The following is a 72,089-nucleotide window of genomic DNA, read 5'->3' on the forward strand; positions in this document are numbered from 1 at the left end:
GCGTCAGCTGGTAATAGTGCTGGTGTGAGCGCCCTGGCTACAGCTGACCCCAAAGAACAGATGGGGGTCAAGTATTTCTGCCCTTCAGCTTTCTAATTCCTCTGATGCTCTGGATGCCATTTTGATCTAGGCTTTGTGCCTTTGTGCACACTGGGAAATGTAGTCCTAGAGTGCGTGACATCAGGTACCTTTGCTCAGGGTTCACTGAGGCATGGCATCTGGGTCACACTGGAAAGACTGTTCAAGATACTTTGAAGGTGGGTGGATAGGGATGAAAAGTTACTCTATGCTTCTAGGGTTGTGCGATTCGGCCGCCAAAGTGGCTGTTCCCACCTGTGGCAGCCAGCGCCACGCCTCCCCCACCCTGCAGCACGGTGCTGGCTGCTATGGGTGGGAATGGCCACTTTGGTGGTCAGATTGCACAACTCTACCCACTATGTGTCGGTCTCTACCTGCCTGTACAATAAGTGAGGAGGAGGGAAAACAGGGAAACAAAACTAATAAATAATGAACAAGGAATACTTTTCTTTTTTTAATAAAAAGGGTACTAATGAAAATGAATCAGATTTTTAAAAAAAGAATGAGAATGAATATATTTGTGCACATCCCTATTTTATGCTATATACATTTATGATCATTCCAAGAGGGGGGAAATGTTTTATTATTCAATAAATAGAAATAAATATATTTATTTACAATTGCAGCAAGCTAGCACTTAAAAAAGAACTCTGCCAGCAGAAAATAACTTTATTCTCTGTAGTAGGTAGCAATGAAGAGGAAAAGGCATTCCTGCATTAATTCAAATCCGTATTATCCTGTTTGATACGTGGGCCATCTATTAATGTCAACAATGATTTTAATGTTAAGACAAACAAATGCATATTGCATGTACTGGTTGTATTCTCCCTTAAGGAGAAATGTTTTCCAGAAAAGGTGGGGGGAGGATTCAAAATCTAAAACATATTTCAATAGCAAGGAGGGTAATTATGAGTATACATAGTTATGATTGTAACCAATTGGTGCATTCCAGAAGAAGCTGTGTGTGGCAAAGGGGATTGTTTACATTGTATGCTGATATACTCCAGTTATTTCCATTATTGTGGCTGCAATGTTTCTATCAGCTTGGATCACACAGAAAGCTAGTTGTCCATTCACCCAGAGAACACAATTTTCCCCATAGAATATGAGTTTTCTTTTTGTGCGTGTGTGTGGGGAGAGATTGCCTGCACATACCGTTCATAGTATATAATACAAGAAATTAAATAAAATTTGATGAGGAACACTTGGATGAACTTTCACTAGACGCTGAGATGACATCATTCCATATCTGTGTGAATAACCCATTTTAGGTTTGCCTGCTGCTTGGTCTTTTCTTTATACCAGCAACATCCTGCCTGGCATGCTTAATGAACTAGCAAAGAATCAATTAAAATCGATCCCATGCTGGGTGTTTGGAATTAGGGTAGTCAACTCTGGGTTGAGAAATTTCTGGAGATTTAAGTGTGAAGCCTGGGGAGGGGGATTGGGAAGGAGGCATAATGCCACAAAGTCAACACAGTAGAAGATGGTAGTGGAAACACAGTGGTGCTCTCATCCCATGCGAGGGGTATAGCGCCAAAGAGTCCACTCTTAAAAGCAGTCGTTTTCTCCAGGGGGACTAATCTCCAGTCAGGAAACCAACTGCAATCTTGAAAGATCTCCAGATACCACCTGGAGGTTGACAACCCCAGGTACAGTGATTCTGTGTCCGCTTGTGTGAGCATGCCCAGTGAGCATGCCCAGTATTGAAGGAATAGCCAGACCCACATAACAAGTTCTTTTGATGAAATGTTGGCTCCATTCTGCTTGTACTGGAAAATACCTGGGACCCACTTACATGCTCACTGAGCTCTGTGAAATAAGTCAAAGCCACATGTTTTCCAAACCGGAACACTAAAAACTGGTCTAGGAGGAATCATTTCCCCATGACAGTGAATTTCATGTAATGTGTTTCTTTGTGTAGATCTCCTTGATAGATTGTATTCCCACCCACCGACAAAAAGATGCTTCTTTGGGTAAAAAAACTCCAGCATCTAAGGCAGGGGTAGTCAAACTGCGGCCCTCCAGATATCCATGGACTACAATTCCCATGAGCCCCTGCCAGCATTCGCTGGCAGGGGCTCATGGGAATTGTAGTCCATGGACATCTGGAGGGCTGCAGTTTGACTACCCTTGATCTAAGGTATAATGCAGTTTGACTACCCTTGATCCAAGGTATGACGTGTTGCACTAAGCCAGCACTTACAGCATATTACAATAGGTGGCATGATCAACTCTGAGAACACCAATCCACTGTTTATCATTGTATTCCTCCAGACGTGTGGACTGGTGCTCTTATAAATCTCGTCCATAGCACATATTGTTGGGAAGAAACGTTCGCTTCTGTAATAGGCTTAAGTATATGCGTAAATAACACCTTTAATCTTCACTTCCTAAATATGCATTTCCCTAATAGCTCTAAGAGAACTACATTTATGGAAGCAACCATTTCCCTCAATCAATGTTATTTTCTGAACTTGTGGCACTGATTTGTATTTAGCAATGGATTTATCAGAAACGTCATGACAGAAACAGAAATATTATTTTACATAATTCATGTTCATTTTGCTTTATATATATACATTTTGGCCATAAATAATTTTACCAATACTACCAGTATATTCAGGCACAATTCTGACAGCCTAAAATTTTCTGCTGACATTGGAATGAACTTTGTGTTATGTATATATTATATATGCCTATGTGTTACAGGTCAATCTTGATTACATTTGAGTATGGTATAATAAACAATGTTAACATTCCTTGCAAAACTGCATGACTTTTCCTTTCCTTCCAGCACTTTGAAGACAAGCCTTCTCTGTGACTCTTGCTCAGACTGGAACTGTTCCCATACGTTCAAGCCAATTTCATCGCATGCCTAGAATGAAATAGGCAATTCGATTGCACTTTCCAGCAAATCCAGCTCTTTCCAGCTCTGCATTTCAGAATTCCAAGGCAGAATGTTGGTAGGCACTCTCTCCATACTTCTGTTAGTGCTTGTGTGTAAACAACCAACAATCCTTTTAGCAATATGAAATGAAAGGACATTGCTCAATTTCTGCTGAAGGATGCCTCAGGTAGTTTACTATGTTAAGCTTGGGTGGCTGGGAGCACGAGAAGCATGACTCTTGCCTGGTTCTTGCAGAAGAGAAGACCCATCTTGTCAAACCATCACTCAATGTCCAAGAGCTCACCATTTTTCCTGACAGATAGGATTAAGTTTTCTGATGGTCGGTAGGAAAGAGTACTCATCTTCGTTGTCAGACTAGAGTGTCTGACATTTGGGGGAATATATTTGAGAAGCTGAAGGAAGTATTTTCTAAATTTTTTCCCAAAAAAGCCATAAAAGACAGGATTTAGACAGTTGTTAAAGTAAGCTAAGCAGATGGTGAAGGGCATACCTGTATCCACTATGTCCATAGTGGAGCAATCCACGATCACGCCGAGCTGGATCAGCACATCCAAAAATGTGAATATTTGATGAGGAATCCAAGAAAAGAAGAAGAAAAGAACAATGGCGATAATCATCTTAAAAATATCGTCTCCTCTTGGCTTGTTCTTCTGAATCTGATAAGCCTTTTTCAGCGTCTTCCAGATTAATGTGTAGCTTGTTAAAATGATCACAAAGGGGATCAAGAATCCCAGCATGTTTTTGGATAAGCCTAACCCAACTTTCAGAGTGGTGTTGTTGAAGGTCTCATACCAAAACCCACATACCGTCACATTGGTGTTGTCAATGACATACACACCTCGGTGAATGACCACAGGTAAACTCGCAAGGGCTGCCAATAGCCAGATTATGATGCAAGTTATTTGAGCAATGAACATGGTACGCTTAAGTCGGGCCTTCATTGGATGCACAATCGCCAAGTAACGGTCAATGCTAAGGCACGTCAAGAGAAACACGCTGGCATACAGGTTAAAGGTTGCTGCAGCTGAAGTCAATTTACATAAGCAGTTGCCAAAAGGCCACTGGTACTGCATGGCAGTATAGGCAGCCCACAAGGGCAAGGTCATTAGGAAACACAAATCAGCCAGAGCTAAATTCAACAGAAAGACACTTGCCACAGTTTTTAATTTCATGTAGCAGTAAATGATAATCACTACCAAGCTGTTTCCAAATATACCAATGATGAAAATGATGGTGTACACAGTTGGAACCATGATGTATATGAACTCATGCCTTCCGGATTGGGAACAGTCAACATGGACTCTTTTATATTCCTCTTCGCTGGACACATTCACGGTCATCTTGATCAGTTCAGATGGAGGATACTTGGAAATCTGATGCCAAGTTCCCCTGAGGAAGAAAAGTGAGAAAGTGATTATTTTTGTGTTGCCAGTACCTTTAAAGCTACTGAAAATGCATTCAAGACATCTTTGCACAATAAAGGTGGATACTAGTCACAGAAAGTGTTTTAAAATATTGAGATATCACTCATGGATTGAGTCTGAATTCCTACATTTTCTGGGAATGTGGCCCTTTCTACCTGTTCTGCACTTCTCTAGGGGAGGAGAATTACAATTGGCCTAAATAGTTGACAAGAACAGGAGGTAGAACATAGGATCACTGCTAAACATTCTGAGGCATCATGGTGGCTAAGGCAGGTTTGCCCATTTGGCTAACTAGTGCCCTATGGCTAACTAGTCCCAGAGGTTTTAATGAAGAAAGTCTCTTAGGACTGGGAAATGTCATAGAACTCTTAGCATATTATTTGATGTTCAGGCAATGATGGCTGGCACACAGGGTCGACAACTCTAGGTTCGAAAATTCCTGGAGATTTGGGGGTGGAACCTCAGAAAAGTGATGCTTGGGAAGGGGGGGGAGATCTCAATGTGGCATACTGCATATTGCCCAATTTCTGCCCAATACACAAATCCTTGACTTGATGCAAAAGATTGAGTTTATTGAAAGCAAGCAAGTGAACCTAAACAATACTTTGTTGGAACTGAGGTACAACAAAGCAGGTTCAGCATATAACCCCACAGTCAGGCCTGCTCCCATGAGAACCCATGAAACATGGAAAATCTTAAAAGCCCAAACAGTCTTTACTATGATGCAATCCAAGGCTGGCCATTCACATTCCCAGACCAAACAGAGATGGATTGGGGGGACGGGGGGTGGGGGAGGCGTGAAGATGAAATGAAATAGAATAGGTCATAGGATCAATAAGTATGCATTCCTAACATCTACACATCTAATACTTGCTAAGAATTATAGCAGAAGCCTTCAGACAGTAACCAGCCAGTGGCTGCCACTCAGCAGGAGATGAGGAGACATGGGGGCGCTATCATCACTTGTGCAGTGACATCACTTTTGCGGAAACTGGAAGTGAAGTAGAATTTCTGGAGTGTTGTGATGTCATTTCTATTTCCCCACCAGAAGTGACATCACATTGAATGTGACATCTGTAGGATTTCTGGAATGATGTGATACCATTTCTGGGTTTTTTCCTGGAAGTGATGTCATAAAGTGTGGCATCTATGATTAAAAAGATTATTTGTCTCATTGTCCAACGGAGTGGTGATGGAAAGTGTGCATTGCTGCCAGGAGGCATTGCTGGCACCCCTACCTCCAAAGCAGCCATTTTCTCCAGGAAATCTGATCAATGTAGTGTGGCTATCACTAGGAGATAGGAGCCATTTGGAGACCGGTAGTCATAAAAGAGTTCCATGAGACCTTTAGAACCATTTGTCCCTAAACTATGGAACAAAGACACATCATTTGATTTCTGGGTTGAACTTGGGTTACCTTAAACATAGTTAATAATTTCGCTCCCAAATACTAATGCAGATAACCTAATGCTTTAGTTATCTGTTGACTTACTGTGCAGTCTTATGAAGAATTTCTCTGTATAAGATTGCACAAAGAAGTCTTCTATGAGCCCCACCAGCATGGCAACTTCCTCCCCTTGCTCAGAACTTTTCACAGGACAAAACAGGCCATCCAGACAGACAAGGTAGTCCTTTCCACGTACACTGGGCAAAGCCCCCAGGCATCACAAATCAGCTAAAAACAACAACAGCATGGCCTCAAGAATGTGTATGCTTTTGAAAGCACAAGCTTGAGAGCAATCAAGAGTCAGTTAAATTAACAGAGTGGATGGAAAATTGACTTGCTTGAGCCTTTAAGTGTAATTCTGAGGATATGTGTGAGAAATTTCCAAATATTTTATCCCCTCCTCAATGTGGATCCTCATGGGCCATGAACATGTTTTCTCCAAAAGTAAACTTCATGGTCAGATATTCTGCAACAGTAGGAAGCTTACATCTCCCCTCCCTGCAGAAACCAGACCATTCAAATGCCAGTTGCCCAGGAGTTGCAGAGGTACCTGGCCTTTGCTGTCAGCCACAGGACCAAGCAGTGTTACATTGTATTTAATCCCTTGCATATATGCTGCCTTGGGGACAAATGGACTGACATTTTGAATAAATAAATACATGTACTGGAGGACAGGCTAAGCCTTTAATTAGACATAAATGTAACAAAATTTTATAAAATTGCCATATCTTTCTTGTAGGTGTAAATGTTTTTCTTGGATCTAAGGAAAAATTGCCCCCCCTCCCCTGACAATTAGAATACATTAAATATTGTTCTTTCCATTGCATTATCTTATTAATGTAAATTCTAATCATAGTCTGAATGCGAGGTACTAAAGTTTTCAGATTCTGTTACATTATGAGTAAAAAGGGTAAGTATCTGCCTAACTTTCTTTCCCAGGATTATGTTTTGGCTGCTCTTTGGAGACCAAGACAAACAACGGGATTGTATGTGTTTTTAGTGAATCACTTAAGAGGTCATTTTGGATCACTGAGATGTACAAGCTACTAATGAAAACAAAACCCCTGTGTTCAGAAACTTGCCAATCTGAACTCTTACAAGTCTCTTGCCAAATGCTAATTGGCCTCTGATTAACAAGCCTAATGCTTCAAACAAATGTGGACATGCTCCAGCATTCTTATTAAAATAATCATTCTTATTAAAATAAATATGGATCAGAATCAATGCAGCAATGCATGTGAAATCTAACAAAATAATGGCTTGAAGGAACTATATAAATCCTGTTTATTGCTGGTTATCAGAGGACTTCTTAGATATGTAGAATGAGAACATTTTGTATTAGGAAAAGATGTTGTAAAGTAATAGGCATTTTCAATTGAAAAATGAACTCTCTTCTGGTGACTAAAAAATGATGTGATGGGAATCATGGGGCCTGCATGTAGTAAAGCCACATGGAATACAAGTTGCAATAAGGAGAAACATTGGGCAAGATTCACCTCCAGAAAACACAAACGGGACTGTTTTTACCTGCCAGAGTTGTGAGAAGGCTGGACATGTTAAGTGAAGCCCAAAAAGACATTTTGTGTGAATGGTTGGTTTAAAAACAAAGCAGTCAGACCCCTGTATGATTGGGAGAAGGCTGCTCAATCACCCATCCCCCCCCCCTTTCCCAGCATATTCTCCACCTCCAGAAAACAGAAAAGGGGCGATTGAGGGTGGTAAATCCAGTTTTGGCAATTTCTCTAATCACGATTTTAAAATGGCCAAAACTTAACTCAGCTCCTTGACTGCCTCAGGATGTAGGTGACATCATGTGGAGAGGGCTATAAAAGCCTCCAACATTCAAAGGCTGTCCAGGGGCAAATTCCTCATGCAGAAATGGTCAATGAGTAGCCAACCAAGGCTTGCAGGATTTGCACCCAACATCCAGTTTCTCTCTACTTTCTACTCTGAGCAAGTTTTGAAACCCAAAGCAGCCTTTCATAGAACTGTTCTTTCTTTGGATGTTGGTTGGCACATTTGGCTGGCTTTAATCTGAGAATGATCATCGGATATGGATCCAATTTTTTGATACAGATACGTTACTAAGATTAAAGAGCAATAATTAAAACATACCTCTTTATTTTAAAGGGATAGAATTGAAAGCAATAAATACTAGAAACTTGATTGGATGTTAATTTTAATGAAATTGTCTTAATCCATAATTAATATCAGATGATGTGAGGACAACTGGCCCTCACCCCACACTGAGGGACCAATCAACTGCTTTTCCTACCCCCACTCCCATCCTCCTCCTCTTCCCTGCTGGAAGAAGAGCTGGCTTGTTCTGCCACAGAGCAGGGTGGGTGAGAAAAGAGGGGAGGGGGGGAGGGGATGAGAACAGGCCTGCTCACAAACCCCTGCAATGGCAAGTGTGGCCTGCTCCAGTCCCCTTGCGCCCTGTGGAATGGGAGAAGGAGGTTTGGGCCCACTCCAGGGTACTACAGGAGCTGGCCTTTTCACCAGCAGGGCTGCCCCTGGTTACTGATGGCACACATTGCATTTCCTCATGTAACGTGCTTTGCCTCAAATTTTAAACATTTATTCAACAAGTCATCTTAAAGTGCATATTTATAGTTCCTCATTTTCAGTATCATGGATAATGACCACATTTAAAAAAATCTATTTTACATTACAGTTTTCCATTAGAAAACTTCATTAAATGAAAGGGAATTGTTGGATTATATTTGCCTACAGAATCATGGACAACCTTAACTGACAGGTAGTGGTATCTAGGATTCTACCTACCGCTTCCCTTTTGTTAGCCCTATGCTGTGATCTTCCTAGATAGCCAATGACAGAATGCTGATTCTGTGAACTTAGGCAGATTGTTAGTGGGTGGACAGAAGGGATTATGTCTGTACTTGGTTCCTGTGGCCCTTCCTTGCCTGCCCAAGAAAATGCAAATTGCCACATGAATTTCTTTCAGGCCAGATTAGCCAAGGATTCTGGGTTTGTTGGGGTCACCAGGGGTGGGCAGGAAGTTCTGAATTTCCTGTGTTCTGCAGGGGGTTGGACTAGATGACCCAGTATGTCCCTTCCAATTCTATGAGAATAGGCTATGCCTTTCAGTACTTCCTCTCAAACATCAAATCAAAAGCCTGCACAGAATATTACATCAAATGCTGGCAGCAGGTCCTACACGCATGGCCTGGGGGGGGGGGAACTTTTCCCTACCCTCAATTGTTTTTATTTATAACATCAGCCCTGATGAAAATTTCTAGGGAGTTGTAAAGATTGCACAACATTTTGTGTCATCTGCATTGCTGCTGAAAAAAGATATTACATGGATTTTGGTCCTTGTTTTGAATTTTGTGTGGACCCATCTGGCAGGTTTCAGCCCTGACAGCTTTTCTACAATCTGTAGTTAGACTAATGGGTGTTTCACAGGGTCATTTATTCTTTAACGATGGAATGATGAAATCCTCTAACTGCATTGAGCAGCTAGGCACTCACACAAAGAAAGAGGGATAAAATTCTGGGGAAAAAACACCTGTTGATTTTTTATGATGGACAACCTACAACCTGGTTTTCAAAGTTTAGAAGCTAGCAGAACTAAAAATACATAAAGGAACCCTATCACATGTTTATTTGCACAAAATAAACTGCCTGCAATTTGTTGCTTATTGATTAAAAATTATTCTCGGCAACATAAATCCTTGAGAAGTAACAGCTGTATAGCTTTCTCACTGATAAGATAATAGCAAAATACATCCGGAAACTTATCACCTGTAGGACCTTGCCAGCTATCTATTTGAGGTTTTATGTTACTTTGAGGCACAACTGCCAAGTGGCCAAATGTTAAAACTACCCTGGGAAAGCATTGCTAAGATCCAAATTGGATTTTTTCCCCACAGTTAAAGGAACTTCTAACACTTCCAAAGGTAATACCAATGAAAGCAAAGGTAGCACATGGAAGATTCACAAACATTGCAGTGGTCTGAAGGCCTGAATGTAGCTAAAAGAAAGTTTGACATCTAAAGAAGAATTACATTTTCCCTGAAGTGTAAAATCAAGATGGCAGACCACGTCTAATGTGATATAGAGCTTGCACTATATTATCCCCTTTCCTAGAAAACATGTAGATCTAGCTATAAAAAACTACAGTATAGACATTCTTTTTGTATCAAAATGCATTTCATTTATGTCATCATTAATCTATGAAAAGTGTGAAATTCTTTTAGATATTGCATGCAATCATTTTTAAACCTGGAGAAGCATATTTTTTTCCTTAAGAACCCATCAGATCAACTAATGATATGTCTGCATTCTGCACATCAGTTGCTGTGGGAGATTATTGAAAGTAGATCAGCATAGATCTGTCTGTCTGAAATGTAACCTGGCCCCTCTAAAATAGCCAAATCAATGTTACATTTTTCATTGAATTGATTTTATTGAATTGATCATTATCAATTCAATTGAATTGATCATTATCAATTCAATGAATCTGCTTTTCATATTTAGTAAATATAGAAAGGGTAACAGTTGGCACTTGTTTGCCAGATCAGGTACTTTCATCTGTGCGTTTAAAGATCACCCTAATTAGTTAATGCATAATTAATGTGAAGATTCCTGAAGATCTGAGCATCAAAGAATTGAGGCTTTTGAACTCTGGTGCTGGAGAAGACTCTTGCGAGTCCCTTGGACTGCAAGGTGAACAAACTGGTCAGTCCTGGAGGAGATCAGCCCTGACTGCTCCTTAGAAGGCCAGATCCTGAAGATGAAACTCAAATACTTTGGCCACCTCATGAGAAGGAAGGACTCCCTGGAGAAGAGCCTAATGCTGGGAGCGATCGAGGGCAAAAGAAGAAGGGGACGACAGAGAATGAGGTGGCTGGAAGGAGTCACTGAAGCAGTAGGTGCAAACTTAAATGGACTCCGGGGAATAGTAGAGGACAGGAAGGCCTGGAGGATCATTGTCACGATGGGTTTGACACGACTTCGCACCTAACAACAGCAACTACATTATATGCCAGTTAATTAAAACCATTTCTTGCTTTACCCATGGAAAGAAATGAACAAAGTAGAAGTTTTGTGGGCCCAATTCTGGTTCCCTCCTTATTCATCCTATCTTCTGTGCATTGTCAAGGGATACATTGCCTCAGCTTGACTTCTTGAATATGACTTTTTGACGTCTAAACATGCAGTTGTACAACACTATCACAGCCATCACAATTATAAACTGTGCCTGTTCTGCTGTCGTACCTTTGACTAATACATTTGATTAGTGCAAATTAATTCCATAGACACAGTTCCAGCTGGAACACTGGTAACCATATAATATGGGTAGCATCTATCAATAGGCAAAAAATCCACGGGACAATAAATGGTGTGTGGGCGGTTGCTGGAGGCTTAGTTTTTCAACAAATTATCTGGGAAGTTGCTAATCCCTGGTGTACATGACCGTCCTGTTTGACCTTTTATTTTTTTTTAATTACAATGATTATAATAAGTCATTGATGAGAATGCAGTGCTTCTGACTGCTCTACCAACTATCATTTAGCACTCTACTCATTTCCTATGTTGGATGATCGTGCCTTCTAATTAAACTGCCTGAGATAACAGAGAAAGATGCTGGGCCTCTACAAGGTAAACAGTGCTCTACTGAATGAAAAATATGATGAGATACCGGGTGGCGGCAACTTCCTGTGAAAACTTCATTAACAATAGTCATGTAACCAGAAACCATAAGCCAGGTTTCAAGCAAACATAAACTGGCAGTATTTGTCTTTGCACAAGACCTTTCTAGATAGAAAACAGGCATACTGCCCTTCGAAAGGTTGTATGACTGTCAACATGGGATCGACTTATTTCACTGACTGGTGTTAAGATTATTCCTGTCTTGCAAATGGCTGGCAGCATGACTATTTGAGGGTATGCTTATTCTTTGTAGAAAGCAGAATGCACATGATGAACTTATTCTGCAGCTTAAATTTAAAAAAGGAAAATATTTTGAAATACTGGTGAGCCAAGCCCAAGTGGGGGGAGAGTCTGCAAAAAAAAGAAAAGAAAAGAAAAAAAGAAAAGGGAATTAAGAAGCTCTCCTTTGTGCTTCAATCTCTATCTCAAACATTGTGGAATGTATAAGAAACTATTTGACTTTCAGTGTGATCCTTGACAGACCAGTACGTGAAGCATTGCCCCACTGCAATGGACTTCTTGTGACTTGAGCGATGTCAGGACATAGCTAAATATAATTGCCTACATACTGTTGGGCCATATCAGGTCAAGTATGCAATGCCTGATTGTCTGGGATCTTTTGAGTAAGAATGAAACCAATAACAGCTGTCAAAGCAACAACAGAGAGAGAAAACAGTGACCAAAAAGACAGTTCTAAAAGGTGGCTTCTGACAAAGTACCTCACCAAAGACTCATGAGCAAACTTATAATGGGAGAAGAGGAGAGGTTCTCTCATGGATTAAAAACTGCTTAAGTGATAGGAAGCAAAGAGTAGGAATCAATAGCTATTTCTCACAATGGGAGGGAACTAAGCAGTAGGGTCCTACAAGGATCGATATTGGGGTTAGTACTACTTAATGTATTAATAAATGATTTGGAACTATGAATGAATAGTGTAGTGGCCAAGTTTAGTATGTCACGGACAGAGAGCCTGACAGGGACAGTTTGATCGGGGGATTGAACTATGAGTGCTGGAGGCCCCATTAAAATGGGGCGGCTTGGAGTGAGTTAGACCACCCAGTAGGTTGGCTGGAAGCTTGCTGAGCCAGGTGGCCTATGTGACCAGAGGAGGTTTGTGCCTCTCTCTGGCACAATAGGTTGGAACACCTCTTGATAGGGTGACCCAGCAGCATGGGGGACCTGTATTCCCAGGGGTGGATGCAGGTGGCTCCCTGATGCTGCTGTGGCCAACAGTTATGTCTTACAGAGTGGGCAAGATCCAGTTCATGTCAAGTTTTGTGCCAACAATGTTGTGTGTAAAAATAAAAGCTGTGGCCATGTTGAAGCCATCATGGTGTCCGTGTCCTGATTCCCGTCCATAAGGCCTGACGGCAATTCAAAACCAGCTAACATAAAAAGAGGGAAAATTAAATTCACAGCAGTCTCTCTTTTCTCAAAATTGTACACTTGTGCATGTAAACTCACTGGGTGACCTTGAGCCAGTATTATTTAGTATGCTGATGATGAAAACTAAGCCTGACTCTGAAGAACTCCAAGAGGATCTCCACAGTCTAGGTGAGTAGACAACTATGTGGCAAATGAAGTTGGTAAGTGTAAGGTGATGCACATTAGGACCAACCCCCCCCCCCCAAGTTTCAAGCATAGACTAATGGTGTCTGAATGTGCTGAGACTGAGAGGGAAAAAGATTTTGTGGAAATGTCAACCCAGTGTGCTGCAGGGGTGACAAAGGCAAGGCCTATGTTGGAGAATATTAGGAATGGGACTGAGGATAAAATGGCCAATATTGTAATGTCCCTGTATGGATCTATGGAGTGACTTAATTTAGAATACTGTGTACAGTTCTGGCCACTGTATCTCAAAAACGACACTGTAGAGCTGGAAAAAATACAGAAGAGGGCAACCAAGTTGATCAAGAGGTTGGAGCCCATTCCCTATGAGGAAAGGCTGAAGAGTTTGGGACTTTCCAGTTCAGAAAAGAGACAACTAAGGCGAGACATGATAGAGGTTTAAAAATTATGCATGGGGTGGAGAGAGTTGAGAAAGAGAACTTTTCCTTCCTCTCCCCAAATATTAGAACTCAAGGGCATCCAAAGAAGTTTATGGACAGTAGCTTCAGGGTGGACAAAAGGAAATACTTTATATAGAGAGTGATTAAAATGTGGAATTCACTGCCAGAGGATCTAGTGATGGCCACAGGAATAAGCAGCTTTATAAGGGGATTAGATAGCTCCATAGAGGATTAGTTTATCAATGGCTACTAGTCATGGTGACTGAGGGGAACCTCCACATTCAGAGGCACTAAGAATCCCAGTGCCAGGAGGCAACTTTAGGGGAAGGCCTTGGCCTCCATACCCTGTTGTTGGCCATCCAGTGGAACCAGTTGGCCACTGTGTGAGACAGGCTGCTGGATCTGATGGAGCAGTGGTCTGATCCAGCAGGGCTCTTCTTATGTTTTAATGACCACAGAAAACTGGAGGTAAAAATAGCAACTGGAAAATTTTTCACTCAACAATTATTTTTGGAATGGAATGGAAACTATATTTTTTGCTAATAATTTTTTAAATCGCATTATTTAGGAATTTATTTTGTATCATTTGAAGCATCTTTTGTTCCTAGATGACATTTGCTGTTATAAAATAAATACTGTTCTAATTTCCTTTTTGCTGTTTGTTGCAGTAATGCAGTGCAGACAGAATACTTATTCCCACGCTTATTATATTTTTGCATTTTTTGGTGGCTCATACTCCCATAAGGTCATCCTCATTTCCTGCACAAAAGTGCCAGTGTTTTCATGAATCTGATAATTCCTTGCTGTACATATCCTCTCTCTCTCTCTCTCTCTCTCTCTCACACACACACACACACACACACACACTGCTCTTCTTGTCATATTTTTTCAGAGGCAACTAGTCAACTTTTGTCTAGAGAAGGAGGTGGTATAGTGTTGATAAAGATCATTTAAGTTATACTCCTGACTGACGAATCCTTACTTCCCATTCTCAATTCTCTCTCTTAAAAAAATCTGACCTTTCATCATATGAGTGCTTTCCTCATTTTGTGTCTTGGCAGCAGCCATTTTGTGACTGTGCCTCCCACACTTTTTCAGAATTCCAAAAGTGCCAACAAGTTCAAAAAGATTGGGGACTCCTGTGGAAGACATTCAGACCTTTTCCCCACAGAGGGGTAAAATGTGCATGGCCTCCTGCTTGCAAATGTGGGATTGTAAACCGTGTTTGTAGACCTCCATAGGGGAGATCCCTCCTGTGTTTTCCCTCTGTCCCTTCACTCTGTCCCATTGCGGCTTTTTGCCTCCCGACAAGGCTGTAAGGGAAAACAAGCCCCACTCCTTGGCTTATCACAACAAGCCACCAATCACAGCACAGTGGTTCTCTTGTGGACTGAAATTTTCTTCCCCCTCGAGCTCCCAAATTAATTTTTTTTAAAGGCACTTCCGGGTTCCTATGCCAAAATGCCACAACACAGAAACATTTCCAATAAAAAAATTAACACTTCTGTGTTGCTAATGAGAAATGCCAGAACGATACAGCATTCCCCACTCCTTTTAGAATTTGTGGTGTTTTGAACTCTAGTTATGTCTGGGGAGATGTGTGAGAGGCTGGAAATGGTAAGTGGACCCCGATGAGTGATTGTGTGTGAACAGTGGGCTTAAAAACATTTACGTCCCAAAGATCCCAGTTTCAAGCCTTGTCCTCCAGATAAAAGGACCCAATGGTCATGCAACTGGGCAGAGAAAGAATTTGCCAGATACCCCAAAGAAAGGACAATAGTCAGAAGGAACAATATTGATCTTAGCAGGCCAACGATTTCATCTCATCTCACTCAAAATAAAGCAGTATTAGTTGTCTGTAAGAAACTCAAGAATGGTTAAAGTAAGTGCTATTTGTATTGGAGAACATCGAACTTTTCTAACCAATATGTTCCCTATCAATAACAGTCAAGCTACAAACAAAAACAAAGAACAGGCCAGCCAAAGCAAGAAGGACCTGAAGATTTTGCCCAACTGTAATGCCGAACTAAGGACACAATTCTATGGTACTTGACAATTTTCATAACATTCTCTGGAAGTCTCTGGATAAAGAAGTCTCTGGTGAAGTTCACAAACCAAAACTTACCTATGGTGCATAAAGAAGTCTCTGGTGAAGGTCACAAACCAAAACTTACCTATGGTGACTGCTTATTGAAATTGCTTAGGAAGCAGACCATTTCTTTTGTAGTGTTTTATTTTGAAATTAAATTTTTCATAGATCCCGTTTCCTCTCTTTTCCAGTTATTGCACCAGAAGCCATATTAATAGCTTGTCCTACCCTCCTTGCCTATGCTGTGCCAACACAATTAAGGGCTTCCATGTCAGATACCATATTTGGTAGGCTTTAATGTAAATAGACATAGAAATCTGATGTTAGAAACTTGCATGACTAGTTTGGGAAGATAAGTAATAAAAATGGGAGGCCATAGTGAATGTCTTCCCCTGGAATCATAAGGTAGCAGGATCAAGTTCATTTTTGGTCTGTTTTAAGGGACTAATTTTGACTGAAATCCACATATGTCCACGTGCAAATGCATAGCTCTTCTGCATTGACATGTAGATTTTTTGACTTTCAGTGGCAGCCCATCCTATCCCATGGAATACGGTTCTGGAGATGCCCTTTGGAGGGAAGGCTTCTGGAACACACAGCCCTGCCATAAGGAGAACCCCTCCCCATGGAAAATAATATGTGGTCAAGGATATTAATGGTACTTTGGTTCTTTGAATATTAGCCTTGACAGTTTTCTGGGAAACAGCCAAGTTTGCCCACTGGCAAACTCTCTTGGCTAGAACTCAGCATGGCAAAATGAGCCATTTTCAAGAAAATTTAAGGTGCCACAAGATCCTTTGTAGGATTAAAAGCACCTAGGAAAAAGGGAGTCAAACAAGAACTTTGGAGAGACATTTTGCCCAATTTGTAATGTTGCTGAGCATGATCACCTAAAAATGTGTGGTTATTTTGCATTCTTTGTGGTGAAATTGAAAGGATAAATAATCAAGATAAGCCAGATTCACTCCCCCCCCCCCCCCCCCGTTCTGAGTTCAAACTCAGTGGGAAATTAGGGTAATGCTATACAGCAATGAGAAATAGTTTTGAAATGGTCCAAAATCTGCTTTCTTTCAAATACATTACTTTGGCCACTAGAGGTCTGTATTTCATATTTTTAAGAAGAGAAGCCAATGACTCCTTTTAAAAGGCAATGATCATTGCTTGGTGATAATATTTGTGGTTTTAAAGAATCTCTTCATGGTACAAAACTAACAATAGTATAAAGTATGGAAGAGAGAAGACACATTCATTCAGGGGCAGATTGGAAGACCTAACGCATTTTTCCTTCTCTGATTGCTGTTATTTTAGTATATTCTTGATCTCCTGACATTTAACCTAATATCCTGCTCTACTAAATCTTATCTAAAGATCTTGACATCTGTTGCCATAAGCAATCTAGGGGTTGCAAATCCACAAATATTGTGAACCCAGTTAAGGGGGGAAAATCTGTATCTCCACAGCAGGATATTTTTTTTTTCCGAAAAAGGGAAATATATCTTTACTGACGTAAATGAACAATGTTGTATGTTTTTAACACCCATTTTATTTTATGTTCATTTTAATTAACCAGACGGTTCATTCCCATACTAGAAGGAAATAATTTTCAGTTAATGTAAAGGATATTTTACTAATTCATTCATTTTATTTTTGGTGATTGTAAATGGATGCAAAATTTCTGATTCTTAAGTAGTATTAATTCTTATGCCTAAAATGCTTTTGATCCATTTATCATCTTAGACATTTAAACAATGATAACACAAGCTCTGTGAGGATTCCATTGTTTTTAAACAACAAATTACATCTTAAGTTTAAGTTTAAGGTAAGTTTGAGTAAAGACATAGGTCTTGGCAACATCTCTGATCAAGCCGGTCTCAAACCTCCCAGAATTATGTTTTAACTAACATATACATCCCTCAGAAAAACATTCAAACCAGTCAAAAATTAGCTGTCAGCTTTGTCGTTCTCACAGGAAAATGTTCTAATTGCTTTTATTTTTCCTGCTTTTACGCGCAACATTGCTTGAATTTTCCATGATACTGGTAATAGAAGTCATCTCTATTGCTGTTTTATTATCAAACTAGCTTCAAAGCCATTTCCTAAGAACGGACCCTGAAAGGGTCCCCTCCCCTGGCTCCTGGCCAGGCAGCTTAAAGTGGCTTTGGGCCGCAGCTCGCAGCTAAATCAAGTGGGGCAGGCAGGGGCTGGGCAACTCATTATCAGGGCTGAGACAGACTTCCTTAGCAGGCAGTCTGCAGGCTGGGCGGCCCTAGTCAGCAGGCCCAGCCCAGCAGGCCAGGAGGCCCTCGTTAGTAAGCCCTCCACCACAACCCCTTGCCCAGGGCCCTCCCCCCTTACCTGCTGCTGGCTCCAGGCACTGAGGCATCTGAGAGTAAAGAGGTTAGAGTCCAGGGCCGGAAGGCGGGAGCTGCAGGGGCAGGGCCAATCAGGACAAAGCTGGCTGTACCTTGATTGACCCTATTCCAACTTGGACAGCCGGACACTTCCCACCCCCGAGGCTGTTTTAGAAATATATAGAGGAACAACAATGGATAAGGATAGCAGCTGTCAGCATAAATAAGCAGATTGCTTTTTTTATTACATTAGGAGTTAGATACAGATGACCCTTAATGGCATAAAGAAAACTTAAATAAATACAGATAAACACAGCTCAATGAATACTCAAACAAATATACGCAAAAAATATACACGATTTATGATTGTAAGGGAGTATTAAAACTTAACACTGAGCAGAGTGCATCAGCCACTTTGGACAGTAGAGCATAATTCTTCTCATTGAGCGTGACATTGATAATTTCGAGTTCATTGCTACAATTTGACCTTAAGTTAACACATCAGGAGTTCCCTTCTACATACTGGCCAGCTGATGGGTTGGATCCAATAGAAGGTTTACATATGTGCCTCATTCCTTATGGAAGTGCTAACATTACTCCTGGCTGTCTGTACACACTAAGCAATGCTATATCTCTACTATCTTTTCTGCATGCAGATGACATAAAGGAAAAGCTTTCTTCCAATACAGTTTCAAATAAAGCAAGTGGAACAGCTGTCATCCAATCCACCTGTCCACCTACATATTGCTATTCTGTTAACAAATTCTAACCGTATTGCTGCCCTGTGGCTGTATCTGCATTAGGAGACCTACTTTGTCTTAGCCTCAGTTTGGATTTCCTTTGAATGCTGCAAGTCGATTCTAGTGTTTCCACATTTGGGCTTTCTTCCCCTTATTTCCCAGGCTGAAATTCATAACATACCTTCCACACTGAGTCCAACAGAGGCAGCCTCTCATCATGTTTTCCTCACTTCCCCTTATCAAAACCTGGTTGGTTAGTTTTTTTTGCAAAATGGTGCCTGTTTGAACCTTTGTTTTCATTGCACCCCTTAATCCCACCATTCTGCACCCTTGAGCACCTCCCCCCTTCACCCCAAAGTACCCGAATGTAATTTTTTTAAGGGGTTAAATGCTCCTGTGCAAGACTGCTTTTTTAAAAACTTAGAAACAGCTTTGTAACACAATCAACCCGAATTTCTTTTTATAAGGCAGATTTTTCGGAATGGAGGAAGAGGGCAGGAAAGGAGGGGGAGGGAGGACAGTGATGAAGAAAGGGGCATGGCCAAATGACTCCAAATGGCAGGTGCGGGGAAGAACCTGATTGCACACATTTCCACATTGAGCAACCCCAAATTAGACCCTGTTAGACCTCACCGGAAAAAATGAAATTCAGTTTTTGGGGGATTCTTTTGCTGTGGAGCAAGTGAGGGGTAATTCAATAGCAAATTCTAGTGTGGAAATAGATGGAAAACATCAACCCAAAATGCAAATCCAAAATGATATCGCTAGTCTGCAAACAGTCTCTATATTAATATTGCTTGTACAAGTGAAATTGTGCTAAGAGCATTTCCTTTATGGGGCTAACATCATGGGGTCCAACCAAGGTCCAACCTTTATTTGCTTATCTTCATTAATGCTATTCTACTGGGCACCTTCAGGAAGTTCTTTGACCAGGTTCATCTACTTGATCAGCAGTCAATTGTGCCACATTGGGATATATTCTTGTGCTATATTGGTGAGGGATGTAAAATTCTGCCCTCTTTAGTTTCTGTTTTGTTTTCATGTATCATCATGAGCCTTTTCTTTTTGTCCACAGGTGGGAAAAGCAAAAATGCAACAAGTGATTTTCAAGTCTAAATAATGGATCTGTGACACTGAGTAGCTATCTTGGCCGATTTCTCAGTCAGGTTTAACTGTTCTTCCATAATAATAAATTGGAAGTGTTACAGAGGGTCCCCCCCCCAGGCATTGCACATGCCTCTCCTTTCATCAGTAAGAAAAAAATACCAGTACTGTGAAGAGTACTATTACAAGAGTGTTTATTATTTTTAGAGGGTTTGGGGACTAGCCAGTGCACAGAGGAGCAGAAAATGGACCATAAGTGAATGTTGTTACTCCACGCCTGTCAACCAGATATAAACAGGTTGTTCGTAATTTTCATCACTACGTCCCATATTTGTATTAATCCTGGAACCTATGTCAAGTTGGCCAATAAACAGTTGCACATCCTGTGGATTTGAGCTCAGGAAAAAATTGGTATAAGTAGCCAAAGGCTTTTCCCCACAGCCAGTAAAAACAGGGAGATTTTTTTTAGGGGGGGGGGTTGGAGGAAAATGGAGGGACATGAAGGGGTGTATCCAGCCTTTGGTGTGTGTGTCTAGGGGAATGCAAGAAAGGATTTGAAACTCAAACGTGGACACTTAACAAGGTTCTAATGAGAAAATAATGGAGAGAGAAGGAAAACGTGGATTCCCCAAAGCATTCAAAAGTGATATCATTGACACAAGGCAGTAGAAGCACTTACTGAACCAACAGTGATGGAACCATTTTTGCCCATCTTTAGAAATGGAATTTTCTCTTACTTGCCCTCTAACCTTTCTGTGTCACAACATATTTCTTGGGTGAAACTTCTATATAAAGATCCCAAACAGGGGGATAAATACATGTAGAATTGAGTTTCGTCAAAAGCCGGACGACATTTGCTTGTGGACAGTAGGTCATGGAGTTAAGAATGCCAGATTCCTGATGCACAAGGGAAGCAGACAATTCTGCTTGATTCCTTTTCCTTACTGGAGCCCTCTGGCTTTACAAGGGATTCATTTCAGATGGTCTCCAGATCCCCATTTGTGCATTTTCAGGCACTACAGAAGACTGCAGAGGGAAGGGAAGGGCAGGAAAAGATCTGCCTCCCCAACCTGAAAGCAGGTAGGATCCAATCTATTGTGAAAAGCCCTTGTATTTCACAGGAACAAGTTCCCACAGGGCCCCTATTATACAGACTCTGCCTCATCTCTGTCCTGTCATATGGACCTGAAAGATATTGCATAAAGAAGGAACAACCTGTAATCCTGCTGAATGTTCATTTCCTAAAGGAGTGTTCATGATATGGTATGAGCTACCTTTAGCCAGTTTCATTCCTTGATGTTTAGCGTGCAGTAGCATGCAATAAAGGTCTTCATTAAGTTGAAAAATAAAACTACACAGATGTATTGAACCAGATACAGAAGCAGTTCTGTTTGCCCTGATCTCACAATCTACTCTAAGCTCAAATGCCAGAAATATTTAGGCTGCAGTCCTAAAAGCAACTCCCTGTAATTAAGCCCCAGTGAATAAAATAGGCCTTACTTCTGAGTCGACTAGTTTAGGATTGCTGTTTTAAGACCAGCAGGTGGAGGGCTTACATGTGCATGCTGGTCAGTTCTCACTGAACTATAACTGATCTACAGACAACAGAGCGCAATTTCTTTTGAGGAAATGGAAACTTCAGGAGGCACTAATCCCAAGGCAGGAATTTTCCAAGTTAGAGTTGGCATCTCTACAGGTGACAGACAACCTACATGCCCTGTAGAAGGATGCTTTATTAACATATGGATACTTCTGCTAAGTAAGGAGCAAATCTTCCTTCTACTTAGAAAGAACCACTGGATCCACCCTTCTAAACATATTGACTTCAGGAGATTTAGAAAGGTGTAACTTTCTTTAGGATTCCCTTTTAAGTTAATCATCTTCTATATCAAAGTCTTCCAAATGGCTTGGACCTTTCTTTGCTATAGTTTACATGGAATCCCCAAGATGTATTAACAGGAATTTGTCTTATTCCAGTTTGCAGTTACATTGTGCAGTTCCGACAGAAGACAGACTAGCATGAGCTCAATGCAGAGAACTTTGTGAGGACTGAATGTAGTAGTGACATTATGCCCCTAGTAAAGTGTGTTCCTGAGAACCAAAGCAAGTTGAAAATTGCTGGCAGATCAGGGCAGAGTCTGCACTTACTTTGTTTATTCCATTGTCAATCTTGTTGAATTCAGATCGATTTGAACTCGGGTCTTCCTCTCCTTCCCATTGAAACAGAAAAGTGTTCTGCACGTGGTTAGGGTAGTTCAGAAGGGGGGGCACAGCCACTTTCTTTCTTTTCTTGAAGGAGGGGGGAGAGAGAGGATCAAAGAAGGCAGAGGAGGGAGAAAAAATCTAAGACCGACAGAAGTTGAGAGAAATTAGGGGCTTCTCTTTTAAGGCAAGCGTGTCACATGAGCAGCTTTGGCCAATCAGGGGTTCTCTACCACAGAGCAGAGCCAGATTCAAAGCAGCCTGCTTTCTGAATCTGAATCTTAAAATATTGAGGTTTAAAAGCACTCTAAGATATCGCACAATAAAGGTAGGGTGACTCCGGATCAATCCTTCTTGTTGCAGAAGGAAAATTTAAATCGCCCAAAATCAAAACGGAAATTACATTCTGTGTAGACGGCAGGGACTGAATTGACCTGGGATTGGAATAAAAGCTCCGTGCAGTTTACATCCAGAAGAGAAAAAGCTGCTGGTGGATCAGAAGAGAGAAAGCACTAATTATGCAACTGCCCTCCATCTTTTCTTCCTTCCAGACCTTCTTGATGGCTGTTCTTTCCAATAGATTCAAGGCAGGACTATCTGAGAACACAGTTCTTCCTTAACACAGAAATGCTTTCATTTGGAAGAGCAACATCTTTTTACAATTACAATTGACAGTGAAATTTAATTATGCCTCTGTGTATCATCGAGATGCCAAGTTTCTGACACCATTTAAAAAGCAAGCTGTAGTGTGGTAATATGCAGAAATTGTATCACCAGTACGAAGTTGGGTGAAAATGCATGTTCTGTTCACCTCATGTCACTCCACCTCTGTGTTTCTTCATCTTGAGCAACACTGTAAATTCTGAATAATATGAATGGAAATGTTCCAAGTCTGTTTTCTGCACGGCTGCCAGAAATTTGTACTTAATAGTGCTGCCCCACTTCAGAATTATGTGAGATTTAGATCTCTGGGACTTATGAAGCTATAGCTAATTCTAGTATGGATTCCCCCTGCCCCCCCCCCCCCCCAGTTAGTTGAAGCCACACATAGCACTATGGAAAGGTTAACAGGAGGAGACAGTTTTAAACATTAATTAATCACAAATTTTAAGGGTATAGTTGCCTTATAAATCTAGCTAATGGCTTGATATTATATAGTACACTGGTTGTAAGGACAAAATGAGACAAGATATGCAATGACATTTTTTTTAAAAAGCTGCTGTAACTGAATGCACTTTTAAAAACCTTAGAGGTGCTGTACAAGGGTTAATTCTTCACAAAGCGTTGAGTGGCAGGCTATTCTAAGACATCAGATTGACTAGCATTAGCTGAGCAGAGAGAGACTTCTGGACTGGATGACGATAATTCAGTTTGATTTCAGCCCTAGCTGAGAAGAGTCCAGTATTGACAGTTTCAGAATTCGGGCCTGAACTGGGCAAAATTGGCAAGGATGAGTGGGAAGTGGGCAAAGACTCCCATTCAGGCCAGAAAAGGAGGGATAGATCTTCTAGTGAAGGGAGAATTTCTCTACCCACCCAAACAGGGATGTAGCTCTGAAGAGTGTAGAGATCCCTGATGTGGTGTAGATAGAAACTGTTTTTAGAGTCTGTTAAAAACAGGCATGTAGTGCCAGAGGGTATATGTATTTTACGGACATAGACACGTGTATGCATGAACTCTTGTGAATGGAAAGAAGGGATGCATAAAGCTAAAGATGGAGAAATATGGAATGCACTGGAAAAACAAAGAGAAATTGCTCCACTGTGTCTGCCCCATTGCCACTCCTGCCAAGCCCTTGGGGAGAACTTAACAAAGCCAAAAGTAAAGCACTTTTAAATACCACTGACCTCAGCAGGAGAATTAAGAATTCCTAACACCCTGGGAGACAGAGAAAAGGTATGCATCAGACAGAAACACTGCAAGCATAGGCTTAACACTCTCATGCCAGTGGGGGGAATGCTTAAATTTGATTGCATTTGGCCAGTATTCCTTTCCCAGCATTCAAATCTAATATCCCTGTGGCATCTTTCTCTATGTGTGTTTAAATTCATAAGCAAATTGAAGAAAGTCCAGAATTTGGTCTGAATTAAGTTGCTATAGTTTTAACTCCGGCTTTATACTTCTGCGTCAGTATTAGCATTACTATTTGGCTTTACTCTAGTACAAGATTTTGTTCCTTGGTGGTATCTCCCATGACATTTCCTTCAGCGTTGTTCCATGCATCCTATAGTCCCTCCCATAACATCAAATATTTCATGTGGTCATGACAGATTCAGCTGTAGAGCCACAGCCAAGAAGGAATCTCATGGTACAATTAATGCCTTCGTCCCTGTGTAAAGTGTGAGAAATCTGTCTGTGCTTATGCTGAACATCCTGTTCTGATTGCAAAGTCTTGCAAAATGATTGAATTGTTGGCTTTCATGGAGCTGCTTTCCACGTTCTGTATCCCACAGAGATCTGTGTGGTTGCCTCTCTGCTTTATGAAGCTTCTCTTGATATTATTTTCCCTTTGCAGATTCCTTTTTGCTGTTTACTGACATCTTTTCAAAACCATCACCTCTTGGTGGTTTCTGCTCTGCATCATTTACCTATATTTTCATTCCCTTCTCTTTATTTTGTCACATTCATCCTGATTTGCAAACTCTTCTCTCTCCAGAAACTTGGCAAATTCGAAGGGTCTTTTCCAAGATGTGTGCAAGAATTTCTAATAATCTTGTACTTATCGCAGGCTGTCCAGTACCAAGCACTGGTCTCTGGTTACAGTTCCTCTTGCCCTGCGTAACAGCAGACCTTACTCAGAGAGTAGAGGCTGGCTGCAAAGGTCAATTCTCACAGAAAAAGTCGTACCACTCAGGATTACAATTTCCTTTTGGAATGCAGTGTTTTTCAAAGCACAATATCACCATACCTTCTCTGTCAGACTATTATATCCCACTGAGGCTCCCTAGGGAGCAACATTGAGAAAAGAATAGCTACCTTCTGTAGCTATTCCCATTCCATAGCTCTTCATGAGAGTATAGAGAAGTTGTCTGCTTCCATTGATTCACCTGTGTTACTGGACAGCATCGATTCTTTGGGAACTTACTGGTGCTTCTTCCTTGGTTTTTGTTTGACTCCATGGGTTCTTTGTTGCTCACTGCTCCCAAATTGCTCCACTTTGCCTCCCCCAGGTGCAACTTGGGCTTCTACACAACACCACTGACCAGCCAAATCCCTCCTGGGTCAGCTGTGACTTTCTTTCATTGTTGGATGTATCTTAAAAGACCATATCCAAATCAGGTTTGGAAAAGTGTGGAAGGGAAGATGCAGCTTTGCGCGCATGCCTGCCTACATCTAGCACCAAATCCGGTGGAATTGTCCCTGCCACCCATCATTCCCCCAAGACTGGTTGGCTTTCTGCCAGTTTTTTTTAATTGGTAGTAGATAAAAGTTGCTACGTTGAAACATGATATCAATATATAAGCTATGGATTAAAACAAGCAAAAAACACCTGGGGGCTAGAAATGGTGGGTGGGATGGAAAAGAACAGGGAATTCCATGGTGTGATGTTGTGCTGCTTTAAATGCAAAGGTGTCTGTCTGGCAATGTGATGAGTCCTCATGGGAGAATAAGGATGCCACAGTGGCTGGTCCCACAAAAGTCAAAGTCCTGGCAGGTCCTGCAATTCCTAGGCCTTCTGACTACCAGGGGCTCTCAGAGGAACTGCAGCCAGCCCTGGCTACCAAGTCAGAAGTCCAGATGGCTAATTAACACAAGCCAGGGTCAGAGACTAGGCCTACCAAAAAGCTCCCTGAGGAGATTGCCAAAGACCCCATGGTCACACCTGGAAAGTAGGTTTGCATGCCAGGCATAGTCTGGCAACTAGCAGGTGAAGGAGGAAGTGAGAACATACCATTGGGGTGTGCATGTTGCAATCACCATCCTTAATGCCACTTTCAGCGTGACTTGCAAGTGATGTCATCATGCCTAGGGCAACACTCTAGTACTCACCCAAAAGTGTATGGAAACTTTACAATTCTAGGCAAGGGCTAGATGGTTCTCTCCTGCATGATGCCATCACTTCTTGGTCACTCTGGAAGAAGCATCATGCAGGAAAGATGACTGCAACCAAACAGTTTCTTCCTGCCTCCCAGCTGAGTGGAGGCTGGCAGCAGCAATGGGGGTGGGAATGGGTGATCTCCCACCATAAGTAGGAAGATGGTATGCTTACCTGGAACCTCAGAAGGGAAGAAGAGGCAATGTCAGTAGACTTATCAGTGTGAGGTCTGCTTAAGGGAACAAGTGGCTGCGACTCCACTAGGACTCCTAGTGTGTTCCTGCTCAACAATTAAGGTCATCCAGACAATCCCTCCTGAAGTATGGTGAGTGGCTACAAGTGAGAAGATTTTTTCCCGTGGTGTCACTCCATTTATGGAACTTTCCCCCAGTTCAAGGTATGTCTAGCAAATGGCCTTCCTAATTTTAGGCATAAGGTTGTCAGGCCCCTCTGACCACTAGTAGGAGCAGCATTGCCAGCTCCAGAATGGGAAAATCCTGGAGATTTGGCGCTGGAGTCTGAGGACCGGCGTCTCAGTAGGGGACAATACCAGAGTCCACCCTACAAGGCATCCATTTGCTCCAGGGAAGCTGAACTTTGGATAATGACTTGGGATCCCCAGGTCCCACGTGGAGACCGGCATCCGTGTTTAGGCTCTGGGATTAAAAACAAACAAACCCTTTTCATCTTTGAACTGATGGTGTCCGGTCACAGGCTGTGACTTTTAACTGATGTTTGGGTTGTTCATTATTGAATTTAAAATGTGTACTTCTGCATTGTGCAGCATTTTTACATTTTTTGTGATAGTGAATCCATTCATAAACCCACAGAAGTTCCCAGTGCAGGATAAGATTGGTTAGAAATGAATAAGCTGCTGGTAGCAGCTACCTGGATGATTCTTCTTGAGTCAGAAAACTGCAAACTCTCTATACCAGCCCAGCTTTGCCAGTTCTTTGGAATGTGGTCTTCTACCTATAGTGTGTGGAGGTCTAAGGCCAATGACCGTTCTTCTCCTTCTCTGTATTTCAAATGGCAGGCTAATTTGATGAGTGCTAATGATAAGGGGATTAGATTTCCACTGGTTCTATTTAAAACCATAAATTGACAGTCAGGTCCCAGCACCAACTGCTGCTTCTTAGTAGATAATAAAAATAGACCTACATGCTACAAGTTATTTTGCTTTCCAGTCCAGGAGATACAGTTTGAGTTGTTCCAGTGAATGTTGCTGGTTGGGAAAAAGCCAGTCCCTTTTCTTGTGAGAATACATTTCCAAAACTTTTGTTTGAAGCCCTGTGAAAGTGAAGGTTTTCTCTGATTGGCTCTGTGGAGATGTAAGTTGCGCTCAAAGATCTTCCTCTCACAAACAACACAAAATGAGAACTTCCTTCTCTGCACAATCCCACTCCTTTTATCACACAACACGAGAATATGGTACAAAGAGTACACAAGTAGGGCTTGGTTTGCATCTTTTTAGGTTCTTGATCATTCTGATGTGATCTAGAACTGAAACACCAGATCCATGAGTTCTATGGATAAACATCACGTGCTTTGGTATTGTCCTCAAATTATCTTTGTTTAATTGTGCGTATGTGGGAGGGTGAACTTAGCAGAATGGTTTAAAATGCTATTTAATCATCCCAACAGATGCAGTAAATACTTTTTAAAACTTTTGTGGTAATCATCATTGGCTAAAGTTTTTTAATAGCTTTAAAACGCTCTTGTTTTTGCAGTTGCACCACAAGATAGATTATCCCAATCTATTTCTTGTCTGTTTATTGGCAAAGAAGTAAGTCTTTCTGGATCAGATTGTTTTCCTACAGTAGACGAGAAATACCCAGGTATAAAAACTCGCATTATTTCTAATGTATTTACCTCAGTGTCAGTCTTATGTACTTCTAGTGAAGGCATTTTAACAAAAAGTGATGGGAAGAAGGGGAGGGGCAGCATATAAATACAACAACAACAATAATAAAGATTAATGGGTTCATATTTCTTCCCAGCTATGCAGACCAAATCAAATATAATAAGCATATCCACCCTACACATGGGTGGAAAAGAAGCATGGGAATGGAGATAGAAGAGCTGAAGGGGAGAGAACAGAAAACAGTCTGTAGGTGGGTGGAAAAGGGTATATATAGGCTGTCAGCATGAGGGAAAGTGGTAGATTGGGGGAGACAGATTAAAGGTCAGTTGGTGGGTGAGAGGGAAAGCGAGGCGAGGAGGAAGGAGGTCATGGAGGAGGCTGTAGCGGCTGCAAGGAGAGGGAAAAGTGAAAATAGTATCTGGAGAGAATGCAGGGGGGAAACAAAATTCCCCTGTGGGTCCTCATGGTTCCCCTGGTTGTGTGTATGCTAGCACACAGCTGAACCACAATATACCAACAAATTTGATTCTGTTTTCTCCCTGATTGTTTAATGATGCTGTTTTGAACAGAGAAGTGATTGTATGGAAGTAGGTAAGTATATATTTAAGCCTCTTGGTGAACTTATAAAATCACAACAAAGCTCTTCCTGATGGGCTCTGGTGCAACCAGGCTCACACTGTGAACCGAGTTTCATGAAAAAGGAGCTATAAAGCTGCTTATGAGCAGTAGTTTGGGGGGATAATTAGTATTTGATGGTAACGCAAATGTTCCATAAAACAAGGAGATATGTCACGCTAAAACACTTTTCAGATTATTGTTATTCTCAACTATAAACATGATTGACCATTTGGAAGAAGTAAGCAAATATAGACATTTAATGATGAAGTGACACACTGCTGAATCCTTCAAGATTTTTTTTTTAATGCAAGGGGATTAACTCCAGCACTGCATAAACAGGACTTCGTGTATTCTGTGTTAGAAGACATAATCCAACTTCTGCATCACCAACAATTGAATTTTCTCCAAGTTGTTTAAATAATGGTCTATGACAGGGGCAGTGATTGTGATCTGGAATACACTTGGGCAGGATGATACATAAGGTGAGTGGGATTTGGTACACTAAAATTTGGGAGTGGGGAGCAGATAAAAGCATCCATCCATTAAAAAAATACATTAAATTACAAATTTTAAAAATACATCCATACATTAAAGAATAAGTTATAATTCAGTTAGTATATTTTTATATAGTATATTGGCATAGCCACTTGGTAGACTCTTTCTGTAATATTAATTGATGTTCCTGCTGGTTATGTGGAAATCTCCATATAACTTATTGCCAAGCTAATGGAGGAGGGAAGAACTCTGTGCATGTCCGTGAAAGAAGGGAGAGATAGAAAGAAGCATGGGCGGGGGGGGGGGCATTCCCCAAAGGCAAAGCCCCCAGAGTCATTAAGCCTGCTCTGAAAACACTGACATAGGAAATGGTTAAAATATTTGTCGAAAAATTTAAGGCAGACTTTCTCAACCCTGTTTTTTTTATGGCTCTGGAAGAGTGGGAGTTAATTCATTTATCTATATCTATATCTGTTAAACATTTACTGGATGATATAACCATATATTGTCATGATGACCAATGATGAACCTGGAGGGGCCCCGGGTGTGTACACAGCTATACTTCCTAACCATATTCTGCATGATTGTACCTCTTCTGGGGTTTCTTGAAGCCTGAAGAATGTTTCAGGGGTTTCTCGCTGGTTAAAAAGTTGAGAAAGGCTGATTTAAGGCGTTGGTGCTGAATAAGTATGATTATATATCATCCCCTCCCTTTCTTTTCTTACAAACACTCCCAGCTGTTAAATTTGGTCTGATAGCTTGTAGGCAATTTCTGAAGAAATCTTAAAAACAAGATGGACATGAAGCAGAAATCTGGTCAGTCTTTACTGTCTTGCCTAGCTTTAATGTCTAGCAGAAGCAGAATCAATTATGCATAAGTGATCACATATTCAAGGTAGACCCAGAAAAAGAAAACATCAAAAGCAACAGTTTGAATTTTAACAGACAACATATCCCAACGTGTTGAGTTTTGATTTAAATGAAAATGACGTTAAGTTGTCTGAAGAGGCCTGGGGTGCGAAGGGCCCCTTTATGTTTACTTGGAAGTTCACTCAAGGGCTTACTTTCAAGTAAGTTTCTTATCAACTGGATTTCTCACAGAGAAACCTCCAGTTGAGGTAAGTCAAAAATAGAAAGGTGCACACCCAACTTTTTTTTTTAAAGTCCTGAAACCTGATGGACAATCCTTAGACCTGATCACTATCTGGAAAATAGAGTACGTCTGAAAAATAGAGACCCATTATCCCTGATGGCATTCTGGTAATTCTGAATCTTATGCATTAGCATACAAGTAACACTGGGCCATTGTGCACTTGTAAGGCCAGTGTTCTTGCTTAAAGATATAACAGGCATGTTTACAGAACCAAGAAACATTGTAGATTAAACCACATTGTTAATTGAAGACTTGTAAGACTTTCAGGGCCATTCCGCACAAGGACCAATGTTGCCAATTGCTTTCACAAAGTGGAAACGCTATTTTAAATAGTGGAATCTCAGCATTCCACATACCTTCATTTGTAGTAGAATCAAGTAGCGTTTCATTCGTTCCCCACAGGTTTCTGGTCTCGCAGGAATCGCTAGAAAGGAAGCGATTTTTTTCTGTGCTTGTTCCCGTCCCTGGCCGTCAATCAAACGGAACAGCCAATGGGTGGTTGTTATCATGCTCCCAAAAAGCCCCTTTCCCTTTAAGCACAGGTTAAAAAAAACACGCACACACATTTTGCAACGAATATGCGTTGATTCATTGCAACGGAGAGACCCATCTAGCTGGTATGTGAGCTGGCGATTCATCGTTACCACGCTCCCCCGAGTGGAAAAAAAATCCCCCCCCACGGGCATGATTTTTCACCGAAATTAAAGGGAACTGGTGAACAGGGGGCTGTGTTGTGCTTGGGGACTTAGGGAGCTTTAAAGCACTTTTGTGGAGGGACTGTAGCCGGATAAACCTTGCTGGGTGAATGAAGCCTCACTGGTGCGTTGCTTTCCCCGCTCCAAGGAAAAAAATGGTGATTGCTTTGCTGGGAGTTCAGAGGAGAGAGCCAGGGGGAGGGACTTTGTTGCAACCACTACATTAAGAACGCACATGTCTTTTTCGCAAGTGTTGCAGATTGTTGGCAAGAGTGTAGCAATTTTCTGAGGGTGAATCCACTTTTCCCGATTCCCCGAAAATTGCTACAACTAAGCGATTTTGGCACTAGTGTTGCAGGAGTGTTCAAGATGGCTCACGACGTAATGCGTAACGCAGTTTTAGTGGCGAAAACAAAATGTAAGACTAGTGCTATATTAAAGTTGTGCGGAATGGCCCTCAGTTTTGTTTATGTCAGATGGCAGATTTAGCAGAACTAAATTATACATATTGAAGTGCAGTTTTAGGATATAATTGTACTGGAAGAGAAAATGTTGGTCTGAACTGCTAGTATATTCAGATTCACGGTTTTCTGATGACCAGAACTGACCATTTAATATGACTTTAACAAGAGCTACTGTCTGTGATCTCCCTTTTCCCCCAGTGTGTAATTCTTCACTTGGTGTTGAAGAGCAGGAGTCGGTTCAGAAAGTACGTAGTCTAACCTCTTGGTAACTATGACTTTAATGTAATTACATTAGACAGCATCACAGTTGGAGGGACCTGACTAAAATATAACACTTCAAGAAAAGGAGATGATAAAAAGTAAGGATGTGAGAAACAGCCTGAAGCAAAAAAGGTAAAAGATTAAGAGCCACAGAATCAGCACGGAAGCTGATTAATGACTCCCTCATTATGGCCATAGGAGGAAGCCAAAGAGGAGAAAGAAAAGAAATAGTGGCCTAGTTAGTTGGAAAGAAAACTACAGAGGCAACAAGGTGAGATTCCCCTCCCCCTCCTCGAATCTCAGCATTCCAGCTAAGTGTTGGTCTGCTACTTGGATCCGAGGAACAGAAGAAGTGGGCTGCCTTATGCCAGGTCTCTGAGTACCCAGTGGCAACTTGGCTGGCTCGGCTACTATGACATTTTCCAGATGGGCTCTCCTGGATTTGATTCTGCTGGGAAGTGGGTCCCCCATCCCCTCAGAGCATTGTAGTACATTCACATACTTTCCAGGGCTTTCCTGGCTTTCTTTTGATCTTTCCCTAACTTGCTTTGATATGAGGTTTTGGGAAGGCGCAGAACAGAACCTAGACAGGCTTTGTGGTTGAGCAGGTTCGGACTTTTCCTACCACTGTAATGAGAAAATTTAATTTTCCCTGACATCTGGGGATTTAATAAGAAAATCAGCAATGGAATATCATTATATCAGGTTTTCTGAATTCCCAACTTTTTTTAAAAAAATGAGGGATTTAAAAGGGATGCCAGTCCACAGGTGGGACCTGAGGATCCCCTAGAAATATAGCTAATATCCAGACTAAACAGGTCATTTCCTCTGGAGAAAATGGCTGCTCTGGAGGTTAGTGATCCCCAGCCCATGTGAGGCTTTGCCAGACCTCAAACATGGCCAGGGCCTTTTCTGCCCTGGCCCCCACCTGGTGGAATGAGCTGCCAGAAGAGCTATGGGCCCTGCTGGAGCTATCACAGTTCTGCAGGGCCTGCAAGATGGAGCTCTTCTGACAGGGTAGGAAGAACTATTGGGTCTTTCCTCCAAATGTTTGCCTTGAGGCATTGGGCTGGGATGGGTCTGTTGAGTCAAAGATGAGTTTTGGGGGGATCAATTCTGGAAATTATGATTTTTTTTTACTGTTTCTACCTTTTGTAAATTGTCATGAGCTGGGTGGCCTGAGAGCAGTGGCTGGTAAATAAGTAAGTCAGTAAGTAAGTAAATAAATATTGTCAGCCTCCAAGCCTTGGTTCTTATCAGTAAAAGGTAGGGGATGGGGCCTTTTCTGCCTTGTAATGCGTTTTGAAGAAGAACTTCTTTGGGTTAGGCCTGGCAGCAACCACCAATCAACTTGCTAGTGGGACAATGTTCAGCCACCCCTTGATACATAATGTGGAGTAGTGGTTAGTAATGGTTAAGATTTGGGAGGTTCAGATTCAAATTCAGGATAAATAGGGATGGGTGAAAGAAAATTGATATCAAGTACCAGTAAGAAAATACTTTCCAATGAAAAGGCTGCCAGGAAAGGAAGGATAGGACATAGATATCAGGTTGTAGATAACACCAACAAGAGGCCTATAGGATATGACTGCCACATACAGTAGAATACTAATAGAATACAAACAAGCATTGGTAGTTATGAAGACCTGTTGTTTAAATGAGGTAAAATTCTAAATCCCAAATGTGATTGTTGTACAGCCCGCCACACTATTTTCCGTGTGTCACAGGAATGTGAGCATTGTATTTTCCAGGGAAATGGAATGGATCTTTTTGTACTCTGTGATTGAGTAGATTGAAAACTTAGATATTAATATTTATGGGATTTCTCTGCCTTACCACTGTATAATATGCCATACAATAAATTAATAAGCCCCCCCCCTCCATTGAAACCAAAGGAGATGGAGCCACCACCTTTGGGGCCCATAGATCTGGACCTGTTGGTACGATCTTTTTTAAACTTGGGAGGGGCCTTGAGGAAAGGCACCAGCAGCTTGGCTGCAAATGTAGTGCCTCTATGTTAATAACAGCATCTCCAGACCTCTGGATACCTCCTGATCAATTCTCCATTAAATGCAAGGGGATCATTGACTATAATGGTTGGAGCCTTTAAAAAAAATTAGAATTTCTAAAAAATCTCAAATACAAATATTATACACAAATCGGATTTCAGGAACATGAGAACATACAGATATTTTTGGGGTTCAATGTATCTGAACCAAAATAATGCTAATAATTTTTTTTGCATACCCCTAATCCTGAACTTGTATTACTGTTTTAAAATTGTCTTAGCTGAATTCAGTAGTGCAAAAAACCATATAATAACTTCAAGGACAACAGACTGATTGGTAGTCTTTCAATTACTGCTTTTGCTTCAACAGACATATACCCTCAGCTACCCCCCCTGCAAACTGTTAAAGCAAATAGTCCAATCACGAATTTTGATGAATATTGCATCCTCATCTGTTACGCATCCTAAACAATGTCAACTTTGACTAATCAATTTTTGTCATAACTTACCATTGATAATTAAGCCTCTTGTAGTTTGTTATTTTGCAGTATGGACTGAGAAGATTGATTAAATATTGATACGATGAACAGCTAAAGAAAAACGAAAATAGAAAATGACAAGCAACAAACTACACATGAATAGTTCATGAACAGTGAACACATGCAGATTTTAAAATAGCTTTAAATAGCTTTCGATAAAGAAGTATCACTTCCATGAACCGATTCTGAAGAAGAGTTGGTTTTTAGACCTCGCTTTTCACTGTCTGAAGGAGTCTAAAATTGACTTACAATAGCATTCCCTTCCTCTCTCCACACCCTGTGAGTTCAGTGGGGCTGAGAGAGTTCTGACAGAACTGCTCTGTGAGAACAGCCTCAAAAGAACTGTGACTGGCCCAAGGTCACCCAGATGGCTGCATGTGGAGGAGCAAGGAATCAAATCCGGTTCTCCAGACGAGAGGCTGTTGCTCTTAATCACTGCACCACCTGGCTCTCATGCTTTTTATGTGGCACTTATGGGGCTGTGAACTGTTCAGAAAACAGATCAGTGTGTGGGGATTTTTTCTTCTATCCTAGCCATTCAATAAAGGCAAGTTGTATAGCTCTGATAAAGGTATCTGGGAATTTGTACCATAGAACAGCGGTCCCCAAACTTTTCCTGGTTGAGGACCACTACCGGGGGTGGGGGACAGCCGGCAGCCCAGGGCGCCGCGCAATGCGCGGCAGTGCTGCGCAAACGCGCATACACAGAGCTGCCGCACATGCACATTTCTGCTCCACCGGCAGGCATAAACGTGCACGCATGGAAGCTCCATGCAAACGCGCATGCGCAGAGCTGCCGTGCATGCGCATTTGCATCCGCCGGCATGCTAGCGGCTGTGCCTGCCAGCGGCCGCACCTGCCTTCCCCCCCCCGCAGCGAGAAGCTAGCCGGGTGGCTGCTTTGCTCGCGGCCTGGCGAGCTTCTCGCTTCAGGGGTGGGGGGAAGAGGCAGGCGCGGCCACCGCCAGCCCGGTACTGAGGCCTTCGTGGCCCGGCACCTGGCCGTAGACCAGGGGTTGACGGCCTCTGCCATAGAACACTTGATTGTCTCTCAGGCGCTACTAGACTCAAATCATTGCCCTGAAGTCACAATTCTGGGATCCTCAAATTCTGGCTTGGCTTAACAACCAGGCAATATTCTGTTCTATCCTACATGCTTCTCACTATTCTCAGTGCCCGTCACAAACTAAGATATCCCTTCATGCCAAGTACTGGGGAAAGACTAAGCAGTAAGAGAGACATGATACCTTCACCATATTCTGATGTGACATCTGTCACTAACACTCCCCTTTTCCATGTCTTCTGTAAGTGGCCAGAGAACCTAGAGGAAGGTCCTAGATACTGTTCAGGATTTACAGGAACACTATGAGCCTATCTGACTGAATCTGGATAAAGCAATGCCCCACATGGCATCAGCAGGGTGACTTTGGGTCATCCATGGTTCTTGCAAACCCTTCTCAGCCTCACCTACCGCACAGGGTGTCTGTTGCAAGCTAAAAAAAGGTAAGTGATTGTAAGCTATTCTGAGACGATTTGGTAGTGAAAAGTGGGGTATCAGCTTTCCCAGCTCTTTGACATATTCGGAGCCTGGGTAGGAAGGGGCCAAACCAGGAAGAACACCTTCCCAGCTCAGCCATGGTGCAGCTTAAGATCTCACCCTTGGCCAGGAATCTGGGGTGATCAGTGGATGCACAGGTCACCACAGTAGCCCGCATGGCATTTTTCCACCTATGCCAAGTGAGTCTACTAGTGCCCTATTTGAAGCATGGTCACTTCTAGGCTTATTCTCTGTAAATTGCTCTACACAGTCCTTCCCTTATCCTTGACCCAGAAATTGTAAGTGGTACAGAATGCGGGTCCTTACAGGAACATTTTGGAGGACCAACATCCAGCCAGTGCTGAGGCAGCTTTACTGGTTACTGGTTGCATCCTGGATAAAGTTTAAAGTTCTGGTACTGACCTTCAAGGCCACCTGTGGTCTGGGCCCCACATACTTGAGGGACCGTTTATTGCCTTATGCCCCCACACAGAGCTTTTTGCTCTGTGGGTGCAAATTTGTTGGTGGTTCCTGGCCCAAACAGAAAGACTTCCCTCTCTGAGTGCTCTCACAGGCACAGAGAACTTGTCATGTCCTGATTCATATCTTTCAGTACCACTTAAACAAGCACATTCCCTTAACCCCTTCCAAAATTGTTGGTTACCAATAATCTGTAGTCACTGCGAAGGGAGGGGACTTCCATATTTCCCATTTGTTGTCCATTTGCATAGCCACGTACAACAAAATACACAGACTGTTGCAAATGGATTGTATAATCTAGAATACACCCCCAAATTCCATAGAATGTGCAAAGCAAATAAACCAATGCAGAGTTGATTTCCTGATGAAAATCCATGGGCCAGTCACGCAGTCTTCCCTGTAACTGTGACCCAGCTAAAAGCTTATTGTAAACTCTGCCTTTCTACCTGATTGCCTAATTGGTAAATCATTGGACCAGCTGTTCATTTTAATGCACATTTCTTCTCTCAAGCACTCACCACACTATTATTTATAGAACAGGAACAGTAGATAAGGACCTTCCCACTCTCTCAGCTCCATGCCTAAGTAGGTAATTAGTCTACGCCAATGATTTGCAAACCATTTGGACCTGCAGCTCAGCTTTATTCTGGGTGGAAATTTCTGCACTACACTCAAAAAGATTTGTGTATTTTTACCTCAGCCAGCTTTTAGTAACAATGGGCAGGGATCGTGTTGGCACAGTGGGAAGCTCAGTTATCATTGCTCACCCCATCCCACTATTTCTCTTATCCAATTAGTCATTGATCTAAGAAAGGTCCTTCCTTCCTTCCTTCCTTCCTTCCTTCCTTCCTTCCTTCCTTCCTTCCTTCCTTCCTTCCTTCCTTCCTTCCTTCCTTCCTTCCTTCCTTCCAAGAAAGGTAGAATTAGCCTCCCCAGCTTCCAATAGCATATAGTGGTAGATGGCTTTAACTTTTCAAGGTTCAGTGAATGCTGGCAGGGGCTCCTGGGAATTGTAGTCCATGGATATCTGGAGGGCCGCAGTTTGACTACCCCTGCACTAAGCTATCTGACTCAGAGTGGCCACCTGAAATTGCATGGTGCCCAATATGGATCTGCCTTCTGATGCAAAGCTTTTCTGCATGCCCTTGTCAAGCCATACTTTTTGATCATTTGTACTCTGTATATATATATAACCTATAACATATATAACCTATGAAAGGAAGGGAAGGGAAACTGAGCGTGCTTGTCCCATTTTTGCTTATTTACATACTGCTCACAAAATGGGCTTCTTTACCATGGTTGCCATTGCTGCTTTTCAAATCTTCCTGTGACGGAGCCTTTGCATGTGCAGTTTTAATATGCATGAATGCTGTGTCCATAGAAATAGGGGCAGAGGCCAGTGTGCTGGATTCTTATCTACTTGCAGGCATAATTGTGTATCTACTGTGTCATGTGTACAGGGCTTGTGTACACCTCATTTTATAAGTTCTAAGTTTGTACAATGAGTGCCCGAGGCAGGATGAGTGGAACTCTTTGAGTCACATTCTTCCCTGACCTTGAAATGTTTATTGGAATGATGACTGTATAAAGCCTACAAACATAGAAGAGCATGGACACAGGAATCTCTGATGACATGGTGGAGAAAGTCATATGCATTTAAGTTTGCATGCATATAGGGCTGCCAGCTCTGGGTTGGGAAATACCTGAAAACTTTGTGGGTGGAGCCAAAGTAGATTTGGGGTAGGGAGAGACCTCAGTGGAGGATAATGCTATGGAGTCCACCTCCAATGCAGGCGTTTTCTCCAGGGGAACTGGTCTCTGCCACCAAGAGATGAGCCATAATTCCACATGAATAATATATGTATACATATACTGTACAATGGAAACAGTCCTAAGTCACCATCTGAAGTCTTGTAGAAATTCTGTGATATCGATTAAACTGGGCCACACAAAGATAAAGAGCAAATAAAACTGACCCAAAGGTATTCACTCACTTTTAAGCCAGCTCTGGGATTTCAAACTGGATCTCCTTGGTGCTAGTCCGAAATTTCAGTTTCTACCACAGAAGGGCTCTTTATTACCAGTAAAAAGGATCCATGCTAACACTTCACAGAACTATTGTAATGATTGGCTGCACTCAGAAACCTTAAAGCTACCTTGTACAATGAGTGATTAATGACAAGTACATCAACTTAGGGACATGCTTTCCAGACCACAAGTAAGCTCTAGGAATATTTAACTTCTGATTTTCTCCATATTTAACCTCTGAGTTACTTTTGTTCACTGACATAATCCTGGCACACTTACTGGACCTGTGAGATCTGAATCCAGCAACACCATAGAGAGCAGCAGGAGTTTGTTCATTTTTTGGGGGGGAGGGTAGAAGTGGGGTGGGAGATAAGCTTTTGAGAGTCCAAGCCCAAAGAGAACTTTGACTTTTAATTTTCAATACCTTGAAATTCATGTAGGTCTTTAAGGTGCTGTTGGACTCAGGTCTGGTTCCACTATAGACTAACGAGGCTACCCTCTGAATCAGGGGTAATCAAACTGCGGCCCTCCAGATGTCCATGGACTACAATTCCCAGAAGCCCCTGCCAGCAAATGCTGGCAGGGGCTTCTGGGAATTGTAGTCCATGGACATCTGGAGGGCCACAGTTTGACTACCCCTGCTCTGAATCTACAGGACCAGATGCAGAGAGAAACAAACTAAGACTCTAAAGGAACCCTCAGTAAAATGTACCACCTAGATCAGAGATATCTTCATAGCCACTGTAAGGTAGTATTGGAAGCAGAGATTAATTTCGTTTGACTTTGCTCCCATTGAATTAAGCAGAAAATTAATTCTACTCAATCTTCCAGATTTCAAGTCCAGGAGAGGTAAGTTGGACAGATACAAAAATCCCATAGATTGTAGTTTACTAACTTGACGTTAATTGGACTTAAGTGCAGCAAATGCTATCGCAGACTAGTAACCCTGAGATAACAGTATTTGAATAAGTAAACAAGCTGTTATCTGTAGACTATATAATGGCAACTAATAGGGATGTCAAACTAAAAGCTCTTAGAGCAAGATGCCAACCTTGCCTTTCATGCAGGCACACCATTGGACCACCTAGCTCAGTATCATCTGCTGTGTCTGCCAGTGGCAAAGGCAGGTTCTCAGCAGAGAAAGTTTTATCCCTAGCCACTGCTTTCCTTGTTCAACTGAAGATACCAGCAAGTGAAAGTGTGCCCCCATGTACAGAAAGCATGTGCAGTGCTACTCAAAACCAAGGCCCTTCCCAGTGAACAGCAGAACATGGGTAGCTCCTTTGGAACTGATACATGGGTTTAAATCAAAGTGATCCTTCTTGCCCACCTGTCATATGCAAATACAATGAGCAATCCAGAGCACAGCTGTTACACTGCATGTAGTTGGTGGGACAAGTAGGAATGTCTACCATGATAGCTGGGATATCTTTATACCCATCAAAATCTGATATTTGGTAGGCAACCCAGAGCAGATCTATTTGGAAGTAAGTCCTATGTAACAGAACAGGGTTTACTCTCAGGAAAGTGTCAGCAGGATTCAAACCTTTAACATTACTGTTTTAAGGCAACTGTACAAACATTACCATCACCACAAAATTACAAAGAGTAGAACAACAAAGTAGTCTTCATGTGTTTTACTGTAAGAGATGAAAGCAAAGTGGAAAGGGGGAACATGGTAGCCCCACAAACATGCATGTTATTTTTAAAAACTGCTGTGGTTACAAACCCCTGGAGCTATCGTAATTTCCGTAAAAACCTGCAGGGGTTTGGCAGACTTAAATGTTTGTTAAAACCCAAAGACTATCAGGTCAGACTATGACTTGCAAGGGAAGAGCAGTGGCTCCCTGGTGGAGCATCTGCTTGGCATGCAGAAGGCTGCAGACATCTGCAGTAAGAAGGACCAGGCCATAGGTCAGGGATGGGCAAACTGTGGCCCTCCAGATGTCCCAGCTGGCAGGGGCTCATGGGAATGAGACATGGACATCTGGAGGGCCACAGTTTGCCCACCCCTGCCATAGGTGATGTGAAATACCTCCACCTGAGACCCTGGAGAGTTGCTGCCAGTCTAAGTAGACAACACTGACCTTAACAAGAACAATGGTCTGAATTAGCATAAGGCAGATTCAAGGTAGGACTGGGCTCATACCTCCACCTTGCAACATATCCAACTTTTGTATGTTACTACTAGATAGTAACTTCACAGCAATAAGGAGTCTGCAAACCATATGGCCACAGTGCCATCCTAAACACAGTTACACCCATCTAAATCTACTGAAGTCAGCCATCTGAGAAAGGTGTTACCTAGAACCACACTGTCAAGCAAAGAAATCAAGGTTATAGGGGAAGCCATCAAATCTTCATGGTCTGGGGTAAAATTCCTTCTTTTTTCAGATTTTACATATATTGATCAGCCACCTAAGACCAAACAGAAACAGTCAACCCACAAAGTTTATCAGAAGACAATTTCTATTATCCAGTAACCTACAGCTAGCTAATCATATCCATTTTTGATTCCGCCTGGAATGGAAGGAGGAATTCTAGCTCCTAAAAAGAGCCACAAACATATAAACAACTGTCCAGCCTTGCAATGCACAGGATTAAAGCCACCGCCATCTGAATTAAATGCACCCCTATCTATAGAGATCAGTGACGCAAGCAGGCTGAACTCTGCCTTGGACTGTGACCCTGACCATTGGTCTTAAAGTGAGACCAAACTGATAATACAGGCATACATCTTAGAGTTAATCTAACCTTGATATGAACTCCCTGCTTCCCAGGATGTAGTCCTGAGAATGGCAAAGTAGGATCTGGGAGGCCCTGGTTTGAATTCCCACTCTGCAAGAAGCATGCTGAGCAACTTTGGGCCACCCATTCTCTCTCTCTCATCCTAACCTGCCTCACAGGGTTGTGTGAATAAAACAGAGGAGAGAAACACAAGAAGAAGAAGAATTGTTTTTTATACCCTACTAGCAGAAGTCATCCAACATCCTTGGATGAGCTGCAAAGGGAAACTGGCAAAGATGTGTAGTCTGAAAAAGAAGACAACTTGGTTCTTATATGCCACTTTTCTCTTCCATAAGGAGCCTCAAAGCAGTGTAAACTTCTTCAGGCTCCAATTGAGGAGCAAGGCTGGGTACAAATGAAGACAATAAACAAGCAAACAAATGCCATGAAAATAGGACGGAGCAGATGGACATCTTTTAAATGGACTTTTTGAGTCAAAAGTTTGCTTGAGGTCATCCTATTATATCCTTTATAGCCTGCCCTCTCCACTGAAGGTGAACTCATGGCAGCAGACAACATATATATTGTGATACAGTTAACTGCATTAAAACCATGCTAAAATTATAAAGGTCTGAATCTAATGTTATCTAAATCTAATGTTAGCAGTTGCAGCAAGGTTATGGCCTGTTACGGGTCTGTCACTAAGTGGTGCCACAGACCTGTTGACAAGAATAGGAGAGGGTTCCTATGATAAGACCATGAGCACGGGTGCTCTTTATCTCCCCCAGGCACATAAATCTGTGTCATGGTTTCAAGGAGCTGGCCTTGGGACAACCAAGCTCTCTCCGCTGTGGGCTCTTGTCATTAAAACGATTGTTTTGGCAGCCAAGTAAAATCAAGGAATTCACATCTAGCATTTGCAGGAACAACGCACACTCCGCCTCTTCTTAAGTTTGGAAAGTCACAGACACATTTTTGGTCTTCAACAGACTCAGGGAAGCCTGTTTACAAGACAGACTCTGCAGAGGTACGAGCTATAATGCTACGCAGTAGTTCAGCAAATCTACTGCAATAATCAACTTTCTTTGGTTTTTTTAAGAAGTACAGGATGCAGACCAAATTCAGCATATTGCACATTCCATTCACTGTAGTGGGAAAGGGAATTGCTTTTAATTGAAATCAGTGGGGCTTACTTGGGCTGGGTTATGTTTATATCCAAAAGCTGGCTTCTCACACATACCAAAGTGGTGAGGAATGTGAGCTATATAAACAGTAATCAGAATTCTATATTCTGCAGAAAATCGTCTGTCCCTGCCCCCCCCCCCAATTTCCAACGATGGGAACCACGACCTGCCTGCCCAGCAGAAACTTTCACAACTCGCATACAAATAGGGGAGGAAAAAAGTCTGTTTGTGTGTTGGGGGGGGGGGTGACAAAAAAACGAAACCCTCTTTCCCCCAAGGATCCCAAAAAGAAAAAGCAAAGCAGTTAACTTACCTGACCCACCTGTGAGAATGAGGGGGAGGGGAGAGAAAAGTCAGTTTAGGCAAGTTACAAACACACCTGGGAAGGCAGGAGACGAAACACGCCGAAGGCGGAGGAAACTTACAAGAAAAGAGAAACTTACGAGGCAGCCCGCGCACCGCTGGCTGGTCGGGGAGAGCCGGAGGCGGTTGTGCAACTAGAGATGCTTGAAAGCTGCCCTCTGTCTCTCTGCTGGGCTGAGCAGCGGCGTCGGATCTCCCTAGCAGGCAGCCGCAGCCCCCTCGAGCTCAGCCCAGTCCCTTGGGTGAGGCGCGCTGGACTGACATAGACTTGGCTTCGCTTGGCTTCCCTCCTGGATTTATAGCTCAGCACGCTGCTCGCTACACGGTTTGTTTCCCAGCTCACTCACTCCACCCGCCCCAATCCCTCCTGGGAGACCCCTTCTGGTCATCTCCTCTCCCCCCGCCCATTTCCCCTCCCAGCACATGATCCAGCCTGAACACACGCCCCCCCCCCCCCCAACACACACCGACTGCCCTGAATCAAGCCGCTCCTGATTGACACTCGCGTGTCTCTTGCCGGTAGGCTCAGGCTCCTGCTTTGGGGTTCTGTTGCAGAAGAGGAACGATCAGTCGGCCGATGTTGCTTTCGAGAAAAGTTTCGTTTCATCTTTTGATCAACCCGGTAGAGGTCACGGGACTTCTGGTCCTTTGCCTCCAGAACAGGGGAAAGGGAGAAGAGGGAGAGAAGGACAGATAAATAGACAAGGCTAGAAACCCCCAAGGACAGAAACGGCAAAGTTTGGAAGCCTGCAACAACTTGGAGTTAGGTTCAAGTTGCAGGTGAGGAAATCCAGCCCTTCTTGAATGAAATACACAGATTTCTTTGACATGAATGTTGAATGTAATAGCATTGTGGTCACTGTTCCCAACTAGTGTAACCACCTCTACATCCGTCAACAGGTTTTCAGTCCCACTCCAAACCAAATCCAAGATCTGCTGGCTCTGTGACCAACTGTTCCAGTGCACAGTAATTTATGCTGTCATTTCTACAGTATGACTTGAGCTCATATTTACCCCGACAATGTGAGGGTAGTTGAAGTATAGAATTATATGCTTTAGACACATTCCTTATTTCCTTCTCCATCTCACGATCAGCCTCAAGGGTTTGTTCAGGTGGGTGATAGTTCATCTCAACTTTCAAGTAACTCTTAAAGCCAAGCATTTCCAGCCCTATTACTTCTGTTGGGGAGGTAATTCCATTACTGTTTTGTAATCTATTCTATTGGATCCTATGTCCTCTTTGATGTACAATGCAGCATCACCACCAACATGTCCCCCCCCTGTCCTGCCTACAGAGCTTATCCCAAGGGATGCCCATATCCCACTGATTTCCCCCATTTCACCATTTTTCTGACATACTACACCTAAATTGTCACCGAACAAAGCAAGCTGCTGTCTTCAAGGCCCATTTGGGAAGAGAATGAGGAGAAGTAACCAGCTAGCAGGTACTGAAACTGAATCCTGGACTATGCCATGGTTCAGCAAGCCGGTTTTTATATTATTATGAATGCACATTCTTTCTAACCATTGTTGGTTTTAAATTCTGAATTACAGAAATGGAAACATCTGTTCACAAAATACATTCCTTAACTCTCATGCTACTTTGTTATAAGGATCTGACAGAAGTCCCCAAGTCAGCAGTTTGACTGTAGGCCAATAATTGTTCTCAGAAATATGTACTTTATAATGTGTTTTTTGGGATGGGATTCTCTGCACTAACTGTCCAGATACTATCTAAATATCAGAATAATATTTAATAGCATTGGTATAACATTTCTTTAAAGCTCTCTCTTAGATGTCAGATCTTCTTCCAAACTCTAACTTGGCTGTGAAGATCGAGCCCCCCCCATCAACCAGTCTGAGATCTTGATTCCTCTTTCCTCCCTCCAGAGACAGAGGCTGGGTGGGGGGTGGGGGAGTTTTATTGAGTTAGTATCGCCATGTTGCTTGGTCTTTTATTGTGATTGTTGTCCATTTTTAATGGGGTTTTACTGGGGTTTTATCGGACATTGTAAACTGCCATGAGCCGTCCTCAGGAATGGCGGGGAATAAATAAATAAATTGAAAATTGAAAAAAAATAATAACTTAATAAAGCCTGCACCACACCTCCTTTGCTCCACTTTGACCTCCCATTGCTATTTGAAGAGACATGCATCTTCTGCAGCTTTCGTGTGTGCCATTGTGTATCCCCAAAGATCTAGGGTTTTGGTAGCATCCACAGTGGCTGGAAAATATATATGTTGCCCATTTCATGCACAAGAAATGGTCCTTGCAGCTATTGAGAGGATCAAGTATAGTGCATTCTCACCACATGTGAGAGACATGCCAGAAACATTATGCTTATCATGTCCAACGACGACGTTTGCTTCATAGCAAGTCTTAAGAAGAGTTCTGCTGGACTCAAAAGTGTGCTCACCACTTTGTGACATTTTTGCTGCTCCTTACAGATATAGTCCCTTGCCATGGCTTTTTCAGTTCATTTGCTCGTAACCCATGGGCTGCAGAGTATTTCAAATTAAGTGAGGAAATCCTTCCTCTGACTGAGCAAGCCTTCCTCTCACAGCACCAGGCTATTTATACTGGAGGAGGATCCCTCATTTAGAGGAAGGGAATCATTGGATACAACCTGATGACATTTACAAAACCACGGAAACAAATGTCTGGCTTGCAATCCAACAAATAAGAATTAGAGCATCAAGCCAGTGATCAAGTTTACACAGTGAAACAGACTGTAAAAAATAAGATCCTCTCACGGTTGGCTGGTTTATACGTGATTTGACATGATGGTTCCCTTCCCACCACGTTCAGCCCTCCCTTAGATGTAATCTGTTTGTACTTACCAGCAAGAAGAGAATGACATTTCAAAGCCTGTTAAGTCTTCATTGACAAATTCTTCCCAAACCTCTTTGTTTAACAAAGGAATATAATGGAGTGCAATGTATCATGTATAAGATACTTTACTTCCCAGGCTATAAGAGTAGATGTGGCATTCGTTAAAAGGTAACTGCACCCCTCAGAGGATCCATCTGAACCATCTGAATGAGGTGGGATGGGATGGGATATATTATTTGTGTTTTTGACCACTTGCTTGTTTTATTGTAAATTGGGCTTTTATGTGGGTTTATTGTATTTTAATGGTTTATTCTGTGAACCGCCGCGGGTTCCTAAGAAATGCGGTGGTATATAAATCGAAATAATAAATAATAAAACCATTTCCATTTGTTTTGCCATGGCATATTAATCTAATTTGGTTCAACTGAAAGACTCTCATATGATTGATGTTTTCCTGTTCTTTCTCGATATTTAATCTTTAATTTGCTTTTTTTGCGAATTGAAGCTTGGCATCCCTCATCCAGGATTCATCCAAGTCTTGTATTAATATTGCCCCTTCCATCCCCTCCAGACATATTTATTTTTAAATTTATTTAAGACACTTTTGCGGCAGCTTTCCACCCAAGTAGGATTCTCAAGGTAGTGAACATGAAACATTAAAATATTTGATCATTAAAAACATTTCAAAGTATATCTACAATAATTCAATGTGATTTATAAAGACATACAAACCCCAAATTAGGGCTGGGAAATATCTGGAGATCCTGGAGCTTGGGATGACAGGATTTGGGAAGGGATCTTATTGGGATATAATCCAATAAAGTTCATGAAGCAAAGCAGCCATTTTCTTTGAGGAAACTGATCTCTGTATTTTGGAGATTTGTTGTAATTCCAGGAGATCTCCAGACCCTATCTGGAGGCTGCAACCCTACCCCCCAAAAAAGCCAGTAACAGTTATTGGAACATGCCAACAGGGAAAAATGTCTTAACCTACTGGTAGAAGACAACAACAATGGCAGGAGACTGACAAAGTAGTCAAACATTATGTGGATCATAGAATCACAAGAGATACACATGAATATTATCACAATCTTCAATCTACCATTATAGCTCTTTTTGTAACACTTTTAATATAAAGACAGGGCGGAATATAACTCCCACAATGAATACAAATAAATAACAAAAAAAATTATTGACCCCATATCACAGGCTCCAAGTTCATGGTTAAATTATTTGAACTGGAAACTTCCACTTTTACTGACCCTGTTTATCTGAAAGAATGTAAACTGACTTACTCCTAAGTTAAGTGATACAGGAATGTACTCAAAATGTCTTGTCCTTAGCTACCACATTTCATATCTTTGATCAAACCTTCATTATTTGTAGAAGTTTAAACTAATGATGATGACCATGGGGGTCGTGAAGATGGATTCTAAATTAATATAAGACATAACAGCTCAATTCTGCATTATTGCTCAAGCCAGAATGACATATGTTCCTCAGCAGATGTTCATGTATATTCAATGGGAGTAGTCTGGCAGCATGTTACACACATCTGTTTGCTAACTCAGAAATTCAAATGCAATTTAGGACTTCTTCCAAGGAGTATCGTAGGACTTTTAGAGTAGTAAGTGAGCTACTTGGAGACTTCAAAATAGGTATTATAGACTTCCCATGTTCTTAGGTTGCAGATCAGGAGCTTCTGTGTTTCTGTCATTGGAATGTTTTAGAAACTTTGGTACTCTGGAAAGCTGGAACACATTAAGAGTTGTTTTACACAAGATGAATTTCCTGCAAGCAGTTATTTAGTTAGCAATGGATTTGAAGGCATGCCCCACTTCTGTAAAACATAACATAGATGTAGCATAGATGTAGCATTTCTCATTTAACAAGAAGGGGAAATTTCTACCAGGACTTTGTTTTGAAATCTGCAAAGAAAAGAGGCCTCTCTCATGTTTAAAATGTGTCAGATTTGGAAGATTCATTTTTAATGTATTAACTTGCTGGCCACAAAAGTAATTTGTATTTATTAAAGTCATGTTTATCTAGAGCAGAGGATGTAGTTGAAGTCCTTGTCAGAGATATCAGTGGAATGAAGACAGGAATGCCAGTATTCTTTTTTCCCCCCCCCCTAGCACAAATTTGCTTGAACAGCATTCGCATATGAAAGGCATGCTTGGTATATACTGAAAGATAAAGAAAAAGGAAGGATGCTGTTGCAGTTTAATGAATTAACTGAATAAAAACTATTTATCATGGAGGAGTTAACTTTTCTATCAGTATTTTGTTCTATAGCATTTGTCAACCTTTCATCTAGAATTGGTATGCATGCATGAAAACAGTGGTTCGAAATATAGGAGTACAATTTCATTAAAAAAAATTGTACCCCACTTTCCCTCTAGAAAATAGGATTCCAGAGCCGCTTAAGAATGTTTCTAAAGTGTGAAAAAACTGCAAGTTTGGTGTAGTGGTTGTCCGACTAATATCAGGAAGACCCAGGTTCGAGTCCACACTTGTGCTATGACAGTTCTCTGGGCGACCTTGTGCCAATTACACTCTTTCAGCCCAAGTAACCTCATAGGGTTGTGAAGATAAAATGGAAGGGAGGAGAATAATGTAAACTGCTTTGGGTCCCTATGCTTCATAGTTCATGTGAAATTTACTAAACTCCTTTTCAGTCATTGCAGTTTTGATGCTCCAAGCATGCATAAGAGTGGTCACACAACTGTGATCCTCCCAATACATGAAATAACTAGAGTGTAAAAAAGTCAACACATATGTATTCTCCAGCTCTCATACACATGATCAAATATATGGATTTATTTAGGGTATGTGTCCACACATGCTAAAACTGGGGGGGAAATCATGCAGTTTGTTCTATTTACATAAAATGGTGATCAATCATATCGAAATGGTTGCAGTTCTTCCCTTATGTGTGGCCTGAGCACCAAGATTGTAACAACTGAAAAGGGCTTAAGACTAAGTCTTATGTCAATACTGAAAGACATTAAGTTACTTCAAATGCTAAATGAACTTGATTGAACAAAAGTGCCCATCTATCACCACTTGTAACTCTGTTCCTTTTCCCCCTTAGTCCGAGAGACCTTGCCAAGGTAATTTATCTTATAAGCAGTAAAAGTCTTAACTATTTAAACAGCTTATAAATGTTGTGGCATCTCCCAAACAACTTCACAAGCTACTGTAGGGGTACTTAGGGGATGGAATCTTTTCTACTCCCCTTCTGCGACCAATGGTTACTCAAAAAGGTATATAACTCCAGCCTCTCAGGAGTGACTAACCATTTTGATCTTTCAGATCCCCCTAAGCAGTAACATTGGGGAAATCAGCAGTTTACATAGCAAGACACAACATAGCTGAACTGGTCCTATTTCTAATAGACATCTTCCTGTCGAGTGAAATAAATCTGTTTTACATGGGATTTACCCCAGTTTAGACATACAAAGTAGAAAATATTTTCTTTAGACAGAATTTTGCACTTTACACTTGACATTCATTTCACAGCTATAATGGTTTTTGATGCTTCTATCTCAAACGAGGAATATTGTGATGGACTACATCTGAGAAAGAGGTTCTGAGTGCTGTAAAAATCTACTGAAAGTCTGACTCTCAGAGGGTATGTGGAACATACTTTGTTAGGGCCCCCTGTCTCCCTTGCAACACAGATACACACAGCCCCCTCCCCCCTTACCTATTGGTTTCCCAACCTCCTCCTTGGTTCCTCCCCCCCCCACTCACAAACACACCCACACCCTTCTCTTCCACCTCCCATTTTCCCATTCCCTGTTGGTTTCCCAACCTCCCCCCCTCCCTGCCACCCTAGCAAGCAGACACACAGAGACTCTCTTCCTTCCTCTCCTCCTGTTTCCCCTCTTATATGTTGCCTTCCCAACCTCTCTTCCTCCATCCCAAGCAAACACACACACACAAAAAGGCAGCTGTTCAGCTAAGACAGGTTCTGTCAGTCTGCTCTCCAGAGTCTGAGCTCACAAAACCCTCTCAATTAGAATCCAGCCTCCCAATGGAATGAATTTCCTCCAGCCTACAGCCAGGATATCAACTCCCACTCAGCTGTGATTAGCCAGTCACAGGGCTCGGAGCCTGCTGCCTCGGCTCATACAGTCTATTGACCCATCGCTGTTTTCAAGCACTCCGAACCTTCTTTTCCAGGTGCTGTCCATCACAAAAGCACTTGGTCAAAGTTCTCTAAAATCCTATTGAGTTGCATGGAAGGAATTAAAGCACATATTCTACTCTTCCATTGAACTCAATGGTGGCTTTAAAGCTGTTGTCTTTGGCTGAACAGTACCCTATATTTAGACTACCTGATACTTTTCCAAGTGAACTTGCTGCATTAAACCAATTAGGACGTTCTCTTTTCTTCCAAGCCAATTTTCTCTTCGTTACTCTGAGTATTTTTCCTAGGATTGGTATAAATCTAAGTTGTTGATAATTTCTCCAACCTTTATTTTAGCACATCGCGAGGAAGGGGATGATTTTCATAATTATTTCCTTGTACCTCACCATGGTGGGTATGGTTCGCAATGTTATTTCTCTGTTGATTCATAATTAAATAGGATGTCCTTCATTGGTAAACAATAGCGGGCTGAATTAATGCTGGATGGAGCTCTGTCAGAGCAAATGGAGTGACTGCCATTCTGTCTCAGTTGGTCTTTGCCAGACCAATAGCTCAATGAACCAATGCTAATCATAAGAATCGATTTGCAACAATGAAGTCAATTTGTGACGCACCTCTTATTTGTTCAACTAATGTTGTATAGTGCTTAAAGTGTTGGACTTGAGAGACTAATGGTGCCATTCTGTGCCACCCTTGAATAACAGAACACGTTTACTTTGCTTCTACTTAAAAAAGATGTTTGTCTTTCTGACTGAGCCTTCTTGCAGTCAATTTTGTCCATCAGCTTGCTCAGCTATGGAGCTTACAAGGCCTAAAAAGTGGAAACTTGCCCCTTACAGGGTACTTGTACAGGGTACATTCCAACAGACCTGAATGAGCCCAGCCTCCCTCACAGGATTATTGTGAAGGATAAACATAAAAGAGCAGAACCATGAATGCTGTTGTGAGCTCCTTGGGGAAAGGACAGGATAAACATGCGATAAAGAACATTTGTTTTTAAAAGAGTCTTTAAATAATGTAACCAGTATTCACTGGAAGGCTTAGAACAGCTGAGTACCAAGGTCAGTGAAGTAAGCAAAAAGTTGGCCTTTTTCTTAAACACTAAAAAGCAAAAATAATGACCACTGCAAAAAATTGACATGTCACAATAACAGTTGATGGCGAAGAGATCAAATGCACTCAAGAATTCATTTTTCTTGGATCACAAACTGATCAGAATATTGATTGCTGTGTGGAAATAAAACATTGAATTGCTCCGGGTCACTCAGCAATGATGATCTGGAACTGAACATGGAAAAGCAAGGACATAAGCCTGGTTATAAATGTAGATTAGATAGATCTATCATATTTCCAATAGCCACTTACGGCTGTGAAAATTGGACGATGAAAAAACTGGACAAGAAGAGAATCCATTTGTTTGAATTCTGGCGTTGGAGAAAGTTTCTGCAGATTCCATGGATAGCAGAGCTGCATGTTATTACAACACTTAAAACAATGAAACACCTAGAACTTATCTTTCTAACCCCATTCAGCCCTTATATTTGCTTTCTTAATAAGGAACATCCATCCTCATCATTTTATTTTATTTCTTTTTTGGAATAATAGAATTGAATAGTAGATCGTAATATAACATCATGAATAGTATAATGTATTGTAATTTAGAATGGGAAACTGGAATGTATTTCTCTTGTCTGCACAACTGGTCACCCCATTTCAGGGAAGAGGACGTTGTAGAGATACCTCCGTTCTTGGGGGGGGGGGGGGCGGGAATGGAGCATAGTGCCAAGGTCTCAATTAATTACTCCCAGCGTTCCACAATTGGGGATGAATCTTTTCATTAGTCTCCAATCCTGACATATTTAATTCTATCACTATGTTTTGAACCCAAACAAATGATAGCCTTTTAAACATAGCTTTTTATTTCTGTATCATTCTTGAATCTGTTAAGAATCTTCATTATGCTGTGTACTTATATGTTGCTCACACTCTGCCTATATATGTGGATTGGTAAATTCCAATTTCCGTGTAGGTTCTTGAAATCCTACCCCTTGAATAAAATTTTGTTGGTCTTAAAGGTGCCACTGGATTTAAATTCTATTCTGAAAAATTGGTCCAAAAATTGGTGGTGGTTGAAGTGGTGGTTAATGCAGTGGGGAAAAAAACAAACCTGGTCTGCTTCTGTGGGGAGGGGAGGGGTGAGGCATTCCCTCTCTCCTATTACTTCCCTTCTCCCAATCACCTTCTCTTTAAAAGTGGCATCCTAAGCAGAGTTATGCACTTTTATTCCGTTCAAGTCAGGTGCTTAAAAAGAGTGCACCTCTGCTTCGGTTTGGCCTGTATGGGATGTTTTATAAACATATTTTATTATGCATATGTGAAGTTTTATCAGGCCCTTGACCACCATTTGATATTTTGGTTTGTCTGGGGACAAAAGATGTGTACTGGATGAGCTGCTTTAATCCATTCAAAGTTACCCACCAGTTTCTACTTACCATTTGCAAAATACTGTATTCATGTGCCTCCAAATGGTAACTGACGCATTATAGGAAAAAGGCAGAGCAAAACAGCACTGCGTAGTGCCATAGACATACCAGATGAGAAGAGACCCGTGCATCATGGAGTCCAGCCTTTTGTTTGGGGGGGGGTAGGGAGGGAAATAAGAAAAAAGAAGAAGAAAAAATGAAGACCCATTTGGGACACATTTCCTATTTCTGAGTCATGTGCAATTCTTGGAAAGACACTTCATAATGAAATATGGAAGGGAACATTAGAACATCTTTTAAATCAAATTTTAAGAAACGTGGAACTGCACTTGATTTATTAGCACCATGGTATAAATTTTTCCATCCAAGGTAAAAAGCAACCCATTAAAAACACAGGGTGTGTGTGTTGCCTTTTGATTATCAGAGCACCACGGCATGAACTAGGAACATGAAGTCTTCACTTGCACAATCAACGGCCCCTTTCCAGTTGCAGCTGTTGTGAAGGGGACTCAAATCAAAGGAAGTTGGGTGTGAATATATCTGATCCAAGTCAACAGCACCGAAGCCCGCAGATATAGCCTTGCAAACACAGGCTACTTCACCCCAGTGGCGACCATTGTATCTACAGGATGTGTCCATATGAGGTTTAAATATGCCTGCCAATCAGGTGATTATCAATCCCACATGGATTTACTGGATTTACAAAATGCAGCAGATGTATGCAGTTGCATCACCCATTTTAGGGAATGTAGCCATCATGGAAAGTAGCATAACTGAAACAGAAAACAGACATGGTTGGGTGTAAATTGGTGTGCTGATGACCCTAGATATGTTATTAAGATTGCAGGGAGTGGAATTTGGGTTCAAGTTTAAATGCATAATCTCTTTATACTTCTTTTCTTTTTAAAACTTGCATCATTGCAGAGGTTCATTGCAGAGGGATGGAGAAGAAATACGTAAATGATATGAAATGCTTCCCCCCTCTTTTTTTTTAAAGAAAAGAACACTAATCAAATATCATAAAGAGTAATTTGTTCAATTTAGAGGCTCTTAGTTGCTCTATGATAACACTGGGTTCACTGACACACAGCCATTTCTGTTGTTAACAGCTGATTTCATGCATGTAATTACACCAAACTAGTAAGAAAAGCATACAAACGTAGGCATTTGCTTTTATGAAATGTTTCTAAGGATTCTGCTGCACTTAAATACCAAGAAGGAACAGAGCTTAGAATCTGTTGTCCTTAAAAATAAATCCATTCCAGGAAAATAATAAGCTTCTAATTAAGCTGGCTACAGTATGTATCTCCAAAAGCAAATCTTTATGCCTTTGTACATAGGAAAGTCTGAGCTTGCTATGAGATGTACTACAAGGTGATAGAAACAGCTCAAGTTGAATGGTTTGATTTGCTTGCAAGTTGCAAGGACAGAAGGCAGATACTGTTGCAGTGCAGTTTGTGGGTACCACTACAAGGGACTTGAGAACACATGAGGCCTGAAGAGAAGCCTATGAGCTATAAGACTTGTGCTTGGGTGCTTGCTTTGCTTCTCTCATTTTTATTAACTCCAGAAGGGACTGTTCCATTAGTGGGCTTTTTCCTAGTTTTCATGTCATTGGCACTTCATTTTAATAATTCTATTTTATTATTTTCTATTGGTTTCAGTTGAAGACTCCTCTTTTCTTAGATCTGTAACCATTTTGGTTTGCTATTCAAATTAGTCAAAACTCAGAGCAATTGTAGTCCTCCCAGAGGACACTCATGTTGCCAAATTGCATACAGATAGAATAAGGGTGGGGGGGCATTTTGAGGCAATTAAATGAACTTATGTATAATGCTAAACTCCAAATAGTAGCACAGTCACTTAAGATAAAGAACTGTAGAGTGAGGAAGAGGCAAACTTACAAGGTAAGGGCATCTGGTGGCAGCAGGAAGTGTTTAAATTTGCTTGAATGGGGTATAAGGTTTTGAGTCATGATTGATCTCTTTAAGAATTTGGAAGACTGTCACTTAGAGAAGGACTGGGAGATGTTGGCAAAAGAGGATACAACTTAAAATAATTAGTTTAAATTAGAAGTGGAAAGGTATCAGATATTAGAAAAATTTAGTTACGATAAGAGTGGTTCAGCTAGGATAGTCGTCTTCCAGATGGTAGCTAAAGATCTCCAGGTATTAAAAATGACCTTCCGGCTTACTGGGAGGGTGGAATAGAAATGTAACAAATAAATAAATAATAAATAATAAACAGTTCACCTGGACAGATAGCTAGTGATGGGCATGAACTGAATTTTTGCAGTTCATTTTGGTTCATGGCAGAACCATGAACCAATACAAATTGGGAAGTTGTTCCATGAACACAACCAGTTTGAAATCCCTGCTCCCTGCAGATGTATTCAAACCCCTGCTCCTCTGATACTCCATTTAAGTATGATACTCCATACTCTGATAGCCATTTAAATCTCTGCTTTCTGCTCTTCACAAACTGACCTAAAAATTGTGTAAGTTTGAGGTTGCTCTTCAGTTCAATCAATCAATAAACTTAAAAAATAAACAAGGTAACAGTAGCATATTGAAAATGAAAAAAACCCAGAACTCTAGATAATCATCATAATATATATACATTAAAAAGATAGATGGGAATTATCCAATTGGGTGGTAGCAGAGGGTTTTACATAGGAAACCAGCTACAGCTTCTGAAATCAATGAGTCTCTGTCTTCTAAAAGAAAGCACGCCTGAACTTCATCAGTATGGACCAATCTTCTGCTAAACCATGGAGTAAAGTAACATTCATGGGCAATTGAATGCATAGGGCAGTGAAGCAGTACGTACGCTGTTGTTTCAGGTTGGTTGGTCCAACAGGAGCAAGAGCACTCAGCATGGGGGATGTTTTTGTACCTTCCTCTCAACCAGGCTGATGGAAGGCTCTTTAGTTCATGAACCACAAGCTGCTCAAAATTCATCATGAGCTGGTTCACGCCCTGTTCTACTCTGAAATATAACCAGTGAGCAATTAGCAGAGAAGAAGAACCTTTGCACTTGGCATGTAGGGAGTTAAAAAGCTATGAACTGCTTCAACTCTATATAAAAACTTCTTTGAGATGTTCTTTCTACACTGCCAGGATTTGTATTAATGCAGTGGAAAAAAAATATTGGCATCCCTATTTTTGGCAGTTGAGGTTAAAGCAAGCAAACAGCTTCGTTGAAAGAAATGTTGATTTCTGTTAAAGAGATCATAGCGACACTGTGGGAAAATTACACCAGACCCCTAGTGCAAAGGTGATCTGGTATAATAAGCAATATAGTTAGAATTAATAATTAAACCAAGAAACCAGAGATGCTCAGTAATGAAGGGTTTAGTGCAGAACTATTACAGAGGAGAACAAAATATGTCTTGCTGGTATTATTCTGGTATTGGTCTGCATGTGTAGTGAACCTGTGTCATTGTGGAAAAGAATAGCATGTCCCAGGCACTTTTAAAATATATATATTAAGGAGGAGGGGTTGCTTTTTAGATCATCAGCCAGACCACTTCTGTCAGGTGCATTGATAGTGGTTTCACTACTCCACACTAGATAGACTAATATATGTGCACTGCCCTTCATATCTCCATCCCATTCCAAGATGTGAGGGGGAGAGGGCTAGGGTGCAGCTGACACTGATGCTTTGTAATGCCAGGCCTATTAAAAACAAATCCTTGACCTTGTGGGACTATCTTGCAAGGCATGAGGTAGACCTGGCATGTGTGACCAAGACCTGCGTACAGGAGGGTGAAACTGTCACCTTGAAAGATCTGGCCCCACCTGGGTTTTTGGTCCTTCATAAGTCTCGGCTCCATGGTAGGGGAGGGGGGTGACTATCCTTGTCCGGGAGGCTTACTCCTCTCCCATTAATCCCAGTGGTGGAATGTGTCAGCCTAGGGTGAGAATAATTCGAGAACTTGGCCATCTGGTTGGTGTAACATTTGCCCAGTGTACCACCAGATGCTCTGTCGGGCCTGCTGGAGGTGGCAGATGCCTGGGTGCTGCAGTTTCCCAGGCTTGTAATCCTGGGTGACTTCAATGTCCATGCCGGTTTGCCATCCCAGGACTTGGCTTGGACCTAATGTCAGCCATGGTGACACTGAGGTTCTCACAGTTTGTTGATGGCTCCACTCATCAGGCTGGCTATATCCTCAATCAGATCTTTGGCATGGGGGTAGAAGTAGATATGGTGGTGAGTAATCTCATCCCATGGTCAGACCACCATGCTCTGAAGGCCCAGCTGAGAATACCACCCTCCCCCCAGTTGGGTGATGGCTGTATTTTAGTCCACTTGTGGAGACTTATGGAATCTGCCTGATGGATAGGAGACCCTTTGAGAGATATTGTCAACCTCTCTCTCTCTGACATTGGGAGAGTTCTCCAAAGGGCTGAAAGAGGCACTGGTTCACCATCTCCTGAAGAAACCATTGCTGGATCCGTGGAACTCCACCAGCTAATGCTTGGCCTCACATCTTGAGTTTCTGGATAAGGTGGTTGAGAGAGTTGCCATGGACCAGCTCCTGGCTCTCTTGGATGAAACCTCAGCCCTTGACCCATACCAGTTAGGCTTCTGTCCTGACCATGAGGTGGAGATTGCACTGGTCATCCTGATGGATGATCTCCGGTGCCAACTGGATATGGGTGGTTTGGCTATCCTTGTGCCTGGGCTATTCAGATCAGGGCCACCATGCATATTTTTCAGAGAGATCCAATAACAGCTGGGGGGGGGGTTAATAATAAGGTTAACATCATCCTTTGCAGCATGATGATCCTGACTTTTTTTTTTTGAAAGAGGAATTCTTTACTTTATGCAAAACAAAAATTATCCTGCCTTCCTTACTGTGCCATCCTAAGAACATTGTGAGTCCCACTAAACAAGGTTGAGATGGATTCTTAGAAGATATGTTTAGGACTGATTTATTGATGGATTACATTTATATACCACCCTCCTCTGAGGCTCAGGGTGGTTTATATGAAACATAGGGGAACAGGAACAATACAGAAACTCAGTAACATGTCAGAAGAATAACTATAATAACTGCAATAACAAAGAGAACAATAATGAATAACCTCAACATTTTAACAGTCTCATGGTTGGTCAATTCAGGGTGTTTGATTCATGGAAAGGAGGTTCAGGGGCCCAGTAGCTGTTGTTAGTTTTGGTCGACCTCAACCAAATGCCTGGCTGAAGAGCTTTCTTAGTTTTACCAGAAGAGGAGACATTATATGGTTTGTCTGTTTCAGCTGTTGTTGGTAGGAGAAGGGTGATTCAGAAGGACAATAATCTAGCTGCAAATAAAACAATGTTTGAAGATGTCAGACTTTGAGTGGGAACAGTACTGGGCTATGTATATTACTGCAGTTTCCCCCTTAATTCTTAGTCATTTTATGGGTCTGAAAGTTGCAAAGCAGGAATAAAACAAATATGGTTGGCATCCTTTGTCTTGTGGCTCATGTGTGAGCATGAAAAGGAGAAGGATACATGGATATAGGCTTGCCAACTGCCTGGAGGGGGAAAAAAAGCCTATCCTTCAATGGGATATCATTTACCTCTAAGAAGTTTCTGCCCATTTTCACACATTACACCTCTATTAAAGGCACAGGGCATTTTTCTCCAGGTCCTTTGGCAATGCTTTAAGGACAGTCTATAACTGGAGTATTGAACAGATGGATGCAGGAGCTTTCCCAAGCCCTGGTGCTTTTTAAGGCCAGAACTGAGAAACATTTAACAGCTCTTCACTACCCTGGGTAAAAATCTATCAAAATTCTCAGCTGATCCCTATTAGTAGCTGCAGATGCTCCCAGCATGACACCCAATTCAGCAACAGAAACCATATACAGTAAGGAGGAAAAGGAATGCCCATCACATTTTTGCTGTATATTTTGTAGAGTTATTGGCTTGGATTCCACCCAGATATATGCAGATATAAGGAAGGTCAGGGATTTCCCCTGAACTCACTCAAACAAACCTTGAGTTCACCCCCAGGCTATTTCCAGGGGTCTTCCATGTTGGCAGTGTTGGTAAGCTTAGGTTGCACTGTGAAAGGAGGAACCTTAGCAACAAGGACCACTTGAGGCTTGCTGCTTTAGAAAATAAATAGATGTTGGTTATTGTAGAAGAACTTCATACTCAGACAAAGAGTTCTATCTATCTAACCTAGGATGTAGGAGATTGCTGAGACCACATTCAGCTCAACCTGTGGGCTGCAGGTTCTCCTGGTCCCATTCTGCCTGATGGTGGGGGACACATTTCAACATCAGATCTGCTCCAGTGCTGAAATGTGTCCCCAGCATGCTAGTAGGGGCTACATTTTTTTTTTGAGGGAGGGTGGGATTGCGTGGAATCTGAATGCTCCCATCTGCCCTGAGGTGCTGTAAAGCTGACTGGGGCATTCTTTGCCCCCTCTGGGCCACCATAGGGCCATCCACACAGGCCTGCTGTGGGACATGCCCTTTTGGCCCCCACAGTGGATAAGGGAATCCAGATTCTCATGCATCTTCTTAGCCTGGGCCAACTCATGGCCTAATCTGAAACTGCATCATGTGGAAGTAGAGATTCGCCCTTCTTCCATATGACTGCCCTCTCAGCCTTTTCCACCCATGCAGAATCAGCCCTGATGAGTTAATTATCCCATTCCTAGGGAGAGAATAGACAGAAGGAGGGAATCCTTACAGTTTCATTTTGGGGAAGCAGTAGCCGAGCAGACAAAAGGAAGGATGCATTGGAAGAGGCAGTGGCTCAGTGGAAGAACCTCTAATTTGCTTGCAGAAGTTCCCGGGTTTAATCTCTAACATCTCCAAGTCAAAGGATCACATAATAGATGATGTGAAAGCCCTGCACCTGAGGCCATAGAAAGCAGACAATACTGATCTCAATTGATTGATAGTCAGATTCAGTGTCAAGCCGCTTCATGAATGTTCAAGTGACCTATCTAGTCTTGCAGTCTCTATTGCCCCTTCTTAAAGTGCCCATGCATTCTGTACAAAGACACTGCACAAATCTTCTCTTTTATTATTCTCCACCATGAGAACTATTTCTGTGGGCAATTTGGGCTGCCATGGGAGAGGTAAAAGCATCAAAAATCATATCCATGGAAATCAATAAGGGCTCCAAGCCATTACATAGAATATTAGGGAATAAAATTGAGAGTGTTGTTGTACAGCTTTTAAAGTGTGTTAACTAGATTTTACTGTATTAGTGTCTTCAGTTGATAATATTCTCCAGTTGTTCAGAGACGCTGCATGGAGGTTACTTGAGGGCTTGTTCTGCCTGAATGTATGCATGCTTCTCCTTAGGTCCACCTGGATATTTTCAAGGATTGTCCTCACTCTTAGTTCACTCGTTTGCACTCAGCGACATCAGCACAGAACCAAATCTGATTAGCTGTATTGTATCCTGCTCACTAATGATACCTGATTGGCTGGGATGGTCCAAGGGACTCATCTAGGAAGAAGCAGCAGTAATTAGAAGGGGAAAATGATGCTCAATAAACAGAAGCTCTGAGAAACAGTGGCAGTCAATATGTGTCAAGGACACAAATCCTAAATTCCATGGGTTCCCAGAGCCAGAGTGCACAAGAAAGCCATCCTTCTGAAATAACATGTAGAATTTATTTGGATAATATCTTAGAAACAGTTTCATTCTTAGACAACATGCAACTCTAAAATCATACAGCAAGGAAAACAAAAAATCTATCTTAATAATCTAACACATTTGAAAACTTCATCAGATGGCATCGTACAGTCCCAAAGTCAAAGGTTGAAGCAGCCCCAGCATATCATAGTCCATGCCTTTGGTCCATCAGAATCAAAGCTATCTATCTTCTCTGGACTTTCAGACCAATTATAGTTTTTGGTTAACTGGAATCAGGTGATGATGACAATCCAATCTGTTCTTGCTGGAACCTTCTCGAAAATCACTCTTGATTTCCCCCCTCCCATCTTGTGGGCCACAGGTTCTCCTAATGAGCCAATTATCCCATTCTTAACTGTGGTCTTGAAGATGATAAGGACCATATAGGCAGAAATGCCAATTAATAATATCTGCAAGCCCATTACTCATTGCATTAACCCTTGGGAGGACTCAGGAGTGCTTTGCTTCACAATATGAAAGTCGGGAGGCAGATTTCCTTCATGCTGGACTACCAGGGATTCTGGTTTTGGGGGAGGGGATCATCTGGGCATGGAATAGGGGGCCCTGTGGTGGGCAGGTAGTTGTGAATTTCCCACATTTTGCATGGGGTTGGGCTAGATTACCCTGGAGATCCCTTCCATGATTCTTTGATTCTATGACAGGAAAAAATGCAATTTTAACAAGGTTTTAACAGGAGGGCAGAGTTTTGTTTCCCCACTGCCCCCAAACCACTCTGGCCCAGAAATCAGTATAGTTGGAGATATTAAAATACATCAAAAAATCTCCAGTCTTAGTTCCCTGTAACAGAACTGACCATGTAAAAGTGCCACTTGAATTTCATAGTCCTAGAGGAGTGGGGAATAGGGGAATGAAACAGACAACATGTCTCGTGATCACTGGCTGCTTGGGTACTTCTAAGTCTGATAGGCAAACTTATTTTGATGTTGTGAACATTCCTTTCCCAGGCCAGCAGTTTGTTATGGAGGGAATTGCCTTGGTTGTGTGAGATAATTGTCCCCGAGCACAGTGCCAAGTGTTTCCTGTTGAATACTTCTATTCTGGACATATCAGGTGGACTGTAAGAAGAAAACAAACAAGTGGGGCTGAGTGCCTGTAGGCCGGAGTGCCTGTATGAAAACACATCACAATCCAGACATTTCATTTTCTGCTCCTATAATCTTGAAATTGTTCTCATGGAACTTGTTGCTTAAATACATGGTAGTTGTTTCTAACAGCAAGAGATGAAGTCTATTTTAAATATAGATAGGGGGCATACTCTACCTCTATTTACATATCAACTGCTGCCTTGCTGCGTTTGCAACACAATTTTATCCTCCTGAGTCAATTATTCCAAATGTTGCACTCATGGGCACCATGAGTTTGTTTCCCGGTGCCCCTTTCTTCCTTCCTTCCTTCCTTCCCCAGAGCATCACTTCCTCAAAGTAAGGAGGTGTTCCTGGTTACCCTCACCACATTGGAGCAGGAGGTATTTTGGAACAACTGAAGAAGTGTCACTTTTTATCTTTGAAAGGAATCCATTTGGAAACAGATACTTCCATCATAGGACAACCCTTGGCTTTCAGCCTCCCAAAATTTTAGCTCAAGCTTTCATAACAGCCATTTTGTGGTGGTACCTTTTGTTCTCAGAATTCGAAATGTGCCCGCAGGCTCAACAGGGTTAAGGATCCAGCCAACTTGAATGGATTTAGAAAGGTGTAACTTTATTTAAGATGTAACTCTGATTTTGTCACTCCTGTTTGTAAGGGAATATGTGAGAGATGATAATTAAGTTGTAAAGCATTTGTTGGTCTTAAAGGTGCTATTGGACTCAGTTTTTGTTGTAATACTGGGCAAGTAACTGTGGCTGCAAAAAATATACTTTCTTATGCACCCTACTTATTCTTTTTGTATATGTGTGGGGAGGGCTCTTTGAATACCCAGCTGTAGACAACATAGAACTTCAGAAACATTTACAGAATGATGAGATCACTGGAGAGGGGGTGTAACCCATAGATCCTGATAGTATATAGGCATTACCTTGCAACCTTCAGTACTGCAGTAACAATCATAATTGATGAGCCTGGGAAGAAGAAAAAAATCACATTACCCTACCATCTCTTTTGCTCATGAAGGACTTTGTCCAGGCAGGCCAATCTGCACAGAAAGCTGCTCCGTACACAGATGTTCCTAAATAGAGAAAGACTTCAACTTGAAGACAGCCCCTAGAGACAAACAAACATTTAAGCACGTTCAATCCTGGGATGTTAACAAATTGCTCCATCAATTGATCCTGATATGTAATTATAAATGTGTTGTTGTTTTTTTTTTCAGTTGCCAGATGCCTAGTAGTGAAAAATGTTGAATTGTTGCCTAGTGGCAACGTTGCCACTGGATTTGAAAGGCAACATTAGATTAAGCTATTTTGTTGTTATGAAATGGGGTGATTATAAACATATCACTGATGCTTAAGGCAAGCATCTGGCCTACTAGGCTCTGGGTTGTGTCACAGTGGAAGGGATAGAGCTGAGGCTACTAATGATAGGCAATAATCATTTCCTCTGGCCTTAGGGGGCAGATATATGCTTAAACTTTATCCACCTTGGTATCAGCTGCAGATCAAAATTTTGGGAGAAGTGATAATCAGACCAGGATATAGTTCTTTGAAAGCAATGAAATGTGATGATGAGATGCCAAATTGCTCTGGATTAATATATCATAATTATACCTAATTTTCAACATGGCCTGATTGGTGAATACATAAATCCAAAGACTGGTGTCATGATCAGACAAGACAAATCTTTCTATAAACGACAGACACTCGTTAACAATAACATATTATTGGTTCTAACCCTCCAGACAAAGGAGCAAAGAGTATAGCTTTAACAATTGGGCTCAATGGCTTTTTCTGGGCAACCACAACAGTATTGTCAGCCTACAAGCCTCAGTTTCTATGAGAGATGCTTTCCAGGGCTGGTTTGGACTTTAAAATAGAATCAGGGAGCCATCCCCGACCAGACAGCAACCCCAGGTTATATTAACCTAGGACTGGCTGCTTGCTACTGTTTACAGCAGTCACCCCATGATAATCTGTGTTTTTTAGTGACTATAGTTTCAGTCTAGAACTGGGACACCCAGTTTCAAATCCACATTGCACGACCTTAAGCCAGTTATACATTCTCAGCCTAATCTACCTCCAAGCTCCATACTGATATTCCAGAGTATTCAGCCTCCCCATACTATTTCATGATTCTGATTTGGTTCCCCCCCTCCCAATTTTTCTAGTTTGTTATTCCATATGGGGGAGATTCTTTCTGAGTGATGGCAGTAGCTGTTTTTCAAGCACATGACATGAAAATTGTGGGAATCTAGTCCTTTTGTCCACTAAGGTCCCCCTAAGTTTCAAGCAAATGCTACAGTTTCATGAACAAAGTGTGCTGAGCTTTGGAGAAAAACACACAAACAATTCCCTGCTTTCTCCAGAGCAAAAAAAGCCAAAAGTCAAACAGACAAGAGCAACCACTGGACAAACCCCTTCATATGCAAACAGAACCAAGAAACCGAAAAGAACAAATGTCAGACAAGAGAATCTAACTTAGGCTCCCTCAAGCATAAACCATTTAAAATTGCAATGCAGAGCAGTTAAAATATTGTAGAACCAGAAAAGAGAATATTCCACCAAAACAGTAATGTCCATTGTGTACATGAGATGACAGAGGTCAGTTCCCCTGGAGAAAATGGCAGCTTCAGAGGGCAATCTCTGTGGCATCATATCCCTACATTCCTCTTCCCGAACTCCCCCCTCTCCAGGCAATACCTGTTGTTCTGAGAGGATAGATGAGTCCAGGAATATTCATAAGCTCTTACCTAACTGGATAAGATTGCTGGGGAGGAGGTGGGATAGGTGATCACCCCTATAGTTTTCCTGAACTTTCTACAGAGGCATCTAGTTAGCCATTGCAGAAAATAGGATGAGCACGTGAGGGGGGGGGGGACCCAGCAGGGTATTTTCTTGTGTTTTTAAAGCTTCCTTAGTTCTGCCCTTGCCTTCATGTGTCATTCCCTGTGTGCCTCTTGCACAGTGGATGTTTCTTTTTTTTGCTCTTTACTGAAGAGTTTTGCTGTTTGTTTAAAATGATTATTCTAATTTTTTTGCCAATTAACTTTGCATTTCAGCAGTTCTTAATTCACACTGGAAGCTCTGTGGAATACAGCCCAGAAACAGTCTCGAACAAGTTCATCTAGCCATAGTGGAAAACACAATGAATGTACTTAAAGGTCTGAAAGAGATGCTGCTCATTAAGTACGGCATCATGAAAGCATTAGATGTGCTGCAATCAATATTGAATATTGCACAGTAAGTCAGATTTATGTTTTTAAAAAAACTGGAAGAAAAATAAGAACCCCAAATAAACATAAAACCCAAAAGCATTCATAATGTTAAAAAGTTCAAATGGAATGCCATCTGCGATCTCTGCTAATGCTGGTACCCTAATTAAAACGATCCCTTTGAGGAAGCCTTACCAGGAAATAATTGATTTAGATATTCTCCGCTAAAGACGCCTATAGACAGTTCCCTTAAAGCAGGGCCCAAAAGGACGAAAGCAATTATTTTGGACTTCCTTGCAATTTAAATAGCATATCAGCCCCCAATTATCCAAATCCCCTCATCTATTGATACTCGGCCACTTATTGGATCTGAACATTGTTCAATTCTTATGCAAAACAGAACATTTTTATACACTTGCAGAAAATCCCTGCCCCCAGCCAAATGTCCCTGGGAGAATCACTGCCACGCATAACGCATGCTGAATCCCACAGTTTAACCAAAGGGAACCATTTTAATAAGCAAGTGTCTCTTAATTCCACACATTTTGGATTATGCACTTTCAATGCACTTTAGAAGTAGAGTTTCCTGTTTTGCGCAGGGAAATCCAGCTGATAAAGCACATTGAAAGTGCATTATCCAATGTGTGTGTAAAGTGCCATCAATCACAACTGACTTGTGGCGACCCCAGCAAGAGGCTTTCCAGGCAACTGAGAAGCAGAGGTGGCTAACGTTGCCTGCCTAGGCAGAGTCTTCCTTGGTGGTGTCTCTTCCAGTAGTGACTGTGCTTAGTTTCCAAGATAGGAGAAGACTGGCACACACTGTTTCCCTTTCCCTCCCCAGGCAAGCCCCTCCTTGTATATAAGCACAGAAAAGACATGTGTTTGTGTGTAATTAGGTTTGTTCTGTATTTAAAATGGTGACCATTTGTTATCATTTGGCAGTTAAGAAGAAGAAGAAGAAGAGTTGGTTCTTATATGCCGCTTTTCCCTACCCGAAGGAGGCTCAAAGCGGCTTACAGTTGCCTTCCAATTCCTCTCCCCACAACAGACACCCTGTGGGGTGGGTGAGGCCGAGAGAGCCCTGATATTACTGCCCGGTCAGAACAGCTTTATCAGTGCCGTGGCGAGCCCAAGGTCACCCAGCTGGTTGCATGTGGGGGAGCGCAGAATCGAACCTGGCATGCCAGATTAGAAGTCCACACTCCTAACCACTACACCAAACTGGCTCTCTAGTAAGTAAGCTTAAGTAAGCTTTGTAATACTTCTGAGATGCATTCAAGACAGGCCAGCAGCAGGTTGATGGGCACCTTCCCTTTAAGCAAAAGCCAGCAGAAAGGGGTCATAACCAAATTAGGGTATGTTTGCATCTTTTGTTCCTGCTTCATCAACAGGAAATGGAAGTGGTGGACTGAGCCATCAGTGGCAGGGGATACACCATGCTGGCATTATTCAGCCACTACTGGATTATACTGGTTGTCCATGCTGCTTCACAGAGTGGCTAATCAGTTAATCTGGAGATCCTACAACAGGGCATAAACCTTCTGCTAATGGTGCCTCCTGGCTCTGATTCAGTGCATCCAGATATGGAGGTTCTTTTTAGTCACCCTGACTAGTAGCCACTGATAGATCTCTCCCCATTAACCTGTCGAATACTCTTTTAAGGGCATTTATGCCTGTGGCCATCCTGGTACCCTGACTACAATTAGGCAGTATTTTCCACAGGGATCCTCTCCTTCTGTATTACTTTTTGGGAGTGCAGCAGTGTGTGTTGAAAGCCAGGAGTAGAAGGAAAATCCACTTCTGTGAGTGCCTCATGATTCTGGTTGATGGGATCCAATCAGACCCCTCCAGAAAATGACAGGATCCAGATCTGCTTAACTTTATCAAGGTTGTTACACGCGAAGCTGCTGTTTACGGACTCAAACTACTGGTCCATCCAAGTTGGTGCTGTCAACCCTGACTAGATGTGGCTTCCTAAAGTCTCATTTTGAGGTTCTTCACATCACTCACTACCTGACACTTTTAATGGAGATGCTGGGGACTGACCCTGGGACCTTTCTTCATGCAAAGCACATGCCTGACCATACAGCAAGGCCTCTTGCTGCAGTAAGGAACCTCAGAATGCCGTATATGTTGGAGATAACTTCCCATGTATGGTTTGCTCCTGAAACTGCCATCTGCACAACATCCAAGACCACAAATGTGTTCCCAGAACATTGCCTTTTCTCCTTCTGCTCCTATAGCTTCCTTTTGCTGTCACCATCTCCATTCTGTCTCCTAACTACCCAGCTCTACCCCTTTTCCTGATCTAGGGGGAACCTTATCCTATCTGTGCCAGACATTTTAGCGTTGTTTTTTTTAAATGAAGCCACAAGGAAATATCAGATTTTATTATAATGTTACACATTTTATTTTTGATAAGCATTTTGGGCTTCCCAGAAAATGCATTATTTACAGTAATCTCTAAAATTTAATTAGAGGAAGTGAAAAGCCACCCTAATTACTTTAAGCAATGTTTTTGCTATGTTTACAAAATGGCTTGCAAACGGTGGTGGGTCTCCATACATTACAGCGGTGAGATGCAAAAAAAAAATTGTTGCAATATTAATAAAGCAGCTTATCTGCATATTTCAAAAAGCTTCATAGGATTGGACTTTTACTGAAGAAAGCAATTTGTAGCATGGAAGATACAACACATTATTGCTGTGTGGGTGTGTATGTATGTGTGTGTGCTTAACCCACCTGCAATCTTCAGATGTCTCCCTAAATTGTTCCCTAGGTATTACTCACTGCCCCTTCTGTATTTCTTAATCAATTCCTACCGTCTGAAAATATCTGTGTTCCTCCTTACTGCCCTTCCTGTTACCTCTCTGTTATTTAGATCCACTTAGGATCATAGAATCATAGAGTTGGAAGGGATCTCCAGGGTCATTGAGTCCAACCCCCTGCAGAATGCAATCTTGGCACTCATCTTAATTTTATTATCCCATCTCACCTCTGTATTTTCTTTGACATCCTCCTTACTGCTGGAGCAGCTTCTTCTGTATTCATGAAGGGCCCTTTCCTGTCCTCCAAGTTCCTGGTCAGCATGCGTTTCTTAAAACTAGCATACAACCTAAATTTTCCTGGCAGGGTTTGAATATGCAAACAGAGCTTAAAGAATAAAACAGGTTTATTTATGAAGAGAAACAACTATGTGGGTAGCCGTGTTAGTCTGAAGTAGCACAACAAAAATTGAGTCCAATAGCACCTTTGAGACCAAAGATTTATTCAAGGTGTGAGCTTTCGTGTGCAAGCACACTTCCTCAGACAAAATAGAACAAGAATCATGAGAGTGCAGAAATATTTTGGTTGGTTTTAGTAACCAGACAACTTCTGTAATACTTACAGCTGTTTTTGAAGGTTATTCAGAAACTCTAATGTGTACAAAATGTAGCAGCTATATTTCTTATTGAAAAATGCCAGTGTGATCATAAGACCAAGAAGATCTAACCTGATGGTTATGCTATTCATACTAGTTTTAGATTTGTTTCTGAGCCCATTAAAAATCCTGGTTTTAATTTTTAAAAGTCTATGGTCTGGGTTCTGACTACCTGAAGGATTGTCTGACTTTGAGATCTATGCAAGGACTGTTCCTTAATCAAAATGGGATTGACTCAACTCAAGGAAGGCCCTCTTTTACTCCTGCCTCCTAATCTATGACATATCTTCCTCCACTATTTGAGAGGGAACAGACCTTGACAGCCTTTCTGTACTTGTTTCAAGACCTACCCATCCAGGAATCCTTTGACCATTTCCTCTTATATGTTTCTGTGTGCCAACTATGGTCACCAGGCTGCCATCTTAGGGATGCCCATCTTCAGGTGGGACCTGGGGATCGGCTGGAATTATAATTTATCCCCAGACTACAAGATCAGTTCCCGTAGAGACAATGGATGCTTAGTAGAGTAGACACTATGGCAGTGTACCCCACTGCATTCCCTGTCCTCCCCAAATCTCTGCTCCCAAATCTCCAGGAGGTTCCCAAACTGGAGCTGACAAGCTTAATCCATCTGATGATTACCCCCCCACTTAGGGTGGCCTGTTTTGCATCAACCAATAGCCACTTTTGGCTGTGAAAACTGGACGATGAAAAAATCAGATAGGAGAAGAATTGATTAATTTGAACACTGGTGTGAAGTCTTCTGTGGGTTCTATAGACAGAAAAGGTAACAAACAAGGAAATACTACAGCACAAAAATTCTCATATATCATTGGTAAGCAAAATCATGAAACTCCAGACTGACTTTGGCCATATCTTGCGACCCAGCTCAGTGGAGAAAGCAATTATGCTAGGATTGCTGAGTAGAAACAGGAAACCAGGCAGACAAAGAATATAGTGGTTAGACATGATCAAAATGCACACTGGTGAGACCATTGCATCAGGAATCATGGTGACAGGCTGTGCCATGGGATTGCCAATTCGGACACAACAGGAGCAGCTTTCACATGGCAAGAATTTGCAGCCTCCAAACCTCAGAGGGAAGTGGAAGGAGAAGGGGTGGACAGGGGTGGGGGATGGAAGACGATTGGCTGGCCACTGGACAGACAGGCAAGCTGGTTGGAGGAGAAGGCACTCAGGCAGGACAGCTGCCCTGAGTGGGTGTTAAGCGCTAAGTGGCACTTAAGCCATGAGATACGCTCCTGCTCCTAGCCCTTACCAGAAATATTAAGTGGAACAGATTTTCAGGTAAACTGCCCTGAGCAGGCTTGCTGGGAGGGCAGTATAGAAATTAAATAAATAAATACTACTGCTGTTGTGGCTGCAGCTACTAAGCCATGCCCCCCTCCCAGCATACTAACTAGCTGTAATAAGCTCTATACACAACTTCTCCTTTTTTGAGTGTCTCCTAAAATTCCACATAAAACATGTGACGTGCATTGTGATGTGTGGCATAAATCAAACACATTTTTATGAAGTAATACACACTCTTCTGGCCAGATCCCTTTCAGAAACTGCCTGGAATTTAGTATTCGGAAAGGATTTTACTCAGACCACATGCTGTGTGGAAATTGTGAGATGTGGTCATGATGATGAGGGAACAGAATTCTTTGAATGGAGGCAACAAGGATCTGCTTTTACTATGCACAGATCATAAGTATGTAAGAGTAAATATCTGAGTGCTCACAAAATGAAAGTAATACAGATTTCTTTAAAAATACAGTTAATGTGACTATAAGCAAAGTAGGCTTTTCTGAGGATAGTATGGGCTATTTGATTTTGCTTCATTAGAGAAAAGAAAGGCAAAGCAGAATAGATGCATCTGACCCTCATGACTATGCTATGTTCAGAAAGTGAGATGTAAGATCTCTCCAGTATGAATATTCTGAGGAAACAAATTTCTTCTTTTGTTGTTGCTGTTGCCAATACTGTTGCTTCCTGAGGAGACAGCCACGAGTGGGTGGGTTGTGTGTGTGTGTGTGTGTGTGTTTTGGTAGCTTGGAAAATCAGCAATGCAGACTAAAGGATAGAATCTCTGGCTAAAGAACAAGATGCCTTGTGTTCAAAGCCCAGTCCTTATCAGGGATTCTGATTCATATGGGACTTCAAAAGTGTCTTAGTACTTATTCACATCTACCCTTGGTAACGTATAGTTTTATCCAACTGAATGATCACTGTATTTTCTGACAAAGATAGTGATTTGTAGTTTGTTCTTAACTGAGTTTTCCCTTGAAACCCTGCTCTTAGAAAATGGGGGAAGAAAACCCTAAAGAATACCTTTAATCTAACTAAAAATTATTTAATAATTTAAGGTTACAACAGATGCTGATGAAGTACTAGTATATGAAGTATATCCCAAAATATATTTCAGACTATATCAGCAATCTTTGTTGTTGGTTTGTCAGTCTTGTGTACAAAAGGACCATCGAGGCCTGAGGCATCCTGAATCTCTTTTCTGCCATTGCTGAATCAGCTCAATCAAAGTTTGCTCTCAATTTCATCAAGTGATGAGTAAATTTCATTGAGTTAACTCATTGTTTGAACTTTCTGGCCTAGTAGGGCTGGGTTAACACTAATTCTGTAGCTAAAAGAGCAATCCTAAACGGGTCTACTCTAAATCCTAGCCAATGCTATTCAATGGAGCATACTCTGAGGAAAAAGGAATGATGGCACAATTAGAGCATCTATTATTTTGTGACCCATGTTAGGTAGAGCACATTCTGGTAGAGAGTTAGTGCTGCGTAGTGATGATGAACATTATCCAAGCACTAAAAGAATGAGCTCAGTTGTAAGTAGATAAGCTTATATTGGTTGTTATAAGTCGATTACCTCAGTTGTAAATTGGGTAGCTACTATGGTTCAACCTCAACCCACTGTACTCTAGAGAGAACAGTGTGACTCTACTCTATAGAGCAGGGGTAGTCAACCTGTGGTCCTCCAAATGTTTATGGACTACAATTCCCATGAGCCCCTGCCAGCAAATGCTGGCAGGGGCTCATGGGAATTGTAGTCCATAAACATCTGGAGGACCACAGGTTGACAACCCCTGCTATAGAGAACAGAGGTGATCTCTCTGGGTGGGTCCCTTGTTTCAATATTTGTTTTATTTCTTTATTTAAGCTGTGCTTTTGTCCCCAATGAACACTCAAGATGCCTGGCAACAGTGTTCTCCTCTTCTCCATTTCATACTCATAGCCAGGGGTAGTCAACCTGTGGTCCTCCAAATATCCATGGACTACAATTCCCATGAGCCCCTGCCAGCATTTGGGAATTGTAGTCCATGAACATCCCGAGGACCACAGGTTGACTACTCCTGCTCTTAGCAACCCTGTTGAGCTGGGTTAGCTTGAGAGAGTCTGAGACTGGCCCAACATCACAAAGTCAGCTTCCATGGCACAGCAGGGACTTGAACCTGAATCTTCTGACACCATTCTGGCTAAGCTTTATGGCACAATAATTTTCTTGTGGATAGAAAGTTGTTAACTCTGAGGGTAAAATAATACATGCACAGTTGCATACACATATCTTTACTTCCAAGCAACCATTAGGAATACAGAAACCTGCGCCTGTTTCTGCCACATTTATTTTACACCTCAGAATGTTTGCTCTTCCTTCCAAAGTATGGTCTAGTCACATTGTGCAATCACATTTTTATTTACAAATGGTGAGGGAGGAAGGTGATGTGGAGCAAAGTGAATGAGTAATATGAACGATGAGTAATATGGGTAATATATAAAAAGGCTTTTGATACTAATCATTTTGAGGAGGCATTTAATGACAGTGATGTTGCCTGAATGGATACTGAGTGGTGGGACTCGTGGTATGAGTCTGCAATATCCAATAAAAAGTTAGTAGAGTGCTTAGCTGAGCTAGTATGCACAGCACCCCATCACTGGCTACTGAGCACATGTAGTCCAATAAAACAACAAAGAAAGAAAGAAAGCACAAACTCTGGCTGTGCCATTAAACTAATATAACAACTATTCATTAGATAACTCCATTTCAGACAGGAAAGGTAAGAAGACAGTTCCTAGTCTAATCTAGTTAGCTGGATAGGTCTCTCCACCCACTATACCACAGGCAGGCAAGATGAAGCAGAGAGGAAGCAGGAAACAGAAAATTGTCACTAAGTCCAACCTTAAAGGGACAGCATCAGAGAGATCAGAAAGGTGAGAGGTCAGTATTCTTATCTATCTCACTGATTATGTGATAAGGAATCTGTCTCCTACTGCAGGCTGAGACAAGGGACATTGGACAGGGCCCAGTGTGCAACAGCTTGTGCTATCGCAACCCTTAGAGCAGGGGTAGTCAACCTGTGGTCCTCCAGATGGACTACAATTTCCAATGCTGGCAGGGGCTCGTGGGAATTGTAGTCCATGAACATCTGGAGGACCACAGGTTGGCTACCCCTGCCTTAGAGGGTGCTTTTCATGCTTATGCAAAATTGTGAATGAATACATACTGCAAAAGTAAGCAATCCTTATTTCTCTGAGTTGCATCCTTTAATTAGTCAAAATGTTAGTTGTGATGTCATGTCCGATCCATTGTGACCCCATGGACAATGATTCTTCAGGATCATTGGTCAAAATAGAAATGTCAAAGTTTTTAAAATGTTTGCTGTTTGTCTACATAAAGTTTAGACAGGTATTTCTGTTTCTGCTAAATGGTCTAG

At 41.8% G+C, this 72,089-nt stretch overlaps 1 protein-coding gene across 7 annotated transcripts; it reads right to left on the reverse strand.

Moving 5' to 3' along the window:
* Positions 1–2,439: 2,439 nt before the first annotated feature.
* AGTR1 (angiotensin II receptor type 1) lies at positions 2,440–42,850 on the reverse strand. Of its 7 annotated transcripts, none has more exons than XM_077348735.1 (3): positions 42,566–42,825; positions 34,138–34,218; positions 2,440–4,378 (listed from the first exon to the last, which is right to left on the reverse strand). In XM_077348735.1, the coding sequence occupies exon 3, from the start codon at positions 4,327–4,329 to the stop codon at positions 3,250–3,252; it is 1,080 nt and encodes a 359-aa protein (XP_077204850.1). In that variant the 5' UTR covers positions 4,330–4,378; positions 34,138–34,218; positions 42,566–42,825; the 3' UTR covers positions 2,440–3,249. The 7 variants fall into 7 exon arrangements, with proteins under 7 accessions (XP_077204850.1, XP_077204847.1, XP_077204845.1 ...); XM_077348732.1 differs by having other exon boundaries at positions 42,548–42,663; XM_077348730.1 differs by lacking the exon at positions 34,138–34,218 and having other exon boundaries at positions 42,566–42,850.
* Positions 42,851–72,089: the final 29,239 nt, after the last annotated feature.

This window comes from Paroedura picta, chromosome 8 (genome assembly GCF_049243985.1).
Source record: "Paroedura picta isolate Pp20150507F chromosome 8, Ppicta_v3.0, whole genome shotgun sequence".
Classification (NCBI taxonomy): Eukaryota; Metazoa; Chordata; class Lepidosauria; order Squamata; family Gekkonidae; genus Paroedura; species Paroedura picta.

Bases quoted from the DNA above. Each gene is read 5' to 3' on its own strand.
- AGTR1 (XM_077348730.1), bottom strand. From the start codon at position 4,329: ATGACCGTGAATGTGTCCAGCGAAGAGGAATATAAAAGAGTCCATGTT.